Below are 72089 nucleotides of genomic sequence, written 5' to 3'. Positions count from 1 at the left end.
TGAGGACCAAAGCTTTTCCAGGGGAACCAACAGCTCAAACAGCAACTCATAGGAGAACCCACAATGCCTCAATGCAATAACGCATTAATGCCTTAACGCCCTCCTTCTCCTTCTCCACCTATTTATGCTGGCAACTTTCCTCAGGCGGAGCATCTTCACTCAGTGCCATGCTGATGTAACACATCTGGCGTTAAGTTGACCACCAGTTCTTAATGCATAACAGATGGCAAGAGAGGAAGTGTAGACAGAAGGGAGGACCAATGAACAGAAGTGCTGAGGTACGTGGGAGAGGATGGAGGGCAGAAATCAGTGAGCGAAGAGGAAAATCACAGACACCCTGAGTCACACGCCCAGCAGTCCCTGCACCCTAAAACCCCGTGCTCTGGCAGGTCTTCTTTACCTGGAAGAAGCCACTCTGTCCACTGAGGCAGAGTCGCATAGGGTAGTGCCCCCACCGCGGTTTCCCAGGGAGACGCAGGGAGCCGTGGGCTGACAGTATCTGCAGGAAACCTTCAGGCCTGGCCACTCTGCTCTTGGCGGCTTCACCCCTTGGCCTGCCTTCTGCATGGATCACTGGTGGTTTCCCTGGGACAGCGAGGGCGGTTCATAATTGAAGTCCCAAAAATGAACGCTTCAGTCTTATACGTTCTGGAAGCATCCCCTTCCACTTTCAGAAAGAAATTGTGGTTATCTCCTTGGACTGCTTTCTGTCCTAAATCTTCCTCAGCATCCATCCTCCTTGATGGATTCCTTGCTTTTGAAACCAACTTGATTTAGTGAAGGCGGATGATGCTTTGCGTACCCCTCCCCTCCATATCGCTCTGCCCAGGAATGTTTGGATTCTGTTTATGAACAGCGATTTTTAGGATACTGTTACTAAACCTCTTGATTTAGTACTAGACCTGTATTTTTAAGAAATAAGAGAAGTTATCTACAGAATAAATGAAGATTGGCAGTCATGGCATCTTCTAGCATGGGGAAGCACTTTATCTCCTTGGATATTTCAATGGGAATAAAAGAGCTGACGGGCCCAGAATATGCGTCACATGGTCCAGGTCCTGAGGCATGCTAAGAGTCAACTTTCAGAACAGTGCGTGTCCCCTGAGGGCCACCTGAGGAGGTAAAACAGGGTCTATCAGAGCATCCCATCCCTGGACAGTCCTTAGGCTGCCTCGTCTTCATCTTCATCCTTTTGATTCTGCGAAGTCGATTCAAGACCTAACCCCACTTTACAGTAGCACAGAATCATTGGTCTTTTATGTACAAATTTAGTGGCCAGTATTCAAAACACAGAGAACTTAGCCTGAGAATAAGGAAAATCATCTTACTGGCATCATTTTTGTGTGTTTTGGGCAGATTTGTGTCTTCCCATGTGTATAAGGATGTTGTCAGTTCTGTAAGGGCAAGGATTATGTTTCTATTACATAATTTGCACAAAACCTAAGCACAATATTCTGCCTTTACTTGGATTAAAATGTAACTCAGGGATAACATTATGCGTGGCTGCTTTACTGCTATTTAATACCATTGAGTAATGATAAGTATTTAAAGTGCAGAGAACTTTTCCTTTTTGATCATGGTTTCTACACAAGTGAATAATGAGGCTGATTTCTTCAACTTAGGTTTTTTTTTCCCTTCAGAAGTTGCCCCCAAGTATTAGTTAAGTCTTTATTGTATCTTGCATACTGTGACGTGGTGCATGGTGCTAGACTCTGACCATTATGGCATTGGCTAAGCAGTCTCAGAGGTTAATTGAAAATCTCCAAAAGCTGCAATACCACACAGACAAAATCCTCGTGGCTATTTTCTTCATTTATAAAGGCTTGAGTCTTTCTTACCATTAATGTCAGAAGCACAAATGATTTCTTTGAAAGGGACTTGAGAGCACAGAATCTGCAAAGAGGAAAGAATTGATAAATGTGGATTGCTTTCCAGGAGGCTTCAATTCGTTTCACACACTTATTTTGAAATGCTTTCTTTTCCTGTGCTTCAAATACAAGTAAATAACCCCCCTACCCTGTGGGAAGAGCTCCAAGACCCCTGGTAGATGTCAGGATAGTACTGAGTATGGTATATATATATATATATATATATATATATATATATATATATGTGTGTGTGTGTGTGTGTGTGTCTATGATTGTTATTTTATAAATTGAGCACAGTGAGATGTTAACCAAAATAACTAATAATGATGTAGAAAATTATAAAACTAAACTATAATAGAAGTTATGTGAATGTCCTCTCTCTCTCTTTCTCTCTGTCTCTGTCTCTCTCTGTCTTTCTCTCTCTCTCTCTCTCTCTCTCTCTCTCTCTCTCTCTCTCTCTCTCTCAATATCTTACTACACTTTCACCCATACTTTAAATTTTCTCTTTGCACATCAGAATTTCCACTATCTGCTTGGCCTCTGGGATGACTGATAAGTACATTAAAGGTCGCTTGGACACAAGCACATAGCATGGTGACAGTAAACCTGATAACCGGGGCTGCTTCCAGGTGACTAGCAAATGGGTCCCACAGCAGGACCAAGGTCTGATTCATGTTGTGGGCCAGTTAGGGCAGGCACCATGCGATTTTATCACACTAGTCAGGATCGATGGCAAAACATGAATTATTTGTTTTTGGATTTTTGATTTTAATAGTATTAAGTCACAGTTGACTGTGGATAACTGTGAAAACAAGCAAAGTGAAACTGAGTAAGGAAGAGGACTGTATGTACAGACATAGTGGAAACCATCGTGAGCCTGATGAGAGCCAGAGCTGAGCCAGGCATACCTAATTTTTTTCTCCCTGAAAGCAGCCAATTTTAATTAGACCTTTCAGATAAAGTTACCTAACAGACTCTGTCATTTTGAGTATGGGCACAGAGGGGTCTGCGGTGGAGACTGAACTGAGATCCCACCCACCTTCACCCTCCATGGTGTCATGTTTTCTCCTCACAAGATACCTCAAGAGCTGCCCCTCTGCGCTGGTGACTGAGACTTGAAAGGCTCTGATTTTGAGATTGTTTGCTTTCTGACATTTGATCTCGCCTAAGTCACAGAACCAGCTCTGCTCCATTTTCTCATCAGTGAAAGAAAGATGATCCTTTGATACCTTCTCGGCTCTGAAGATTTTATTAGAGGGCCCTGCACTAATGTGATATTGAAGAGCACCTTTGGTATCTTAAAGACAGATACTATCTAAGTAAACGTCTGCAACAGTTGTATCACTGTGACTGACTTATTGGGTCTATAGAAAGAACTCATGCTAAATATTTGCTTATCTCTTTAGTTCTTGAAAACCACACATGTAATAATACTCTCTTTTCTCCATAAAGGAAAACAAGTGTAGAATGTACAAAGGGAAATAGTTGCTCCTTGTTGCAGACCGTCAGTCAGTTTCCAGTCCTGCTGCTGAAACCTGAAAAGCGTTTGCTCCATTTCAAAGGTCTGGCTCATTCCTGTCAGCATCCTGGATCACATCTCCAGCTTCACAGCAGACAGAGAGCCTGCCGTGGGAATATTCTAAGTTGTGCGTCTTCGTGCTGAGCCCCGACGTGATCACCCTTCACAGCAGAGCTCCAAATGGCACCCTAATTAACTGCTGTAACATAAAGGTGTTGGTGGAGGAGAAGGAGTAATCACTTAGGAAAAAAGGCAAAAGCAAATAAAATACCCCTGAGCACTGGTCTCAAGAGTCCCCTGGGCAGTCTCTCCATCACAGCTCCCGGAGATGTGGAGCGCGGTGACGCCTGTGCTCTCTCTGCCCATTTTGTGTTTCCTAAGATTTCCAGCTCCTCATTACTGCTTTACTGCTGAGAATTGCTTTCTTCTGTGATGCTAAGATTATTTTTCATTGTGCTTTTCCTTACAACTCCATCACTGTAGAATTTGTTCCCCTCAGCCAAAGCGAGTTCCTTGTTATTTTCCCATCTTCACTTATTTCCAATATACCAGTCAGCCAGGCAGCCAGCAGAGTGAAAGGCCTGTTGGCATCATTATGTGTGAGATTTTCTGTGGGAAAAGCTTTCCTTTCATTCACTTTTTTCTAAAATGGTGTCTGAGATGAGGCCATGAGGCAAAAAGCTCAAATTGGATTTAAAGAAAAATAAAAATATAGGAAGAAGCAGCAGCTCACAAACAGGAGCCTAAAATGTCATGTTCCTTCTAAGAACCAAGCGCGACTCTCAGATTGAATGCAAAGGGTTCTTCTTTTGGGATCAGCTCAGCTTAGAGAACAGGAGGCACCACGTGGAAGAGGCTCTGCAGCAGTCACGCCGGTGAGAGTCTGCAATGAGATGGGTTAGAAATAATAAAATCTAGATGAACCAGGCCTGAGTTAATCAGAACTTTCAATTATCCGAATTTCAGTCAGTCTTTTTCTTCTGGAGGAGTAGCTAGGTGATGGTAAGATAAACTTAGAGAGTTAACAATCCCTTCTTCTGTTATTTTGGAGGAAAATGAGGCATACAGTTTAATGATTAGTGTCTGTTTTTCTGTCTAAGTTTAGAACTCTAGCAGCTATCTCTATTTTTTCCCAATTTTTAGTGCATTTTGCTTACGCAGATTGGGTCTCACGTTTGCAGACCCATAGATGCACATACCCTGCTTCCATCACCACTCTTCCACTGCCGCCTTACCTCACCCCTAGTTTTATATACTTTGGGTGGCTTTAATGTGCATGATGTATTTTGGTCGGATTCATGCCTCCATAACACACCCCTGTGCTCCTTTTTTCTATCCCTTCCTCTTGGTAGTAATAGTCTCCCTTCTACTTTCTCGTTATCTTTTTTAGATTCCACATCTTAGGGAAAGCCTGCAATATCTGTCTTTCTGATTCAGGCAGTGATCTCTCATGAGGGATGTTGAGGACAGGACAAGAGCTGATATCCACAGTTACCTAAGACCGCGGCAGACTTGTGCTTATGCCCCCAGGAGGCAGGCATTTCACTTCCTGCTTGCAGCAGTCATGCAGCCTCATGCTAGGAAAGTGCGGCTCATTGCATGCTTAGGCGTGCAGGGAGGCGAGGCAATGGGCCAAGGCCACATCCCCACTTCTAGCACCAGAGTGGGGATCAAGATTTCAGAGCAGAAGGCCATTGTCATCGGTTTTTCTCCATCACATTTAATGGAGAAATCTCAAGGACTCCATTGAGTTTGGAATTTTAAAATCGGAAATATGATTTTACATAAATATAAACTGAAAGAAAAGCAGATATATTCACTAAAATTTCACGAATTTGAACTGTAGATTAGAAATAGGAAAATTAATTCAATATGAAGCAAAAACACAATAGAACCTGTTAGACTTTTAATAAACTCTAATTTCAAATATGCATTTAAGAGTTTGGGCATCCAAATAGGTGTTATTGCTTCCATTTGTTCCATTGTTGATTGACACTCTATTATGGAATTGTATCTGAAGGAAGCAACATATTAGTCTTATAAAGAGCCCTTCCTAGACCTCATCATAGCCCCAGAAGATTGTATTTGTAATCCCAGGGCAAATTTACTGGAATTCCAGTAAATTAATCCTAACCTACCACTTTCAGTGCAACCCATAGCAAGAATAAAGACACCAAGGCACATTTATAAGTATGGGCAGCCAAGGGGTCCTAAGTCTAGCCAGGATGACAGTTAACTGGGACAAAGGCCTTAACCCAGGGCTCAGCCCAGATTTTGTTAGTTTGCAAAGCAGGGAGTGGTTTGGGGATGAGCTTGAGAAGTGCTGTGTGCCGAGCTAGGTGGGAGGCCTGAAAGCACCTCGGCAGTGTGCAGAGGGAGGGATGTGCAAAAAGGCCAGTCCGCATAACATGATCCAGGTAGCATCTAATATTTAGTACTGACGTGCAAACTCTTGTGCTCTGGAAAGTCACAGCTTCTCATCTTGAGGTTTGATCCCAGCTGACACCCCTGGAGCCCTGGGTCTGCCTGGCTCAACCATGTTTAGGGAATCACAGGGAAGAGAAATAGTGACTGTCATCTAACTTCAAAGATTACGCATCAGCACCTCAGCCAGTACTATTTACATTGCTTAGAACCAATTGAAGGGAAAAGGAAATGGCTTAACCCATCTGTACACATCTGTGCATGGGGATAGGGCATGGAGATAATTGCTCTTTGTTCAAGGAGAGTTGTCTGAGTGGTCCTCCACACAGGCTCTCATCTCTTGAAAGTAGGCTCTATTTTGGAATTGGTAGACTGTGAATAAATCCCTTAAGCTTGTGTCTGTCTTATCTTCTATTCTACTGCGCCTGAGTATCTTACTTCCCAAACTGTCAATAAACAATTTTTAAAAATGTGATTTGTCATTTTTCACCATACTGAGAGATGAAGGAAAACTTTGTGAAATTATGACTTTTAATGTCTTTGTATGGCAAAGTGGGAGGTTTCATTGAGAAGACTTTGTGCTTGCTTTGCCTGTCTCCAAGAATAGTCTTAAATCACTGTCAGCAAGTGCTGAGAAGCACATTACATATGTGGGGTCAGAATTCATTCCAGCAGGCCTGAGAGGCAGGAATGAGTGTTTCCCCCATAGGAAATTATTTTTCTTTTTTTATGAAAGCAATCACTTCACTGTTCACAGTTTTTAGGTCATAGGTACAGAGTGGCCCTTTGCATTTTTTATGTGATTGCTTAGATGAAAACTGTGCAATATATAATTAAAATTAATAATGTCTGTTTATGCCAGGAAGTTGTTTTGCTTCTCAAAAGTCCTGTGGGTGATTTGGGGGAGGGTTTGCTTAGGAGCCTCACAAATGGGTTGTACTCCTGACATCAACAGGCAGTGACTGTGTCTGCCTGTGTCCGGATGTGATTTCCGGAAACAGTATCAGATGGCCACACAGCACCCAGGCAGTTGAAGCCAGAGCTGCAGGATATGTACTTTTCTTGATCTTCTGGATGACAGCCCATGCCTTTTCTATTCTCCTGGGAAAGACAAACCCATTTCATATTTTTCATAATGGTACTTTAAGCATTTCAAATTATTTATTGCAGGCCTGAAAGATTCTGAGAAAATGCAATCTATAGAAATCTCCATGACTCTAGGGCAGGAAGAGCTCTCAGGGACAGAGGACACACTGCTCCTTGCCCCTGGATGAGACCCGCAAAGCTAAGTTGTCTCTTAAGCTGAAGGTGTATGTCCTTTCCTCCTCTGGGACAGTCCAGCTTGGATGTAAAGGCTCCATCAAGGCTGATACTTCAGGGAAGGAGTTGGAAGGGCCAGTGCTGTGTGATGGGTGGGCAGATGCTGGGTTTGATTCTTCTTGCCCGTGAATCATCACATCCTATTATGTCTTAAGGTATCACACATTTTGCTGTTCCTGCAGTTTCGTAGCATTGCTAATTAAAAGTGTCTGCTTGGCTGAGCAAGTTTTCTGTGCTTTCAAAAGACACTTCTGTGTTTTCCCTTATTTGTGTTTCTGATGCCATTTTTTATCTCGCTTTTAGCAAAGTAGGAATATAGGATGCAGAGGTCAAGGGCTGTGCAAGTGCTGTAGAACAGTTCTGGCCACCACAGGCAAACAGGAGACACCTACTGAGGGAGGTGTCTCTGAGCACAGCCTTTGGAGTGAAGGTAGCTAGGCTGGTGGAAAAGTGTAAGACAGATCATAAAAAAATTGGAAATACTGAATTCGAGAAAAAAGAGCTGATGTTGGAGGGAATGAAACAAAAGGACAGTAGAGTGGACAAAGGGGAGCCTGCGCCAGCCAGCGTGGAACAGAAAATGCGAAATTCTGAGGGGGGCCCACATCTGCTAGCGACTTGAGACCATGGATGCTGAGGCTGAAACTGAGCGACGTCTGCAGATCGTAAGATGAGAGGCTGAAGGAGCCAGGGCTCGAAGGCAGGAGGTCTGAGGTGGTGTTGCTTTCGTGATGCAGAGTGTCCTTCTGTTTTTGCGTCACGTACGATGCCCTCTGCATTTCAGACATCAAGTTCCCCCGTGACCACACCCTTATTCATGTCCCTTATTGCCACAAAAATAAACAAGTAATAAATAAATAAAGTCGCTAGCTGTTTATCTCAGAAACTGCTCTTCAGTCTTGATCAGGATATGGAGAATCTGTGGCCCTGGTTTTGCTTTCTGCCCTGATGGTGCTGTGGGAAGGTGGCTTGCTGGTAGTGGTCAAACCACATGGCTCACATTCCTATAAGCCTTTCCCAGCCCCTGAGCTTGGCTTCCTTATCTCTCTGCTCCATGGATGGCTCCTCCGGCTTCTGTGGTAACAGTGGGAACAGGGATTTGAATACCTTAAAGAGAAGAAATAACTGCATTCTTTGGTCGAATGGACTATGCTGATGTTCAGGACCAGCCCTGCTTTCCTGACAGGTGATTTCCTTTTGTTTGGAGTCTTCATATGTAGGAACAGGGATTTAGCTTGGCTTACAATGCCCCTGAGTGCTCTTTCACCTTCTTAATCTATTTGTTTGATTGTGTTGACATGGCAGGCAAAGGTATTTGAACACATTAATGTTCAAATACTCTTGTTTGAAAAACAACCCAGCAGAACAAACTTCAGCCTACTGTGTCACTGCATTTGCAAATCTTCTTATTCTGAAAGTCACAGTGCATCTCCACCAGTGCCTCCTGATTTTACCTACTCCAAGCTTTTATGAAAACAGAAAGCTTACTACATGTGGGATAGAAGAGGATGCAATACTATCGATTTGTTTTACCAATTAGTTGTCATAAAATGAATAACAGTAAAAGAAAATTGCTGGCCAGCAATGGAGAATAACTTCTCCCAGAATGCATTTGCAGATAACAATTAAAAAGTCTGAGCAAAATTAAACACGCACACACACAATCTAAAAATATGGAGGAAACACTAAGCAGTCAGAAAATGGAGGACTTTGGGCACTGTAAGTGCAGTCTACACTTATGAGAATTTTTCTGTTAGCATTTATGGCATCCTGCCCCAGGTGACCCACAGGGAGGCTAGAAATCAAGTAGAAAGCTGTACTTTTCTTAGCTTGAGGTGTCACTGGGCAGAGTCTAAAAATGTGTGAGAGCCTGAAAATTGAAATGAAAAAGTTTGCAGTGAATGGAGCCCTCAACTCTGAATTGAATGCCCTGAAATTTTTGTCTGAACCGGCAGAATGCTTTTAGTGGAGCCCTGCAGAAACCACAGCTGGGGAGCAGGAGAGACTGAAGCCGATAAGGACTGCAGAAGAGAAAAGGTTTGGCACTTGCCTCCCACCAAATTAGAAGGTCTTGTGAAGTAAACTAAGCATCTATATGTTCAGAGTGATGAGCCAGTAACCCCCTATCTGCTTAAGTAACAGTCAATATTCTTTACAAGAAAGAAAGAGAACTCAGTCTCTAAAATGTTTATCTAGAATGGTCTGTGTATAATCCAAATGACAAGAACCCTTACCCCTGTATGTCCAACACTGTAATAGAGGATGTAGCTCATGCAGTGAGTAAAGGAAAAGGAAATAAAGAACACACAGATTTTAAACAAAGCTGTAACAGCGAAGCCGGTCAACATGGTCCATGTAGGCAGTCCTACAAAGACATCTGAAAAACTCCAAACAAATAACAAAAACTAGCTATAATTTATGAATAAATTCAGCAAGTTCTTAAGCTACATGGTCAGTATAATAATAAGCTATGTTTTCATATGTTAATAGTAATCAATTTTAAAGTTAAATTAAAAATTCTTATAGACTCAATGAATTTTTAAAAAATGAGGTCATTGTTAACAAAGGCAGGTGAGATATTTTTATACTACAAAAATTTGCTGAGTGAAACTAAAGACACTCAAAGTAAGCAGACTTACCATGTTAATAAACTGGAAATCTAATGGAATCAACGCAGTTCCTATCATAATCTCAGATAACATTTTTAACAGAATTGCTCAAACTTTATAGGAAAATGAAATAATTGAGAATAGCTAAAACTACCATGAAAAAGAACAATTTGGAGGATTGAAAACACTTGGTTTTCACTCTTGCTGTAAGCTTTTAAAATTAAAACAGTACAGTCCTGGAGTGAAACCAACAAACAGGGATTTGTCACTTAAACTGAATGCTAATCCAAATCCTGGGAGGAGGTGCAGACCAGCAATCTCAGCTGCTCTGTCGCTCACAGCTCAAGTTAGGCATGGATGCTGCTATGCTGTATTATTTTTCTTCCTGACATCGTTCTTCATCTGGGATAGGAATTTTTCCAGCATTACCCCAGATGGCTTCCAAGGTTGCCATTCATAACTCCACTTTGCTTGTCTCTGTATTATGTTACTCTCAGGTGGGCACCACAGATATGGGTGTCACAGGCAGGGAAACCAACAGTGGTGTGTGCACAGAACAGTTTGCCTGGGTCTTTATTGCATCCTGATTTACTAAAAGAAAAAGCCTGGGGTGGGATAACAGATAGATCCACTGAAAGACTTGTGTCCAAAATACATAGAGCTTTAACAAATCAACAAAAACGGAGAAAAAAAATGTGGAAAGTAGGTAAGACACTCAGGCAGTCAACAAGAAAGATAGATGGATAGACCGTGACCTCTGCAAAGATGTGGAATGTCATTAGGTGACACGGAGAGACACGGATCCATTGCACCATTCATTGTCACTTTCTGTTCATTAGAACAGCTAAAATAAAAGAGGCTAATAACTGAAAATGTTGATAGAGACATAAAACAACATGAACATTCCTAAATCACTAGAGCGAGTGCAAAATAGCACAAACACTTTGGAAAGCTCCTGGGGTAGTTCCTTTTAAAGTGAAACATATGAGCAGGTCTTTCTAATCCTAAGTATTTACCCAGTGTAAATGAAATCATATAGTCACAAAAAGCCTTATTACAAGAAGGCATCCTAATAACTCAAAATTGGAAGCAATACATACATTCAAATGCTAACGGCATGACCCATGAGGCCATCCCGTAAGAGCACAAAAGTATACACATGAATGTCATGTGAAAGGGCACGGACGGCAAACTCCACTGAAAGGGAACCGCAGAAGCAGCGTTAAGACAGGGCCATGGACACATGAGCAGTCACTGCATGGGCTTGGGGCGGACTGGGGGAGGCTTGTGAGTTTTGGGGTGTGGAAGTACTTTGGGTCCTGTGCCACAGCAGTACACATTTATCAGTTAACTGAGGTGTTTTGTAACCTGCAGGTCTGAGTATTTCAGTGTATTTAAACCTGATAGGAGGTCCATGGCCCCCGTGTGTCTGGAGCCTGATATGTCCTGCGGTGTCAGGGTTGACAGCTCACCCTGGTCACTCTGCTGAGGGCTTTGCAGGCACCTGGCAATCCAGTCATTGCCCACCCTGGTGCGGCTCTGGAGCTGGTCTGTCTGACCCTGGCCACACCCCAGCCCACCTTCACCGAAGTCTCCAGAGCCCCCTCCTTGTCCTACCTGTTCTCCTTTCATTACCACTCCACAGTCTGCCTAGAGCCTATGTGGCCCGATGTGGTTCAGTCTCAGTGCACACCAAGCTCTACCAAGGCTACCTCTCAGTCCTGTGCCAACTTGAGCTGCTGTTGTCCGAGTCACTCAGCCTTGCTGTGTCTCACCTCTCCTGCTTGTCACAGGGGAGAAAAGCATCCATGCCCTGCTGAGTGCATGTATAGAATGGTGGCTTTCAGCAGTAAGGTTGAGAATGATAAGAACAGTGATGGGGACAGAACACTGAATTTGCACCTGGACTGCATCTTAGTGATGGTGATTTAGTTCATGTTTAACACCAGCAGTGACAGGTCCATGCAGTGTTAAGGTATCTGTGGAAAGGCTGTGTACTGCAGTATATTGTTAGGAAGTTCTGAAATGACTTCATCCTTACAGAAAGGAATGCAGCTTGCTGGGATGATCTCTCTCAAAGTCAAATCCTAGGAAATCTTACAGAAAAGGGAGAAACTTCATAAAGATTATAGCTGAGCAGCAGGATAGAGGCAGGCTCGCCAGCTCCAAGCTAGTGGCTCCTGACATATAGAGGAAACCGGCAATTTCCACCCCATTGAGGGGGAAATGGGGAGGAATTGCATTCTCCAGAGTCTAATCAGGAAACCAAAATAGTAAAACACATACACGCTCATCAGGGAAGTGGCTGGGTGGTGTGGTTGGGGAAGGACAGATTGTGACTTTCAAAAGAAAAAGATTTACAAATGTAGTAACACAAAGGTAGTGACAGCTGCAGAGTCGGAGAACCATGGGGTGGAGGGAGGCTTTTTAGCTGCTGCTTATTAAAATACCGCGTGGGAAGTGAGGAGCTTTTCATTCTGCACCAACACATTCATCTAAGGGGACTTGTTCTGTGATGTGAAAGAAGCAATATTCTATGATTCTTAAAATTTTCTGCCAAAGCACCCTCGGGGTGGATGGAACCATGCATTTACCCAGAGGGATGGTAGAGGAGGAGAGGGGGCTCTGTGGAGGCGGAGGTTGGTCTCTGACACCCTAAGAGAGCAGGCCATTCCTTGGAATCTGCTCGTCTTGATGATGTGCATGGCTCCCACGGTTACTTGCAGAGCTAGACAATGCTTTACATTATTCTCAAGGTCACTTTGCACACTTGCCATGGGAGTTACATTTTGGTGTCTGGCTTGCTCTGGCTTGTTGGGCCTTACCATGCTTTAAGGGACATGTGCATCATCCGTACGGCTGCACCCACTGCTGCCTGGTGGAAACCCGGCACGAGTGGTGGTGGAGGCGACAGTAAGGGCTCGGCAAACAGCCACACAGCAGTGGACATCTGCTGTCCTGCCAAGCTTTGGTGTTGGCCAGTGGGCTGGTTGGGACTGCGTGAATATTTAACTTCAGGGTTTGGTGGAGGAGCCGACTGGAGGTCTCTGGCTGCTCCCTGGCTGCAGGCTGTCAGGCGCGGCTGCTATTGTCTTCCTCAGGACATCATTCTTTGTCTGACATAGGGTTTCCCAGACTTCTCCGAGAGAGCTTCTGAAGATGCCATTCATAACTGTGCTTTGCTTTCCCACATCTACAGTTAATTGTTCTCACTGGGGCACCACAGGTGTGGGTTGCGGGCAGGGCATCGGCAGCAGGGCCACACAGAGTCCTTTGGCTGGGCCTGGCTCTCTCCCTGACCACATTTCCTCCCCAGATCTGAGTTTAAAGAGAAAATCTTCCCTTCCTTTTCCTCTCCTTGTTTGTCTCCCTCCTCCCCAAGGGCTGCCTAATCATCTGTCTCTGCTTCTTTCCTCCCCATTCCATTTCAAGGTCAGAATAATTTGAAATAATTTCCCCCAGATTTACTGCTTTAACTTTTGTTTCCATAACCTAACCTTGTTCTTTATTCTTCTTGCTCTAATATATATTTTTCTCCTCTGATCAGTATTTCTGTGTATGTCTTTCATGGGTTACAGTGGTAGAAATAATGATAATAATAACGATAATAATAACAATGCCTTTGATTGGCTGGATTTTGCATGCACACAGCACTTGCATACGCATTATTCCTACGAGCAAAGCAATGGGCAACAGGAATGGCCAAGCCACACTGAATGTGTGCTATAGGCCAGATGCTTGTTATTTATGTTTATTGAATGCTTATAACTTTTTGAATTTACAATAGTCATTTTCAGACACAAAGAGCTTAGCAATTTGCAGAAGGTCACAGTTCTCACAGTAGAGTGCGTTGAACTGGGATTTGAAAGCAAGCGAGTTTTGTTCCATATTCTGGGCGGTACCATCACTGCACTCTTTCTGAGAGTGTAATTATGGTGGCTGTTCTGATCAGCTCTGGAGTGGGGCTTTGCCAAGTACTCAATCTGGGTCCCCATATCCATGCACATTTTAATTTCTCTGTAGATTTCTCATCAGAGGGAACCAAGATTCTAAACAAGTAATCAGGAAACCTGCTTATACTAATAGGCAGGAAGCCAAGTCTTCAGTTCAGTGCTGATGTAAATCTTCAAGTACTGGCATGTGGTCTGAGATTAACAATGCTATTGTGTGTCCTGTCAGAAAGTCATTGACATTTAAGCCCGAAAAGAGTCCTAGATATTAATAACAATGCTAGCTGTGCAGCATGCTGGATTCATTATAATCTAGGTCTTTTCCTAAGATAATTACACACATTATTTATATAATGAAATCATTGGGCTAAGATAACAGGATTTGTTATCATTTTGCATGACCATCTGACAAATGAGAAAATGGATGACTTTCCTAATAGTGATGGGCAACACTGAGATTCAAACATGGTCCAGCTTGTGCTATGGTTTTAAGGCAGGACCTGTGTCATATAATAAATAATGTGGAAGCCAGGGGGCTGCAGAACTCGGGAAGATTCTTTGGAGGATGTGGAGTCTGAAGTGTGCCTTGAGGAAAGAAGGAGTGGAACGGAGGCAAGATACACACGGTGAAGTGGGAGTCAGTGGTGGAGTGAAGAGGACTGAAGGAGGCAGAGGCAGAGAACAGGAGGCCAGGGAAGGCTTAGGGACCTGGAAAGGGGGACAGTGCTCTTGGGGACAGCAGGAAGCTGCACAGGCCAAGGAAGGGTCCCAGGTACTGCCTGGGGGGAGTGCACAGGGTGCTGGGCCCAGTGAGAGACCTGAGACAGGCACTGGGCAAATGATGCCACCAGGCGGTGAGGTGATGGTGACAGGGACAGGCAGGGCCGGCACAGTGTCCTGTAGACCGAGGTGTAATGACAGGCTGTGAGCAGCTCATGTAGTGTCCTAGGTGACTGCAGCTCAGGTTTCAGTCCTGTGCTTGCATAATCCCATCATCTTTGCATCTGAAGAACATAAGCCATCCATGCAACAGAAGTCGGTTCTCTCAAAGGCTTCCTCCCTGTGGTGCAAACATCGTCTGGCAACAGGCAACGTCTAAAATGTCGAAGTCTGCCTCGGCCTTCAGTGATTTTCCACAACTGCTCTCCAGGGTGGTGCTGATCATACTTTCAATATGATTTAAATCACATTGTGCTAATAAAGACAGTCAAGTCCTGCGGTGCAAAGCTCAAGGTGGGAAAGATGTGGAAAGAGGCCACTGACCAGGTGGGCATCTGACAAGTGGGTGTGCAGAACTGGGGCCCCCATTCACCCTACATGAAACCCATGGACTTCTCAGGCTGGAGCTTGGTTCTGGGCCTCAGGGCCTGCGATTTCAGCCTCTGTGGGCCCCCCTGAGAAGAATCTTTGTACTGGGGTCCTCCCTGAGCCAGTAAAAGCGCTCTCAAAGCTGCACTGTCCCCGGCTCTCCTGGTGCCTCCTCCTCCTCACCCCACTCCGCTCCTGGCAGCAGCCTCCCGCCTCAGTTGGAATGCTCCAATCCTGCTCACAGCACTGCTTTGAGTCTCCTGTCCTCAACTCCTTTTGCTTCTTGGAAGACCTGGACTTACATAACACCTTTCAGTGATCCAACTAAAGAACAGGGCTGTGGGCCAGGAAGGAATTAGGAAACACTTCCTCAAGGACCAGGTCATCTACATTTGAGACCTTGCAGGCCCCCTCAGTCTCTGGCTGGTCTTTCTTGCAGGTTTTAGAACTGTCAAAGCCATCTTTGGCTGGGAGATGCCAGCCAGCCTTCGAGGACCTGGTCTCAGACAACCTTGCTTAGGACCCCTGGAGAGCTGCCTGTGGTTGGGGCCTCTCTGCCCAGTGGGTGCCCAGGGCCTTTCAGCTGCATTGGTGAAAGCAGTGACTTCAGTGTGCTTTGGAGTATGAGGGAAATTCAAGAAGTAAAAGCAGCTGCTGAGGGCAAGGCTAGGTGTGAGGCTGGAAGAGGATGGTGAGGGGGCACAGGACCAGTCCCCATGCTCTGGAACACTGGAGAAGAGGAGGAGATGGGGCGGGGCACATGAGTCAGGATGGGACCGGCAGGAAGGAAGCAGGCTGTTCCTTAACCTTTTGTTTCACTGACAGAGGTAGGACAAAAAGTAGAAACTGAAGGCCTCAGCCTGCAAGGCGGGACCTCCTGAGCCTTGACAGAAAGAAGGGCTTATCCCTGAAGCCCACTTTCACTGCCGAAGAGCAACTGTCTGGAAGGAGCCTCGAGCTTGGGGCTGATAGACAGTGACAGCACCCAGAGCTCTTCTGGCTGATTCAGCTTTGGGGTGAGTGTGAGGTTTCAGAAAACTGATTCTGTGTTAATGGCACAGTGGAAGGAAGCAGATTTTCCAACTCCTCCACCAGACAACTGTGCAGAAGAGTTTTGTGCATCCCTGGGGGGAACGGGGGATTCAGGATGTAGGGATCTTCTGTATGAAACACCCCAGGGAAAGGAGCATTCGGGAGTGACTTTTATGTTTTGTTTGTTTTATTTTTAATAAGTTCATTTTAGATATCCATAATGATAACATTCATTGTAGGGACTGTGTACCTGCACATAATTAGCTAACATCATTTAAAATGGGATCTTGCTAGAGTGTGCATCCTGGTCTCAAGCTCATGGACTCCATGGGCTCCTCCTGCCTCAGCCACCACACCTGCTTTAATGTGTGATTTTTACGTTGGAGAATATAAGAATACAGTTTGAATTAAAGTCAGGCTCTAGACAGGATTATCTACCTGGGACAGAATCTTTGTCACATAATTTTCTTTTCCTGGGTGTGTCTTGCAGATTAGTTGGAACGTGACTCTGGATGAGGTGGGGAATATCCCTCGAACAATTCCTATGACCTCAAGGTCATCTTCTACAGCAACCCTGAAGGCCTAGCGTTGCCGGTTTCCACTATAACTACAAGTTGAAGGAAGGCAGCCCTGTCTGTGCCATGCTGAGGCTGAGGAACAAAGTGTAATTGGGCTGAACCACTGATATTTGTTGTTTTAATGAGGATACTAATAGTGACCTAGAGAGTCCACAGGTGCTGAGTGCAGTCGATGACTTGCTAGGTATGGGGCACAGGAAAAAGCTGAATGTCGTGTTTGCTTAGCTGATGAGGCTAGGGGCCACAGTGACACACATACCTTCTGTTGCAAAGCAGATTAAGAGGGAAGCAGATGTTACTGGAATCATTTCAAGGACACAGATTTTTTAAAAAGAAAAAAAAAGCCCAGTAGATGCTGCTTGCGTAGATGAACTCAAGCACGGCTGTCAATGCCTGTGGAAGGGGGAAAGCCCACTGCACACAGTGTGGATCTCAACATCCTGCAAAGTGTGTTGGCCAGTGCTGGGAGTGCTGTGGGCTCTGGCTGAATGCAGCACGGGCTTCTGCTGCTTAATGCACACAGATTACGATAGGGGAAGGTTCTTCTGAAGGGATGCGATTGTTGAGAACAGTGAGTGGGTAACATGTTAAAGGTGGGTACCTGTTCTCTAGAAGCCTGGAGAGTGACCCACCAGACATACAGCTCTGGTCTTTCCTAGTCCCTGCATAACAGTGCATGGGTTCCTCTGTCTCCTCCCTTAAGTGCCATGAATGCTCATCACACTGAAATACTGTTTCGTGGGTGCATCTTCTCCCTGTGCTCTTTGTGCCCACGTTCAAGGCCGAGGTGAATGCCATCTTCTACCTGAGGACTTCCTTGTGATTCTAGATCACTCCCTCCTCTCTCAGGTCGCCCCTAGAACCCAGTGCCTCTCTGATGCATTGCGCTGTAGTACTTGCATTTATGTCTGTTATAGTTTAGCTTGGAATGCCACCCCAACTCTCATGTGTCAGAGGCAAGGCTTTGGGAGGACTACTGGATCATGGGGTGCTGTCCTCACTCAGGGTTCATTGTCTACTAGTTTGGTAGCTCAGCATGCTTTGGTGAGGTAAAAAGGTGGTTGGGAGGTGCCTGGGGGAGTGGCCTGAAAGGGTGGGTCTCCTTCTCTTGCTTTTCTCTCTTTGCTTCATGGCCCTCATGATGTGCCTGGAGTAGCTAACCATGGATCAAGGCGTGATCCCAAAGAACTTTTCCTTTGTTGTGTTACAGTGCTGCGCAGTTGGTCCCGGTGATGAGAAAATGACTAGGACAATGCCTTTCCTACAACTACTTCAGAAACTTTCCAAAAGCACATGGAATTTATTTTTTGTATACTGAACAATACAGACCAAATGTCTTAATCTTATTGTATGATAAATTCATGTCCAGTTCATTGAAAATAATTGAAAAATAAAAATACTACTTTCTTTGGTCTTACAGGTAATAAGACACTATAAAATGATAATTAAATTTTTAAGATTTAGTTATATGAGATGAGGAAGTAAGATGAGTGGAAAAATTGGTGGCCAAACAGTTGTTATTAAAAATAAGGTAATAAAAATAATGAGATAAATAAATGAAAATGGAATAGTTATGTGCTATTTAAAAATAAAGGGAACAAGTGATTTTACAACCTTATTTTATGTTTCAAAATGAATTCCAGACAGAATCAAACATATACAACTTTAAGCCATAAGACAATGGGAAAGGTTAATATTTATCTTGCATATCAATTTGAAATGATTTATAATCTTAAAAACATTTGGAAAAAATCACAAAGAAAAACTGAAATTGACTTTAAAAAGTTTAAATCACTTTAGTTCTGCAAAACTAACAAGGTAAAACATTCAGGATAGGCATCAATTTAGGGGAATTATTTTCCAGAAATGATATAAACAGAATTTATAACCCAAAAATACAAAGTGATATACAACTTAGATGTATATTAGGATTGCAACAACATATGAAATGAAAATTGATAAGGGAAATTTTTCAAACCCTTAAGAAATCAAAGAAATGCAAATTAAAGAGGAACAATTTTTGACTCATAGGTAATAAAGATTTAACAAGTGATAATGCTATTGTGGGTCAATGAATATTGCATTTGTGTAACACAGACAGCAGTTCAAAACTTTTGGAAGGTAATCTAATGGTAGTTATTAAAAAGCTAAGAGGTTTCCGATGCCTACTCACCAGTTCCACTACTAAAAATCAGTGTCAAAGAATTAATGTGTAGTATAGACAGTTGTATGCACAATGAAGTTAAGATTAGTGGCTGTTATAAACAAGCTGAGTATCTTGTGGGAAGCATAGTTCAGGACATCATAATATATTTCATGAAAAAATTTTGCACAGTCATGAAAGTAGTTTTTATAGAGTTGAAAACATGATGCTTTTTGTGATATAATATTGAACAAAAATATAGGGCATATACTTGTGTAAAAATCTATGCACAGCAAAATTGGTCAGTGTGTTTGCTGTGCTTACCCTTGTTATTGGCACTGTAACTGTTTTTTATTTTTAACTTTCAGTTTTTCTACAATAGCCATGTACAGATTTCCAAATGGAAATTGTTGGAAAAGCATAGAAATTTCTAAAAGAGCAATGACTTAGGTTTAAAAACTGGGAAGATAAAATGATAAAAGACCTACATGTGCAGGATAAAAGTTCACACATTTGAATTTCAGAGTATCTGCAAAGGTCTTTGGAAGTTACAGCATTTAGAATCGCATTTGATCTGTATTGATGGGGAGAGTATACTAAGGGATCCCCTCCTAAGATGTGTAGGGTGCTTGATGGAGCCGGCTGGAGGCAGTTCAGAATCCAAGGTAACCAAATATCTCCAGCACCAGCTCTGGGGTGATGAGGAACCCATGTAGGGACCGGTAGAGGAAAGGGTAGATGTGTGGGAACAAGGACTTCTGCCCCTGCGGACCAGTGCCTGCGGATGCTCATGTGGGGGTAGGGTGGGCCATGGGCACCTGGAGAGCACAGCCCTGAGGTGGTGGAGTCTCCTGACACTGTTCCAGAGGAGCTCTTGGGTGAAGCTGGTGTGGAAGGAGATAGGATCAAGTTTCCTAGTGGAGAGGGAGACCTGGTCTAACCAAGGTCTGTGAACACTGCATGAAGAAAGAGATGTTAGGGTACAGCTAGTATTGGGGGTAAGGAAAATAAGCAATGCATGAAGTCTTTTTAAAACAAAGCAGAACAACAAAGAATCACCAATTTAAAGACAAAAATTCTCTGAAATCATGCAGTAGCTTACAATAATTGCATACAGAGGTCAGGGAAGGAGCTGAAAAGGCCAGCAGAAATTAAAAAGGATACAGGAACCGAGGAGGAGAAGATGCTATCTTGAGGAACTGGAAGGCAGGAGAGATCTGTAACACTGCATATACTTTGGTGTATTTCTTTAGGGAGAAAGCATATGAGTGAGAGTTGAAGAGTGAGATTTTTGTTAAAAATCTGTGATGGTCTCATCATTTATGGTTAGTCAAAACTAAATTTAATAATAATTTTTGTCACCTCTCTGCTTTATTGGTGCTAATTTTCAATGACAATGCTGAATTCATTTTAAACATGTTTTTCCTGAATTTCTCAGGTTATGTTATAAAAGGCAGAATATGGTAGCTTGTCAAAGTTCCCAGATAATTGTTTTAAGTGGTGATAATATGACCCTTGGCAAATAAAACGCAGCTGTTTGGGAAAGATAGCATTTCATTCAAAGGTGAAAAATATATTGACAGCCTCCAAGATTTAGTGGAATTGGTCTGTAAGATAAGACCCACGTAAATATTTTAGATATTGCCTGATGGCAGAGAGATAGATGGTTGTCAGGAAATGGAAAAGGCTCGTTTCTGAGTGGCAATTTTCCTATAATTCTGTCACATGGATAGAGTCCTCTCTGAAGCCGCCTGGCTGAGGCAAAGGAAGAAACGCCAAGATTGAGATAACTAAAAATAATATTTATTTTCTGAGGCACTCTATTACCATCCTGAGTAGGTCTGCCAGACCCCTTCTCTGAGTATCGTGATGTGGATGACATAGCGAGGGCAGGAAAAGGGAGGAACACTGCAGAGATGACTTTGGCAAACGCAAAGCCCTCATGTGACCGCAGGTACCCACTGCCCGCGTCTCATCTCTGGGTGGGACGCTCGTTCACTGGCCCTCTCTTGTGAGGGAGCTTGATGAAGGGAACTCAGGAGGACAGCTCAGCCTTTGCAGTATTTAAGAGTAAGAGTGACCTGCGCCTTGGCTAAAACCTAATTTTGCACTGAGTCTCTGGCCTCTACCAAGAAGAAAGAGAAGGATATATGGAGTAGGGCATGTTGTCAGTGTAAATTGTGACTTTGGAACTTAGGAAACACTTTTAGTCCTGGTATAACTGTGGAAGAGAGCTTTCTTGGCATGGACAAGGGCCCTGTTTGATCCTTCTCAATGGAAAAAAAAAAAAAAAGAAAAAGAAAAAAGTGCCTTGATACATGTTATATTTGCTAGTTTATAGTATAATACCAATTTATATCGTACTATAATTCCCCATCCCTTGCCTCAGACGCTAACTTTCTGCTGTTAGTGTGGGACAGGTGAGAAACAGACTGTGTCGCGACTCGGTCATTCTAGTATGTAAGTGCCCTGCGGCAGCATTGTTAGGGTTTGGATCTAAAACTTTCCCCAACATCTCTCGTGTGTAGAGGTGAGAGTTTCAGCAAATGACTGGATCTTAGGGGTTTCACTTCCCCTGAGATTAACTTGCAGACTCGTAATCTGATGGAATTATTGAGGGGAAGCAGTGGGTGCAGGAGATGGACTGAAACCTCTGAAGCCCTGAACCAAGATAATCCCTTCTTGGTTTATTTCAGAGATTTGTCAGTGATAAAAATTGTTATTCCTCTAAAGGTGCATCATGCAAAACACACAGTAGGATGGCCCGCTGTGTGCCGGTGAGCACAGGGGGGTGTTTTGCCTCACCCGGTGTGTCCTGCTGGCTGGTTTTGGTTTAACCTTCACATCTGCGTAAGTGTGGGAGACTCCAGGGATCCAGAAATCCCATTCCACAGAGGAAAGCTTCTTTGGCATTAGACTTCTTCCTTCAATGTTTATTTGCATGTATGTATGTTCTCTATAACATGTACTGAACTGATCTATTTTTATAGAAGCAGAATATGTAATTCTCTGATCCTTTCCTATAGCTGCGTGCTAACTTGCTGCATGGGTAGAGTGTATTTTCAAAACTTTTTATTAGTGAAAGTTGAGCTCATTCCAAATTTTCCTTATGATACAATGGCTTAAGACCTTCACAATGACATGAACCATTGGATTCTCGTATTATTGCTATACAGCAAATCTAAAATGTGAACTGGTTAGCATTACCTACACTTAGGTTGCCCTATGTGTTGCAGTATTGCCATCCAGAAAACCTGTGATGTTTATGTTTTGAGAATTCCATTTCCTTATAATATTTCTGGCACTAGGGTCTATTGCTCTTTTAAAGTTTAGATATAATAGATAAAAAGCCATATTTTCTCCCTTTAACTTGCCTATCAACAAGTAGAAACGTTGAGTCAAATTTTACTATGAGAAGGTTGACATCCATTTACTTATCATGAAAAAACGGGGGTAGGAGGTAGTTTGTCCAGAATGTGTCCACTTTTCTCATTGCTTAGCAGATGTTAAATATTATCATTTTGCTCTCTGCCTCTTTGTGAGTTCTGTCTGCAGGCCAGTGTTTTCCCAGAAGTGCTGTGACCTGGGATGTGGCTCTGATTATCATTGTGTGGTCTCCTCGCTTTCAGAGAGAGCGCTCTCCCCGCTGCAGACTGTCTTATGAGACTGATGGTAATCCCGACATGACTCACCGAGTGGAACCTATTCCTTTGTAACTTAATGGTGATGATTTTTGCAGCTTCAGAAATAAATTCTGTTTAAATTTTCCTACTATTTACAGCTGTTTTCTTCCCCTGGACAATTTCCTTTGTATGGTAGTGTATATGATTTTATGATTTCTGGATGTGTGAATTTCAAGTGGTTCAAAGCATAAATATCCAAACTTAATACTAATTCAACACTGAGAGTTATTAAAATTTCCACCAGACACATTGTTCCTCTGTGCATTCAAGCTTGGATTTCAGAGTAATTTTTTGTATTCTCTATTGAAGGGATCACGTTTATAAATAGAGTGAAAGGAATGTGTCTGAAATTTAAAGGCTTGTGTATTAATATTTCAATGTTATCATAATACATATTGAGGTAGTAAAATGGCACTTTGTCTTGCTTTATGTGAGACTGATATTATGATTTATATATTCATGGGAAGAATTGATAAGAAATGGAATTCTAAGTAAACTTTTTATATCAGTTATGTTGATGACTAAGAGAATATGATGATCTGGAATGAGAATTTTTGAGTTCTTACCACACACTGGCTTCTAAGTCCAAGGTTTTGAAGTGTAAATAGTTATGTCTCTTGGACCAGAGTTATTTAATAAAAAATGAGGATATTAATATTCCTGTCCCACACACAAAACAAGCTATATTTGATATGAAATCAGTATGCATCCTTTTTCAGTTGTTTTTATTATCTAAATTCTGTGCTTTTGGGGCTGGGGATTTAGCTCAGTGGCGTAAGCGCTTGCCTTGCAAGCAGGCAGTTGTGAGTTTGATCCCCAGAAAAAGACAAAAGAAAATAAGATAAACCCTGTGCTTTTGCTGCCTATATAGGAATTTTCAATGGCTGCACATGAAGATTCATATTAATTATGAAATTGGATACATGTGCCTGGTTTTTATCTTTTTTTAAAAAAATTCACCTTCTGTAGTGAGAAACAGCCATAATTGAAAGACAAACCCAGGGAAATGTGCCTGTTTAGTATTTGTGTCTTGCTTTCCATTTTTCTTTTCCATATTCTTGATCTCATTTTTAATGCAGTTTCAGTAGATATTAAGCCAGTATCTGGGAATCTGCATCAAATACTAAATAAAAATAACTACGGATGATGGAATTGGATCACAGGGAGATTCGGTGACCTTCCAAAGCTTACATGGTCACTGAATGCACCCCATACTCTTCAGGACCCAAACACTGTTCCCCCTCCCCACCCCCAGCACTGCCTGTATCACACAGCCTCTGTATCTTCATGAAGCGGATAAGATGTGTCAATCTGTGTTAGGATCTGGGGTTAGGGTCAGCTATTCATCCTCTTGGCTCTGTGATCTCAAGTTCCAATTTAAATTTTCTGAGCTGTCATCTCAGGCTCTGAGGACTGAGGCTGCTTTTCCTACTCATGGTTGGAGGATTGCACACAACAAAACTTTTATACAGTGTGAATACATTATATTATCATTCAAAAATTTCACTATTTTTCTTGTGAAAGGACTTGTATTTCTTTTTTTGCAGTAATGTATGATTGGGCATGTGTTTTGGTTTGACCAATGAAATATGAGCAGAAATGATATCCTTTGTTATAAGACTTTTTATTTCTTTTTGCCTGGCTTTATTCTGTTTCATTTTTGCTTGCAAGCCAGCTAATTCTTTCCTGAGCTCACCTCTTCTTTTTGTATTTATTGCTAAACATGATTGAGAGTAGCCCACCAAACAGTTTTAAAGAGGCTCCGACTATTAAAAGATGAAACTGTAAAGGTGCTGTACCTATAGGGGCCAAAAAAAGAGATAAAATGTCTTGGACGTGAGCAAAAGTCCTATTGGTAGAATTTCCAAATTGATACAAGTAGTATCCACTGATTTCTTTCAACTGGCTGAAATTTCCCAGGGAGAGGATCCGAAAGTCATGGCTCTTAGAAGTCCGATAATCTAAACCGGACTGGAGGAATATCCTGGCAACAGCAGCTGTTGTTCATGGCACACCTGGCTGCTTTGAGTCACATGTGAAGGACCCTCCCTTCTTCTCTGTGCTTTCACTTCACAGAGTTCCAGTTACCTGCAGCCAATGGTGGCCCAGAAACACTAAGTGCAAAATTGCGGAAATGAACCCCTTGTACTTTCAGGATAATGTGCCATTCTAGAATCCTGCCTGGCCTTCCTCTGTTCCCTGGGGATGTGAATCCTACCTTTGCCTGATGCACATAGGTGGCTGTTTATGCTTCCTGCCCTTAGGCAGGAGTGGCCACATGAGGTATCAGGCTGACAGTTCTCAACCCTGACTTTATTCAATATTGACCTCAAATGCAACAGTCATGCTGAGAATTCTGTTTCACTATACAATTTTTCTGTCTTGTCAGTAGTTATTATCAACATCTTGTGCTTAAATCATAAGTTTAGCTTTATCTGGGGAATGTATGTGAGGATAACCAGTGTCTGTAGCATTGGGTATTTGGGGGGTCGGGCATATACCTGATGTCTTGGGCTGTATCCCTTGCAGATAAAGTGGGTGCTGCTGCAGTTCAGAGGTGATCCCCACTTTCCTTATCTAGACAAGCAGAGCAGAGATAAGGCTTCCAGGCTTCAGATGACTGCTGGACCCTTTACACAGGCAGACGACAGCATGCAAAAGTACTCATCTTTCAAGAAGGTTGTGTGCTCAGTTGCTGTCCTGGAATGCACAACAGAGAAAGGATGATGGAAAATAGTGCCTTGGCCCCTGAAAGTGGGGGACGGGGCTGCTCCCCAAAGAAGGGCTCTCTGTCAAGAGCCACTTCCTACTATTTGGGCATGGAGGGCAGCATTGAGAGAACAGTACATATGCACCCTACAGCTTTACTTCCACAGTCCCCGAGCGTGGGAGTGTGAGGCCAAGGTGCCCTCTAGGAGGGTGGATTCCTCCAGTTGTGTGTGTGGTGTGTTGTGTGTGTATGGTGTCTGCATGTTGTGGTGTGTGGTGTTTATGGTATGTGTGTATATGGTGTGTGTATGCTGTGTGTATGCTGTGTGTGTATGGTGCATGTGTGTAGTGTGTGTGCGTGTGTGTGTACAGTGTATGTGTTGTGTGAGTTGTGTGTGTGGTGCTATGGGCATGAGGGGTCCAGAGCCAGTTTTCTGTGTCTCCTAAGAGGCCATCTGCCCTAAGGGACTGGACCCCTTCTGGTGCCTTCCTTTAACCTTGGTTACACCCTCAGAGGCCTGGCTTGGTACAGCGGATGGGGAGCTAGACCCTCCACTTTGGCATTTTAAGGGCCCAGCATTGGGGGTTTAATGCCTCCCGGGGTGGTGTTCACAGCGCACCCGCATGGGTCCTGTGGGGAGCACTGTGGGCAGTGGCTGCTGTGCCCCTTCCTCCCGGGAGGGGCAGGGCTGACCAGAGGTTCTGCTCCTGCATGGGGGGCAAGGAGGAGGCAGGTGGGTCCCACTACATCTCTTCTCAGGTGTCCAGCCTTGTGCCTCAGAGGACCATGGGCTTTGCGTGGCTTCCTTGTACCAGGATGAGGATGACTGTGTTTTCTTTGTGAAAGCAGGGTGGTAAATACTTGTGAATCAGAGTGCACACTGTGCTGTGTTATGAGGCTCGGTTTCCCTTGCGCTGCCCCTCACTGTGCTTCTTATGCAGAAGGGTTTAGGACATGGCATCCTGTTGACATTGGGCTTGGCGATATGGCTGGTTTTGTCTGGCTAAGAAAATGTGCTTGAGAGTGATGCATGGTGCTTTTGTCTGGAAAGGTTAAGCCGGGTGTGCTTTGTTGTAAGGTGGACAATGTCCTGGATGAAGGCTGGCAGCACTCCCGGTGCTGTTCGGAAGAGAACAGCAGAACCACAGTGATGAGCCTTGGACTGGAAAGGGTGCAATGAAACAAAGCCTCTGCTGTCCAGGGCGGCGCTGCCCTGAGGAGTGTTTACTCCTGTCTAACCCAGCCCAAGCAAACTGCAGGCTCTGTGAGGAAGTATGGAAAATCACGTCACACTTACCGTGTAAACTGCATTCAATTTACCCACATGGATTAAACAGATAGCATTTCATTTTACTGGCTAGGGGGTTGAGCCAAGAGTGATCTATTAAAAGGTCCCTTTTCATACTGAAAACTGACCAGAGAAGGATTGCACGCCTTGTTTTACTTGGGTGCTAGAGCTGTGGGACCTCTAAGACTGGATTTTGGGAGTGATGAGCCCCCCCTGATGTGCCCGACCGCCGCCCTCAGAACCTTACTGAGAGGGGAAGGGTGCACTGTTTCTGCTCCTACAGGGGACGAACATGCTGCTCTTGCAGTCCTGTTTCCTTACAATAAGTTTGGGAAGACTTCAGCAACCTTTTCTATGAACTGGCCAAGGCTATTAAGAGGCCAACTCTGCTTTTTCCTAATTTAAATGCAATAGATGCATCAGCCTGAGTTCTCTGGCTTCTCCAGGCTTCTATGGTCTTGTTAAACTGTGAAAAAAGTAATGCATTTTTCGACATTTACACCATTACATATACTATTAATTAGCAGAACATACAATTAGCTGATTAGAATAACTGTTCTTTGTATGTATGTATCATTTTTCTTACTCTAGAGTCTGCATTCTGAGTCACATTAGGAATGGAGAAAGCAGAATTTCTATGTTTTAATAGAAAGGGGTGCCCAGGCATTCCATGAGCATCGGTGTTCTTTTCAAAGCTATGCCAACTGAAACTCCTTGAGTAGCATAGTCTAAAGCCCTCAAAAGGCTGAGCGCTCAATAGTGGGCTTCTCCAGCCAGATTTTGGTGCTGCATGTGGTGCTGAAGGAGACAAGGACAATGGTTCACTCAGCCTTGCAGATAGGACCGGTTGATCCTTCAAATACCGGGAGAGCTTCTCCCACCTGCCAGGGCCTCTGGGTGGCATCATCTGGCAGCTGGGAGCAGAGCAGCTAAGCTGGGAGATGCCAGCAGGCTGTGGTAGGATGTGGGGATGGCCCATCCCTCTGCGTTAAGAGCCAGGATAGTTTGTCTGCGTGAAGATCCAGGAGCACTGACAGGAGTCCTTTTTTTGTTCAGTAACTCAAAAGCCATAAACCCTCTGCTAAGCTGGTATCAAGTGAGTTCAAAATACTGTTCTAATGGGAATACTCACTTTCGTAGATGTGAAATGTAGATATTTGTGTAAGTTCATTATGACGTGAGAAAAAATGCAATTTAATATGGTGTTATTATCAAAATAGAATATCCTTGTTTGGTCTTATTCCTGTGGTTTCCAGGATGAGTGAGTCTAACTTGATCGCCGTCAGCCAGGTTAGGGGACGGTGGTGGTGAGCATCAGGCGCCTGAGGTTCCACACTGAGAACATCTGAAAACAGGTGAATTCTGCTTAAAAACATAGGGTACAAAGCTATTTCTGGTATGAATGATTTATTCCTGGAGAAGTTCGTTTTCTGATTGTTGCTGGTGGAGATGCTGGTAAAATCCGTGGAAAATTCTGTCATCCCAAGCTTCTAACTGCTTACTCAGTTCCTGCTTTGCTCTTTATTTAGCTTTGTGCCTTATTTTCATTTTAATGAGTTTATGCTCTCCAATATTTGGAGGTGATAAATCCTTATCACGAAGTCTTCTTGCAAGGCACCAGGAGTGATTTAGTGTTCTTGTTCATGTTTATTCAATGCTGAGTGCTCTCTAAATGCTTATTGGGTTTTAGCAATCAGCTGATGCCCACAAACGTTTACTGACCACTTACCTGAGCAACTTCTTATACAGTGGCACAGTTTATATTTATGTTGGTGCTAATTTTTGGTGTTGACATACTCTGATGTATAAATACAACCATTGTTAAGGAAGATTACAGCTTTTCCTAAGTACGCATTGAAGTAAGTATAAGAAGTACTTAGCAGTGGAAAAAACTGTTAAGAGATGATTAACCAAAAACTGATAGTCTGTCTTGCTGTTTTAATCAAGGATATAGCATATACATATTGTAAGGATATATAGTATGTATTTACTATGGTGTCTAGTATGAATCTGGGGAAATAATTGAGAAAAAATAATCAGATACAAAGATATTTTGAGGTGGTTTTAACTTGTTTCATGAATGATTGAGAATATTTAATAACATTAGAAGTGATTGCAAGTAATTATCAGACTACAGATCTGAAAGGGCTCTCAGAAATCACACTGTACAGATCCTAGATTTTAGAGATGAAAAAAATCCCAGACATATCCAATACATACCAACAGCACAAGGCAGCAATAGAGGAATACTTTAATTAGAGGACTTATAACTCATCAGTGCACTGCTATTTGAAGCTGACTCCTCTATTCTTAAAATTTACAATTTAGCAGGTTTATTAGGGAAATCAATGTTACTACAATCTATACTTTTCTTACCAGATCACATAGGCATTGGTTAGCAGTAAAATTATCTTTGAACAAAAATCTAAAATTAGTAGTTTTACAGAGAATTGGTAGAAATTAAGAAACTGATACTTAATGACCTAAAGAAGGTATTGTTCCTTAAAGTTCTCTCCACTCCTCCATAGTTCATAATTTTTTCCCCTGTGCAATGCTTTCATTTATATACTAGACTAAATAGCTGAATAAAGTCTTATAAAGTTCTGTTCTATTATTTGTGATACATGGGAATATCTGTTAGCAGGAAGGGAGTGGTGGCTATTGTTTGAATGGTTCTCGAAGCAGGAACCTGACTGGTCTTTGCTGGTTTATCCACCCTGGATAGACGCCTTGGGTGGGGGAACCTGATCAGTGTCACACAGCTGTGTCTCCCGTCTCTTCCCCTGACTCCTGGCAGGGAAGGGGGCTTGCTTCATTGGAGGGCTTGGGGAACGCAAGCTTGTTTTTGCTTCAGTTCCAGCCCCTCTTTCTTTGGGGCTACTGGCCCTGGAAGAAATTCTTCATGTTCTGCCCAGAGAGAGGAAAACTGCCGCACTTCCCCTGTTTCCTGAAACAGCCTGGCAAGCTCGGCTGACTTCTTGGGTGTAGTTTACAGGTTTATCACAGTTCTCACAACAGTCTTCATCTTCCATCTCCATCTTAAGGTAAAAAATGTGATCTTTTGATCTATTTCCCTTTCTTATTTAACTTTTGAAAGACTTCAACAAATGCTCTTGACAGACTAATAGATACTAACTCACAAAAGTATTATATTAAAAAATCATATTAAAAGCACTATCTGGAGGTGAGCCCCACTTTAACGCCTCTTTGTGCACAATATTAGGGATCTCTTGAGTGAAGGATGGCTCTGAGTTGTGAGAGAAGAGCTCGCCCTGGTTGCCTTTTTGGTGCAAAACTCCTGTCCGGTTCTCTGTGTTGAGATCTTTGCTTCTAACCTTCTGGGAATTAATGCTGAGCCCCTTCTTCTTCCTGCTCTTTTCTATACCTCCTCTTCTTCCTCTTCTCCTTTCACTCTGTGTCTGTCTCTGTCTCTCTCTCTTCCACCAACCTTGCACATCCTGGATCCTCTAGGACCCTATATCATACCTATAGGGTTTTTCCTGAAAAGAACTTCACATTTTTATATTTAGTTATTTTTGTCCACATTTTTCCTCCTTCCCCTAATACTCTGTTTTCTTGGGACTCTGAATCTCTCTCCCATGCATTCTGTACTATTCTTTCCCGCTGGTCCCCTACACACATGTTATATGCACACATAATGTATAGATTTCTGTGTAGTATATATAATTATGTTTTGTGCCGTAGAGAGTGAGGAAAATGATTTGCAGGGAATAAGTCTATGCTACAGAATATGCATTGTGCTTTGGTGAAGGGATATTTTTCTTCATCTATTGTACTTTCTTTGTTACAACTATAATTTTCAGTATTTCACCAGCTACCAATCTTCACTTGGAGTACAGTTAGAAGCACCATTTGAAATTTCTTCCTCTGGAGCCATCCTTCTAGACAGGAAAGAGTTCACAAAAAAAAAAAAAAAAAGAAAGAAAGAAAAGAAACTATTCAACCTTTCATTTGGCAATGCAGTATGAAATAATGTGGCCTTAGGAGAAGTTTCCAAGGTTCTTAAATATCGATCAGATTTAATAGCATGGAAGAATCATATACATAAAGACATGAAATTCAGCCCCCTGGCTACTGCAGGCAAACTGAGCTATGGGTTACAGGTCACTTCCTGACAAGGACACATTCTGAGACTCATGTTGCTGGGCTGTGTTGTCACTGTGTGAACATCACTGAGTGTCCTCACACAAGCCCAGGGGGTACAGATCGACCCCTTGGCATGGCCTCTTGATCAAGAGATTCAGTAACCATAAGATGCAGGTGGCAGCTGGTGTGTGTCCTGCTTTACAGTCAGCTATTTTTTTAAAAGTGGAAGGAGCACATTCTAAACTAAGAGTAAAGAGTCAGCGCAGTAAGACGTAGGAAGTACCTACTAGCATCACTCAGTGCTGTGTGGTACACGTAACTCAGGCATGACTCTGCCTAGGGAGGGACTGGCAGTGCAGCAGGGCTGTCTGTGCTGGCATTGTGACGGGTGTGTGACGGAAGCCTTGTGCTCAGATGTCACTGGTGACAGAAACTTTTTAGTCCATCATAATCTCATGGGGCCAACGCTGCCTGTGGAGTTCGTCCTTAGTGGAAGCACTGTTAGGCTGTGTGTGACGTACAGAGCCAGTTTTAAATGGTGACACCAGAGCTATTGGGCTTCAAAGATGACAGGCTCAAGTTACTTAGAGACTGAGGCAAAGTTCGCTGCATGTTGACCCTGCTGAGTGACGTGCTATGCCTGTTGAAGAAAAGCCACTCAGCGCAGGGACACAGGAGATCTAAGGAGAGCACGGCCACTGCCCATCAGCTTTGTAGATGAGAGACCTGCTGGGTTGTGCTCCGTGAGGACAGAGGGTGCTGGGGTGAGAGACATCTGCCTGACAGATGCCAGATGCACAGCCGGAGCAGTGCCTGCTGGACGGGGAGAAAGAGTTTTACAAATGAACTGTTGGTTTCATTTTAAAAATCAGTTCTAAAAGACCAACAATAAAGGTGTGATTGACTATGTGCTGACATTTCTGACCATGAAGGGACTTGAAGGAACACAGATACACCTTTCTATGTTCTGTTAAGGTTGAGTGGCATTTACCTGGGACACAGATGCCAGCCATACTTTCCCTTTCTGACAGCTATGCGTTAGGATGAGGGATGTAAAAGATGGCCTTTTATAAAGAGTTTTTCATTTATACATCTGGGTTTTGCATCTTATTGGCCATTGAGATCAATATCCAACATGACCCCTGGTGACCAGCAGTTCCCTCTCAGGATGCTTTTGTGCATCTTCCTTCCTTCCTTCCTTCCTTCCTTCCTTCCTTCCTTCCTTCCTTCCTTCCTTCCTTTCTTTTTGTCAATGTTAACCAAAAAAGTAAGCTGAAATTAAATCATGTTTGAAAGTTAATGATGAGATACAGGAGTGCTTCCAAAACTTGGTCGTATCTTGGTTAGTAGTGTACTAGCTGGATTGCACAGCAAGGCTTTCCTCATGTCATGTACTTGTCACAGAGGTCACATATAGCAACACTGAGGTCAGGGTGGCTCATGTACTGATTTTGTCTGTTCATTATGACAAACTGAGGATACTTAGAAAGAACCACAGATGTTCGGATTCTCATGAAGAGTTAGAAGATCTGGCTGCACATTCTCCAGCTCCTTCCTGGCTGTGACCTGATGGAGTGGAGTTGTGTTGCACACCCATGTGCCACCTCTCGCTGGAGCTCCACTTTAGGCCTCATTCACTACTGAACTGGGTTCCCTGAAGGCACTTGATTTTGTGATCCTGACCTATTACTGATTGATCCTTGTCTCTTGCAAACCTTTTTATCAGTCTTTTCAGTAACATTATTTTCCTATATATTCAAAAAAGAACTTATTAAAACAGCCTTTGAAAATCAATTCTTATTTCTTTTACTAGCAGTTATTTCAGATTTTGCCATTTGGACCATCATTTGTTTTACAAATGTATGATGTCAGTCATGTAGGTGTGGTGCGAGGTGCAGAGTGTAAGGAGATTAAGTAAGAAGAAGCTGGTATAGTGACATTCTTCTCTGTGGAACACAAGACTGGCTAAGTAAGCAGAAGCTGGGCAATGCATGCTCTTACTTTATGTGAAGCGATGTTCATGTTGTCTTCTGGGCTCCTGTTTCTGTTTTTTTCTTTTTCTTTTTTTTATTTAAAGAGAAAAAAAGAAAGGATATAAAAAAAACAAAGCAGTAAAAGGGTACAAATAATACAGAATTTCAAGAAAAAATACAGTAAGAAATCACCAGTTAATAGGTTCCATATTATCTTCCCAGAAACAGTTGTCCAAATTACAAAATTAAAGCATATAAAGTGGACATTCATACAGTGATATTGGAGACAGCTCCGTTCAATGATCCAACAAAAGCTCAGTAATATGGTTCTCCATCCTACACCTCAAACATACCTGCGGTTATATCCCTTAGTCCACCTGCCTTTCCTCTCTTTTTTACAATAACAATTAGACTTTTTGGGTTTTATTACTCCCACAGTTCTTATTACTTGTTTTGAAGAGAATAAAACCAAATGTGACTAAGCAAAACAGAGTCAGTTAGAACAGAAGGGTGAGCATAGTACATGATGCAAAAATAGAATACCAGGTGATCTAAAGTGGTTACCATTGTGCCTCTTGCTATTTTTAAATTGAGTTGCCTACATCATCAGGTATAATAGAATTGATCAAAATAGTACAGAATAAGACCAATAAAACCTGCACTGGAGACCTTACAGGACTTCAAAAAAAGGATAATGGTCAAACCATAATGGGCAACATAGTATATCTTATTGCCTTCAAAGTGGTTGCCTATACCCTCAAACTTGATACTACCAAACAAAATAGAATATAGAATAATCAGACAGAGCAAGATGGGGAGAGCAATATTGGAGTTCAAATCAGGTTAATAGGAAAACAAAAAAGTTACTATAATATGTCTCGCTATTTTTTAATTTAGTTTTCCCTTAATTAAAAAAATGAGAGAAAATAGATTAATTTAAAAAGGGGGGGAGATTGAGATAAGAGAGGACATGGTAACAGAACAACGCAGGTCAGAATTGAACAATTTAAGTATCATTGTGTTTCACCACCAGATAATCTAACATAATAGGAATCGCCATACTGCCTCTTTCCTTGAATTATTTGAGTGTAACTTTGTATGCTATAGCATCAAGCATATCAAGACAGTATGAAACCATTCAAGAGAATGCAAGAATTACATGGTATTTAGAACCAGCTAAAAGAAAACAAACAACGGTTTCTATATTATCTCTTTGCCTATAAAGAATTTTGTTTATACTATCGCATATAGTGAAATATAGTAAGATACAACATTTTAAAGCCAGTGGAAACAGATGTACAACAGCTTGATGGGACTTCAAAACAAGATGATATTAAATCAGCACTAGCATTTATGTTGTGTTGTTTTCTTCAAAATAGCTATTCGTACTATCACAGATACTAAAATCGAACAACCCAGGTTAAAACCATTGCAATTAATGAGTGAAAACATTATATGGCTTCAAACCAATATGACTGGGAATCATGATTACCACATACATTTATGTATTCTTATCATTTCTTACACTAGGGAAACTATTCTGTATTTATACATGTGAGTTTGATTTATTTTACTTATGAGTATGGTCTCAAGCTGTGCCCATTTATTTATAAATGTCTCAATGTGATCATTCTTTATAGCTGAGTAGTACTCCATTGTATAAAAATACCACAACTTTTTTATCCATTCTTCAGTTGATGGACACTTAGGTTGTTTCCAAGATCTGGCTATTACAAATTGTGCTGCTATAAACATGGATGCACATATATCACTGTGATATGATGCTTTCAGTTCTTCTGGGAATATGCCTAGAAGTGGTATAGCTGGGTCAAATGGGGCTTCCGGTCCCAGTTTTCTGAGAAATCTCCAGACTGACCTCCACAATGGTTGCACTAGTCTACACTCCCACCAGCAGTGCAGAAGACTTCCTTTTTCCCACAACTTCTCTAGCATTTGTTGTTGGTGGTTTTCTTGATGTTGGCCATTCTTTCAGGAGTGAGATGAAATCTCAGTGTGGTTTTAATTTGCATTTCTCTAATGACTAATGATGGTGAACATTTTTTCATATATTTATTTGTCGTTTGTATTTCTTCATCTGAGAATTGTTTATTCATCTCAGATGCCCACTTTTGGATTGGGTCTTTGAATTTTGGGGGTCTGATTTTCTTAATTCTTTATATGTTTTAGACAGAAGTCCTTTGTCTGAGGGGCAGTTCACTAAGATTTTTTCCCAGTTTGTGGGTTTTCTTTTCACTGTGCTGGAGATTTCTTTTGACGTGCAGAAACTTTTTAATAAGAGGTGATCCCAGTTAATACTCTGGGAAGTATTTCCCATGTGTTTTGAGTCCTATTCATGAATTCTCTACCTACTCCTATGTCTTCAAGATTTTTACCAATTTGTCTTCCAATAGATTTAGTGTTTCTGTTTTAATATTTAGATTTTATTTTAGTACATGGTGATAGGCATGGGTCTAGTTTTAGTTTTCAGCATATGGAGAGCCAGTTTTTCCAACACCATTTATTAAAAGAGACTGTCGTTCTCCCAGTGAACATGTTTGGCCCCTTTATCGAAGATGAGGTGGTTGAGTGTGTTTGTAGTTGTAGTTGTATCTTCTAATCTATTCCACTGATTTTTAACTCTGTTTTGGTTCCAGTACCATGCTGATTTTACTACGGTTGCTTTGTAGTATAACTTCAAGTCAGGGATTGTGATACCTCCTGCCTTGCCTTTGCTGCTTAGAACTGTCCTTGCTATTCTAGGTCTCTTTTCGCTCCAGATGAATTTTAGGAGTGATTTCTCGAGTTCTATAAGGTATGTTGATGGTATTTTTATTGGGATTGCATTGAATCTGTATAAAAGTTTTGGGAGAATGGCCATTTTCACAATATTTATTCTTCCTATCCATGTGGGCTCCTGTTTCTTATGCTGACAGAACTTTGATATGTTGGTTTTTTTCTCGAGACCGAGACAACCTCTGTTGCTGTGCTGCCTTTCATATCTCTGGCAATGTGTTACACTTAATGATTAAATTTCAGGGGGGATGTGTGTGAACACCACAGTTGAGTGGCTCTATGTGGAAGCAAATTATCTTAGCAATATTTATTTTCTTTGACTTAGCAAGTAGCAAAATATCAACTTACTGTCCTGTTTCAGGACATAAATTAGGACTAGACTTATCCATATAAAATTTAGATATGGTGGTGACCCTGCTGTTCCATAGGCTTCAATTTAGTGTCTGTAGTTGTCATGGCTTGCATCTGGATTCCCCCCAAAGCCTCATGCAGTCATAGGGACAGGCTTCTAAACTTTGTGATTGATTCATGGTCCAGAGCTGGGATTATGGGTGTGAGGGCTGCACCTAGCCTGGAGTGGGTAGCCTACATACTTATAAGGGACAGAAAGAGTCTTTTCTCCATGTGCCTCCCTGTTCCCTCTTGTTGCTTTTGCTGTCTTCCACAGCCATGAACTGTTACTCATCTGCTGTGTGCCACTCTGCCTTGCAGCCAGCAGATTATGGATTGAAACCTCCACAAATTGTGGGCTAAATAAACCTTTCCTTCATTAGTTTTGGGCCTCAGGTATTTTGTTTGAGCAATTAGAGAAAAGTAGCTAACATAGTAATACATGATTCTCATGTTTTAATTTTGGATCAAACCAGTGTTAACATACTATTTAACCAGATACTGACCAGCATCACCTTTTGCATGGAAGAAATGTTACCTTTATAAAATTTGAAACACACAAACAAATGAGAACATGCTGTGAATATGAAATAACTGTTACCTCATTAAAATCTTTCTTTCAAATGACATGATTACAGACTATACTCTGTTCTGCAAGACTCCAGGCAATGCAAGTCAGGAGTACTCAGTAAATGAAAATATTTTGTCCACTTGCTTAAAACTCTGCTTATCCTATAGGGAAATAAAATAGAGACCCACACATTCAATGAGACACAAGGAAATTTGACAGGAAATCTAACAGTTTAACAATAAAGAATGGCGATTAAAAACAAAATGCTGGCAGCCCATCTCAAGGTTGGAGATGTGTAAATACCTTGCTTTATGCCTTGTGATTAAGTAATTCTCTACAGTGGGTGACATTTCCTGCCTTGTGGGCACTGCATGCAAAATATAACTTTTCTTTAATGATCAAGAATGGCAACTGTGGTGTTCACACACATCCCCCCTGAAATTTAATCATTAAATGTAACACATTGCCAGAGAGATGAAAGGCAGCAAGGCAAAGTTTTATTCACAGCTCAGCTGCAGTGTCCAGTCCTATGTGGTGTATGGTGAGGTGTTCAGTGACTGTGGTCCCCTTGGGTGTGGCTGCAAGGGGCACTGGGCTCCTCCCAGAACTCCCTGGGAGTTCTGGGATCAATTGCCACTCAAGGACCTGCGCTATCATGAGTGTGCTTTAGACAGTGCATAAATGGTGTAGAAACGTTACTGATTGAAGAAATAGAGGGTGCTTGTGAAGTTAAATACCAGCTGAGATCAGCAGACTGAGAGAAGCAAGTATGGGCAGGATGTGAAGGCTGTCCTAGCTGATGCATAAGAAAATGAAAACCAAAAATGCAGAAGTTATGTAATAAAGAGTTATTTATTTTATTTCTTGGAGAAATTCATGTTGCAAAACCACAGAATTTTAGAACACTTGGATATATTCTCTAGCATGGTGGAAAGGGATGTCGACTTGCCACTAAGGGTGATCGTTAGTGACCAGCGATTACCCAGTAATGATGTAGTTCTTATAATCTAGAGCAGTGGCTTTCAAAGTTTCCTGACCATGAGGTGCATCTCCTTGGATATGTGCATATACAAAATACTCAAAATTCATTATGGAGGTTTTCTTCCACCTAATAGGTTGCAACCTTTCAGTTTGTAAATCACTGCAGTAGAGCTATCAAAAGTACGAGAAAGTAAGTTATTGCCAACAGTTTGTTTTCTAAAAGTAGCAGTTATTAAGAGTTCTAGGGAGTACTTGGTCACACAGTCTTTTGTGACTTCTTTAGGAATGTGCCCCACTCACTAATGAAAACATCCTTAGTACACAGTAGCCTGAGCAGCCCCTGTTCCCCTGCATCCCCGTGTTCATGGCTAGCTTAATCCCTGGAATGGGGCAAGATGGGGTTTCTTCTTGGGTTTGGACTATGTCACACGGCTTGGTTGATCTGAAGAGCATTTGTAGAGTAGTCTGACCTCACCATGCGGGGATGTTCGAAAACCTTCTTTGACTGGGACAGAAGAAGACATCATGGACTCAAGCATGAGGAGCCTCAGATACTGTCCCACTGCCTTGAAGGCAGAGGGGTCCATGTGGCAAGGGTCTCGTGGCAAGAATCACCAAGTGGGTGCTCCCTAGGCCTGCAAAGCGCCACTCTAGACAGCAAGGAGAATAACCTTAGAATAAATTTCCCTCAATGCCTTCAGCCAAGGACACAGTCTGCCCAGCACCCTCCTTTCACCCTGGGAGCCCCGAGAGAGATGATCACACCGCCTCACACATCCAGCCCGCAGAGGAGCAAGATGCACCGTATGCCCAAGGTGTGCAGAGTTCTTTTTTTAAGTCTTAGAAAGTTAACTGAACAGCCAAAGTACAGTGCCATTCTTGATCATTAAAGAAAAGTTATATTTTGCATGCAGTCCCCACAAGGCAGGAAATGTCACCCACTGTAGAGAATTACTTAATCACAAGGCATAAAGCAACCAAGGAGGATTTTCTTCTACATTATCCACTCATTTTTGTTGCTTGGGGTGCTGATTTATGAACCCTGGCAATAATATGCATTATTTTTATTCCAGGAAGCTATCACGTAGTAGTGAAATGTCTCAGGTCAGCCCCTTGACAGCCTGCTCACAACTGCCAGGGTGATACTGGTCTCAGTTGACAAATGACAATGACACACAGAGTTGGTTTGCCACTTGGACAATGTGGCAAAACTAGCTAGAACACTCTCACTCTTTGCTTCTCCACTTGTTCAACAGCACTCGTTATAGGGAATATTGTTTAGTATGCAGCAGATAGCGTGGTAGTGAAAACAGAGAACGTCTGTCAGTACAGAGCTTGCGTTCACGACACGGGAGGCAGAATGTGTTTGCCAGCAGGCGCTTTCCAGGGCTCTTAAACACGGGGGTGCTGTGCTCCCCTGTGCACGGCCTCATGCCACAAGCTCAGCACCCGGAACACTGAAGCGCTTCTGTGAACGCCGAGGGGGAAGGAAGCACACAGAGCCTCCTGCCCGGCCTCCTCCGACCCTCTGCCCTCTCCTCCCCAGCAGCTCCTCGTGCTTGACTGAGAGTAGCTCTTTTCTTTCCCGGTTTCTATTTTTGTTAGAAATATTTGCAGTATATGATGGATGGTCACACTCATTGTGGGGAGCTGGTTTCCGAGACAAAATCCTCTTAGTTCCTGTTCTTACCTGCTCCTCCCTCTAAGTCTCAGTCCCTTTTCTTTCTGCAAAAGATCCATCTCCCTGCTTTCTATTATCTAGCTTTTATTTTGCACTTTATTTGTTCTCCACTGTGGGTCTGTCATGAAGAGAAACCACTCAATATTTAAGCGGTGTGTCTGACTTATGTCGCCTAACATCGGGGTTTCCCACTCATGACTCAGGTTTACCTTTCTTACAGCAGAGCCTGCTCTGTGGTGTGCGCACGCTGCCCTTGCGTTATCAGCTCACGTGTTGGTGAATGTCTAGGCTGCCTGCAAGACCATCTCTCACGAACTGTTGATTTTAGTGTTTTCTCTTTCAGGCCTAATTCCTTATGTGAAGCACTTTTTCAACTTCATAAAAATGGAAACATTATAGTATGGGTTCTTTTGTGCCTGGTTTCTAACGTGAACATTTTAAGATTTACGTGTGCTGTTTTGCTCCATGTCATTTCTGTGCCATACCTATGTCAACACCCTAATCCACATGTCTGTTCTATTTTAGAGACACTTGGGCTGTTTGCTGGGGTGAAGCATGAACTCTCTGGCGTATCCCTTTGTGTGTTTCCAAGCAGCGTTTCCATTTATGATCTGTTCATGTCCAGAATTGCGGGACCACACAGAGACTTTAATGAAATCACCAATGGGCAGTTTTAAAATGCCAATTTTCTGGCAATTTATTATGCAGAAAACACAATAAAGCAAACCCAAACCCCAAAACTAAACAGATGAAACCCAGCCAAAACACTGTAAAACGAAGACCCTGGATGCAGGAGTAACCCAATATATGCTCCCACTGTGTACCACGTCCTTGGCCGGGGGCTGGGACATGTGTGGACCAGCCAGGCTGCACTTTCAGCCGCTGCAGTGAGCTGTGTCCTCTCACGGAGCTTTCATTCACACTCCTCTGTTTTCATTTGAAACTGAGGAGCGTTTCTCAAGCCTGTTAGACCCTTATTTCCTATGGTGGCATGAAAATCTCTCACCCAATGTCTCTTTAATGTCTTATTCTTATTGCTTGATGAATTCTGTTTCTCTAGGTAAGAGAACTGTTTCATAACTTGCTGTAACAAATGAATAACTTGCCTTTTCATGCTCTTAATATGTCTTGGCAAATAGAGGTCAGATTCATTAAGCATTTTTCTCTATGGTGGCACTTTTGGTGTCTTCCCCACTATGACATCATGAGAATTTTCCTCCATATTATACATAGACATTTTATAGTTTCAGTCTCTGTTCATGACGTGGCCATTCTTGATTCTTGGCATTTTAGGGGGATTAGGTGTGTGTAAGGGATTCCTCGTTGCTCTGCTCCCCTACGGTATGCAGGGTTATTTTGTGATGTTTCAGTGGAAACACAAGCCCCTTTCTCCGTACCAACGTGAGTGTGAATGTTTACTACTACCAATGTCACTATGTAAATTAAGTGAAACTTACACTATAGCTCAATATTCAGTATGTGAAGCCATTCTTACATAGTTCTTTTTCAAGAGTGTTTCTAGTTCTCCAACACTTATGCCTATGTTTCTTTTAAAAAATACTGGTTATTAATTTAAAAAATACTGAGTTTCAGTGTACATAAGATATTTTGATCATGCCCATTCAGCTATTACCTAAGACATTTGCAATTTAAATTTAAAATGCCCAGGTCAGTACATAAGAAGAAACGGGATGATGCTTTGACTCCCCTGACTTGGGGTTTGGCTTGGGGAGCAGTCACAGTCCGATCCCTGCATGTGGTGTATCCCCCAGGTGCCCTTTAATTTCTCCCAAAAATAGTTTCAGATTTTCAATATAGAAATCTTATACATCCATTATTATACTTATTATCTAAGCATTTAATATACTTGATGCTTTGGAAAATATTTTTAATAGTTTATTTCTATTAACATGAAGTATCAAAGTGCAAATAATTTGCTAGATTTACCAGTTTTGATAATTTATCTGTAGATACTTAGGTTGTGTATAACTAGTGACACTTTTATAGCTTCAATACTTCTTCTTCTTACCATAAAGTACTAGTTGGAATTCTAATATGATGTAAAATTAAATGATGATAGCATATAACCTTATTTTAACATTGACTCATCTCAGCATAGAAAGAATTCAATATTTCATGTTAAGTATGATTTTCTTAAAAAATGCTTTTTAGAGTATAAAAGTATTTCTAACTTTAACGTGTGTGGTTTTTATAAGTGTATATTGAATTCTATCAAAAGCCATTTGGCCTTCTTTCCATGGCCATATTAACTTTACCCCTTCCTCTGTTAATGATGTGGAGTTCTTGGCTTTGGAATGCTAAGTTCTGCAGCTTGGGATATATTCAACATTTAAATATGGTGGCGCCAGTTTTGTCTATAGAGCCCACCCTCCACACCCACGAGGTCTGCCTTTGGGGTGTCCAAAACCTGCAGATCAAAAATACTAGAAAACAGCGATTTGCATTTCAAGTGAACACGGACTGTTTTTCTTGTCATCCTCCCATTCGCGTTCTCAGATGCTAGCTGCAAGAGGGGCGCCGTGAGGACAGGAGGGTGCTCGGGTCCCACGCAGGGCTCTCATTTGATGTGATCTTGCCTCCAAGACTTGGCATCCGGGGCCTGGCGCTAGGCTGGGCGCTGCACCCTCCCGGCGGTGTCTGCATCAGGACTGGAGTCTGTAGAGGTCCTGCTGGTGTCCACCCCAGGGGTCTCTTGTAGCACCGGTGTCTTTTTCTCCTTAAGTGGGTTTCACCTCACAGCATCACTGCCAGCGTCGTGGCCCAGTTGGAAAAGGCTCTGGTTGAGGTTCAATTTCTCTTATGGCCCTAGGACCGCTCAGATTTTCCTTATTTATTGCTGTGGTGAGCTAACTTTTCATCTGTACCTGTTAATATATCACCTATTTAGCATGTGTCTCATGTTTTTTCACATTAGTGCTTTCAGAACTGTAGTGACACTGCCTGTTATGCTTCATTTTTAAAAATTAAAAAAGGACAAACTTTTGTTTGCAGTGCATGATTACATTCACTATAGGAAAGTTTTACACGTGCGTAACACATCTTAATTCATTTTCTTCTTCCCTCTGCCTTCCTTTATCTTGCCAGCATCAGATTCATTTATTTCTAAGACCTTGTAAAGTTGATTTTTCACATACAGAGATTATGCTTCTAGGCATCCCCCCAAAAGAGTTGAAAACATCATCCCACAGTGATGTGTGCATCCCAGTTTTATAGCAACACATAAACATATTACTTTTAAATATTTCCTAACTTTATTGTGATTTTATATTGGGCATGGGTTATTTATGTGTACAAGTGTATTTCTTAATTTCCAGATATTTGGAGATATTTTCATCATCTTAATTTTAAATTTACTCCTAGTTTAATTCTGTGTTGTAAACTCTTTCCTTAGTGGTAGAAAATTCTCTGATGTTATCTTTTCAAATATTTCTCTGCTCTGTTTTATGTATTTTCTCCTTAAACTTCAGTTGCATAGACAGTGGGTCCTTTCCTTGTTTCTATCCTCTTTGCCCCTCTTGTTTCTTAGTGCTTAATTTTGTATGTATTATCTTTGTTAATATTTCAGTTCACTGATTCTTTCTTCAACTGTGTCTAACCTGCTGACACAAGGATCTATAGAGGGACTCATTTTGGCTATTTTATTATAATTTCTTGCCTAGATTTCCTAGGTGGTGTTTTATCCTTTTTGTTTGTTCATGAACTCTCTCTATATAATCTCTCTCTCTATATATAGGGGGGCACTTCTTGGGTCACTCCTTTTACAGTTTGTGGAGGATAAGGTTTTAATCTACAGCCCTAAAGATATGCTTTTCTTGTGTTTAATTTCTGCTGATTTCCACTCATGTCTTCTTCACACTCTTACACGATAGCACTGCTTTTGAGCCAGATGTTGTTTGCAGCATTGCATGAAGAAACAGCTTCATGCTCAGAGAGATACCATCTTGTGCAGAGAACTTGGGTTTGTTGCTGCTGAGAGATCTCGCGATGTGGAAGCTGCAGCCTCTTGCTCTCAAAGGTTGTATTTATATGATTGAGAGCCTGGTAGGACTCAGACTGGGACTGTAGTCCAGGGGGAACTGCAGGCACTTCCGGCTCACCTTTATTCCTGGGGTACCCTCGAGCGTCACAGTGCTCAGACGATGGGCTTTCTGAGGGTCCCGCTCTCCCACCCAGAGCTCTGTTGCATCTCTCAGGCTCTCAGGCATTTCCTCTCCGCAGTCATCAGTGACCTTGGAAAAGTCAGCGTTGAAGATGGACTCATCTCTCTGGGTCTTCATAGTTCCTGTTATGTGTTTTACACAGTTGTTCAAAAAATGGTATTTTAGGATGTTTTTAAAATAGCTTGCCCAGGACTTTTAATCCTCCTCAAGTAGAGAATTGGTTCCGTTTCCCACCACTACCAGAATTAAGTTTTTGAAATCTTTAGTTTATGGTGGTTATAGTTTCTTAAAACGAACGCTAACACCAAAAACTTTACACGAACGTCAGCACTTATATTGATATATACATATCAATGTATGCAGATTCAAGCATCAGATCAATCTCCTCTTAAGTAAGACTATTGAATTGCTTTTTTCTTAAAAAATCCTCTTTTGGGTGATAATTTCTTTTCCTCTCCTGAACTGAAATAAACTCACATATTTATCATTCTAATAGATCTTATAAACTACAGTTTGCAGGTTTGGCTTCTTTTTTAAGCTTTGCCTCAGAAGCTCTAGTCTAGATGGATTTGCTGATGTGCTTTTAGTGGCTTTGAGGATGGTACTGGCCACTGAAATTATACCTACCCTATTCCCTTTGGGGAACATCCTGTTTGTCTGACAACTTTGCTTTTACGCTTAAAAATGTTGTTTTCACTTCTTCATTGCTTAGATGAAAATCCATAATGGAAAATGGTTTATGATTCTGCTGGGCTGTGAGCTCATGCCACACCCTTGCTGGCACTGGTTTGGCCCTGGTCAGGGGAGGCAGCTCAGCATTGGGCACCAACGGCACTGGCCCTGCTCTCAGGCCGCTCTCACAAACACTGCCTTCTGTGCAGATTCTGAGCCCTGCAGTCCTATTTAAAAATTCGAGGCTTTAGGAAAGTTCCAGGAAGTTTGTAACGCCGATGTCAAGGGCCCACTGTGTTTCGTTTTAATTAGTAAAAAGAATGTGTTTTCCTTGCCTCATATTTAAAATCTGACCAGGAATTTCAAGAAAATGGTTAACCCGGGGTAGAAGGAATGTGTTGAATAAATGAGCTACGAGTTGAAAATTTTATGAGAATCCTTCTTCCAGTCAGCTTTGTAAGCCAACTGCATGAGATCGTTTGTTAACCTACATGACTCTACCTAGAAATATTTCAGCTTTTGCTCTTTAATGTATCAAAGTAAGAGGAGAGTGACTGTATTTCAAAACATGAAGATTGGCATTGGACAGACAAGATGTTCTGGTGTTGGGAATTAAAAGGAAATTCTTAAATAGCTTTAAATAATTCAGTTAAAGTCCTTTACTACAGGAGTATAGTAAAATTGTTGCAAAATTATTGAGCCATAGTATTTAATTTTCTTCTTTGTGTGTGTGTGTGTTTGTAAAAGCTTTTTTAGTAAAGTTCTTAGGCAATAGGGTTCAAGGTTCACTGAATTTTTGATTAATTATTGCTCAAGCTTAGAGTCTTTAATGTTGATGGAAATAAACTGACATCTACTCAATCAATTTACTAATACATACTGAGCATAATTGAATTTTCTTCTTTATTATGACACAATAAGTGACTCAGGATGGTCATTTAGAACTGGAATTCTGTGCACTGAGAAAGTGCCATCAGTTGAAATGATCTTCTCTCATGCATAGTGTCAGCCTGTTTCCTTGTATTTGGAAGTGTAGAACAAAGGATGAACAGCGTGCAAATAGTGATCAGTAGCGATAGTCCATGTAGGTGTTGCGAATGGATTTATTTGTTCTAATTTTGGGAGGTGAAATTTTCACTTCTTGACAAGAATGAGGATGTCAAACTAAAATGTCTAAACATATCTAAAACAGAATCTGCACCATTTGATACATTACTGTGAAACTGGCCACGTTTCTGGCTTGTGGAGTGATTGAAACTTCCTATGTAATTGGGGGAGCTGCAGCAGCAAGTTCCTGTAATAGCTTACAAGCTGTATCTAATTTCTCCTTGGGGGAGAATTTTGACTCTATTGCTCCCCAAATATGGTTAAATTTGGCTCCCAGCTTTTCTTGAATTTGGTATTCATCTTTCTGATGAGCTTGCAGTTTTCCTCTGCTTATTACAATTATTTTTGATGTGAAGACATAACAAAGTCCTTTGATACTTTCACAACCAGGAATTAACATCTTGGTTTAAGAAAAATTCATTGCAAACTTGAAAACTTCAGCAGAAGTGTCTGAGTTCCTCTTTCTGTGCTAACCCGGTAATCACAGCCATCGTTACTCAGTGATGACTGGCTGAGAACCAGCTATTTTGCTTCATGCCAGGCACAGGGAGGGGTAGATGTGCAGACAGGCTGAGAGTCATGGTCAATGGGCACGGAATTTAACGAATTTGTACAGTATTATAAAGTGATCACCTTTTGCACACACATACACATGATTTCAAAGACCTTTTAGCATTTCATTTAAACCTTTGGGGATATGAGGTGCTCAAGTTGGAAGTTTGAAGCTTTGAAGGGCTCCCCATGGCATCACAGGATGGTGTGGTCCGCTTTCTGGTCACCTGAAAAAGGGCTTCTTTACCTGCCTGTGTCTAGACAGACCTTCATGAGAGACCGAAGGGGACCAGGCATCTGTTTTACTTTCTTCTTTTACTGTCATGCAGTGCACTGACTAAAAACACACTCTTTGGATGTCATCCAAGCTCAAGCAACTTTGAAAACCTATTTAGCCTTTTAGAGCCTTAGTTTCCTCCCCTGTAAAATGGGGCCATGGGGATCCTGAAGTCTGATTCCCTGAGCAGGAGGATTTGACATGGATGCCCCTGGGGTCCCAGCATTTTGGTGTCTCCTGCACGGCTCACTGGATCAGGTTGCAGACTCGGATTCTGTAGAATTGCGGGAAAGCACAAGATTCTGCATCAGGGGCTGCACAAGCCACTGATTCTGGAACCCAAATCTGAGGAGTGAGGCTCATCTCTGCAGTCTCTTACTCAATCTGAGCCCCAAGTTCCAGCCTGGGTTTACTGGGGTCTGTGCCTAGATACCCAATCTCTCAAGTGAGTGCACAGTGAAGGCCCAAATGAATGAGGCAAGTGGTCTGATCTTTAGAGCTCCAGCAGGACCAAAACTCTCGGCAGAGTCTGTAACTCTGATAGCTAAGACAGACTGTTTCTGGGTGGCCAATATTTATTCAAACAAGGAAGGGGTTGAAATGGAAAATGCAGGAAACCTGAGCAGGATCTCGGGAGGGGTTCAAGGACCCCTCAGAGCAACAGATGATGCTAATCAAGGAAAACTAGCCTGGGAGAAAGTTTCCAGATGTCCTCAGCTGTGCCTATCCGGCCCCTGCGGCATCTCCTTAGTTTCAGTTCAGCCATGCCTGGGCCATGCCACAGCCCTGCATGTGCATTCAGCTTCAATGGTTGCAACGTGGGTTCCACTCACAAATGCTGCCTGTGGCCACAGGAGCGCCTGCTGAATGTGCTTCTGACTCTATAAAGACCAAATTGAATCTGACTTACACGACTTTTAAGGGCAGAAGGACAGTCTTTGAGGTCCTAGTCTATTGTGGAATCAGTCTACTGTGGCATCAAAAGTTTCAACTTTTATGACTGATGCAAATATACCAAGTTCTTAGGCAAATGGCCATGTCTTAGAAGCCAAATAAATTGCTAACATGGTAAAATAGGAGGACCAGAATCCTGTGTCCAGACATTGTATTTGACATGAAAAACACAGCGAAGATGGATTTGCAATTGTTGAGAAACCCACGCTACTGAAAAGATGGAGAATCTGAAATGGAAGAAATCTGCGAACATTCAGAATTCCTGTGCACACCTGTGCTCCTGCTGGCAGTCATATGGGGAAGGACAAACATCTGGAAGTGTTGCTCTCCCTTCTCTTTAAATTATGTCAGTGAAGGAAGGAAAAATAATACATTTTGGGGATTCTAGAAATTACTACTCGTGGAGTCCAGGGCAAAATTCCAGCGTTCAAGTCACGACTTCAACTTTAGCCTGGCCGAGGTTCTCACATGCACTATTGGCCCCTGACGTGTGCCTACTGCTCGCTGGGGGATGACTGCTTTTACTTCCTACCACCACTCTGCAGATTTGCAGTTTCTGTGTAGCTCCAGATGCTAAGTGACATCTTGTGAATTCACAAATATTCTATGTGTCACTGTTGTAGCTCATCCTATCTTGTGGATCCAGTTTATATATTTAATGCAACTAAAAAGGACAAGCAATTTAGGTAAAATTCTTTCTTTTTGACATTCATGGAAATTTTAATATACAAATCGTGATCAAGGTTTTCATTCTGCCTCACCTGTGGTGGTTACTTCCCCATGGGCAGCTCATTCACGCTGAATGTTTCTGACTGACCGACTGATGGGACTGCCTATAGGACTATCATTTAGTCGTTGGGTATTGAGTTTGCAAGAAAGCAATATAAAGCCACTTTCAGCCATTAGCTGGGGAGAAAGAGCTCTGAGTTTTACATCAGTGAATTTGGAAAGGGTGATGTATTTAGTTACCTGTGTGTGAGGTGATTATACAATTGCTTTGTGTCTTTTTATGTAGTGATCAATGGAGAAGGCTTTAAAAGCTTATTTAAATTTATGCTTTTGCCTGAGCCTCCACTGGCTCTCTGTCAGCAAGGCCAACAGAGTGAAGTCACCTATGGGGCTGACAGTGACAACTCGGTGTTGCGGTCACTGTCGCCCGCCCCAGGCTCTCCGTATGCAAAGGCTGACTAGCAGTGCAGTCCAGCAGGACTAGGCACCTGGTCAGGGCCTTGTCTCCTCAGAGCTCTGCTGCTAGCCTTGGGCTCAGGCACAGGAATTTGCAGCCGCATGCTGCCCGTGGTGAAGGCTGGCCTCTGGAGCTGCTTCCCCTAGACAGCTACAAGTTATTCAGCAAGTTTTCCCCAAGCATTGATTTTTCTCTTGCTTCTTGTTTTATTCTAAAAAGCTATCAGCCTCAGGAAACAAATGTCTTTTATTTTAGCTGTGAGGAGACAATCACGTAGTCAGCCTTGAGGCTGCTGTTGCTGGAAGCAAGTCTAGCTCACTCACTGCAGTGGACTGGGCGACTTCCTGAGGCTCCAGCCCAATCCAGCTGCACAGTGGGATTTTATAGGCCGGAACCAACGCTCAGCTGTCTCTGGAAGGGTCACCGCACAGCTGTAGTTCAACTACAGGAGGTGTGACCTGGGTTCTGGGGCGTCCTCTGTGTAGCAAGACCTGTCTCAAAAAAAAAAAAAAAAAAAAAAAATATATATATATATATATATATATATATATGTGTTGTTCACCTAGGTCTCTGAGTTAGACAGTTAGAAGGAGGAGTTAAACACTGCTTGAAAGTAGGTTAAGAAAATATGCCATAACAGGAAGAAAAAAAAATCAGGCCTGTCAAATGCATGTGCATTGCAAAATCTAATCTCAGACCATCCTATCTTGAATCACTCAAATTTTAAGTCAGCTGTAAATAGTAAAAAATCCTTACCCACTTCACACTTCAAAAAAAAATATAAGCTCAAGACCTCGTGGCCTGTAAGGAAGCCTGTTACCTTGTCTGGGCTGCAGAGTCAGATGCCGGCTCGCTTGGATTTTCTTTTCCTCGGGTAGGGTACATGGCCTCAAGGTGAGACTCTGAATCGGGAGAGGAAATGTGCTGCTTTCTCTTTGTTAGGTTTTTATTGTGTGTGCAATTCTAATGTTTTCCCTAATGGGAAACCTAGGCGTGTCTGAGGTAGAAAGAGAGAATATTTAGGATTTACTTCAAGGGCACTGTCAGATGCCTTTTTCCCCCTCTAATTTTTTGCTTTCAGTGTCGGTCTCATCTTGAAAAGATGTGTCAGAAGCAAAGAATTAAGCGTTTTCAACTGGCAGTCTCAAGGAGGAGGAAGAGTCTCATTTCTGTGCTCTGTGGCATTATAAATCAGCAAGGAGAATGCCTGTGTAACTCTAACCTGGCATTAATTTTGGCACTAAAATCCTGATGTTTTCTTGGCCAACCTCTGAAGTGTTGGGAGATGAAGGAGACTTTTACTGGGGGCAATCTGAGATCACAGGGGTGAGGTCGTGGGAGTGTGGGCCTTGCCCCCAAGTGGGCTCGGGGTCTCTTCCAGTCATCCTGAAAGGCATGCGTGGTGAGTGAGGGTGGCACATGGAAGAGCGTCTTCTATAGGCTTGAAACCCAGCTTGTGACACTGTGGGCAGGTGCTGGCACCTTCAGATATGCTCATCTCAAAGGCCAGGTGCAGTTGCAGACAGCTAGTCATGCAGCCCCATGGGATCACAGACCCTCAGCCCAACGGCGCGATCCTCAGTGGTGCTGTTCACAGATTTCCCCCACAGTCCTGTAGTGTGTGCCACACAGGAACCGCATAGCCGTGTAGCCAAGGCGTGGCCCGGAGCCAGCCCCTGCCCACGGCTGCCACAGGTGGAGGAAACTCATTCATTTGTGTGATCTTACCTGTGACACCTGTGTGTGACTTCACCCATGCCTGTGCCACCTGGCGAGTGTCCCAACCTCCCTGCATGCTCACTTGTGAGGACAGCAGTCATTGTCATTACACAGATGTGTAAGTGCCCTTATTTAATTATTAAGCATGGGCTTTTGTGTTATTTCATAAAGCAATGCATTAAGTTAAAGTATTAAAGGGAAGTTTTGTTACTTACGTACATTAATGATGTTACATATTTTATATGCAGCCCAGGACAATTCCTTTTCTCAGGCAGCAGAAGCTTGCAGTGCCATGCTTTAGACAGCATGGAAAGTCTTTGGAACATCGCAGCTTGGCCTTGAAGTGAATGTGGGTCCTTGGGCCCTTCAGCCTTTTCTCTTTGCTTCTGGATTCATGAGGAAACCAGCTTTGCTTGCAGTTGGCACTGCGCAGTATTATTTCTCCAAGACCCATGGCAAGGAGTTCAGTGACCATAGACTGAAACATCTGAAATCATGAGACTGAATAGATGTTCCCTCCTTAGAAGGTGAGTATCTTGGATATTTTAACAGGGACAGAAAGCTGACTGATATACCCTGGTGTATGTATGAAGACGGTAGTTCAGTGTTTATAACAGTTCATTTTTTAGATGCTGATGTCCCTAGCTTAGTGAGGTATATAATAAATGTTGAAAACATGAGCATTGAAATGTTTATAACAATTATGCTCTTACATTCTTTTTCATGGACTGATGGATTAATGTTCATTGTCAAATGAACCAAATCAACATTCTTTTCTGCAATCTCATTAACTTAGCACTTGCCACGTGGATAATTATTTTTAAGTCTGGGCCACATATTTTGGATTGCATACATGAGGCTCTTACAAACTTATTCTGAACATTCCCTATTTTCTTCAGTGACTAAATTGATGCTGTGAAGAGTAATGTGCTCTCTGTGTGAAGATATTTTCTAAGACTAAAACTAATGAATCTGCATATTTTGATAAGAATGCAAAAATATGTACAATTAGTTTCAGCTGGGTCCATCATAAGGCGTTTCAAATTCTCTTTCTCAAAGTAAGGTGCTAAGTTTTGCAAAGAAGGGATTAAGAATGATGGCTAGCAGAAAGAGAGACAGAGAGAGAGAGAGAGAGAGAGAGAGAGAGAGACAGAGAGACAGAGAGATAGAGTCAGAGACACAGAGAGACACACAGAGACAGACAGAGAGACATTGAGACACACAGAGACAAAGACAGAGAGAGAATTAAATTGAATTACTGGCCAACTGGAGCCTGATGTACCTGAAAAGGGTGCTCAGAGACCTCTGGGGCATTAGAACATCCCTATAGAAGGAATCTGAGAGGAGGTCTGTTGTCCGTGACCAGGGACCAAAATAGGGCTCCTTACCATCTGGAGGGATCATGAAACACCAGAAATACATAGGGGAAACATTTCCAGAGATGCTGGTGGTTTTGGCAAATTCATAGATAAACTTAGAAAAGAATAAGTCCATTTAAAATATCCCTGAGGGTTTGAAGAAACTAAAGTCTCATAATGCTCATTCGAGTCTTGGAAGGTGTTCCTGTTTTATTTCTCTTCAAGAATTGTAAAAACTGAAAGACCCAGCAAGGAGTGAATGGGAAGGATAACTGGGGATGGAGAGCCATCAAATAGAGAAGGCGCCTTGTCTTGATGCTGGGTTCCCACTGGTGGCAGGGTTGTGTTGAGCAGAGATGTTTGGGGCTCATTTGCAAAGAAGCCAAAGAGGCTGAATACATGGTGGTGAAGTCAAGAACAGTGTGAGTCAGGCTAGCGAGATCAGCAGGGACTCTGCAAGCCGGTGTAAGATGGGGAGCAGGGCAGAGTGCTAAGCAAGGCAAGAGGGGACCTGAGGTATGTTTATGATGCTCTTTAGCTGATCTGTGCAGAATGTATTGTAGTAGAGCAAGGAAGGAGGGAGACGAATTGGAAGGTTTTTACGAAGTGAGACTGCAGATGATCATGACTTGAACAAGGACAGTGGGGTAGAAATGGAGGGGAGTGGATGGATTCAGGACGGGATTAGAATTTTAACCAGCAGCCTTAGTGGTGCTCTCTCTAGTTGTGGAGGTGTTCAAGGGCGTATGTTAGAATGTTTGCTAAAGCAGTTGGGTTAGTTCAGCTTCGGTGTATCCGTCCTCCATAAGGAGACTTGCCTTGGTGCTATCAGAAAGTTGGACAGATTGGTAAAGTTTAAAATGAAACTTGTCATTGGTTGTGTCACCACAGTAGTGACAAAAGCAATGTGGCCTTCAAAGGGAGGATTTCATTACTCCTACCACTGGCAGCAGTCTTGGCTGCAATGGATGTTGAGTTGGTGGTGGCCAGGCAATCTGTGGCACTGGGGACAGTCCAGTGGGTGGCACAGCCAGTAGAGAGGCATTATTGCTGGACACCCGACATAGTGTGGGTATTAGCATCATTTCCAGTGCCAGCCAGAACAGCTTTAGAGCCATGCCAAGGGCTGGCACCAGCTGTGATGGTGGTCATGGAACAGCAAAGTGACCTCTCCTGATGTTGGTCATAAAATGCACCAGCAGCAGAGAAAGGAAGCAGAAACTGTCCAGGAGCATTGGGTACATCTTGCTTTATAGGCAGGCAGTTCCAAATTGTTTCTTAGAAGATCTTCCAAGAAACTTGGAGGAAGCTTGAGTTCTCAAAGAATAATTAGGAGAGTAATAGAAACGTTTTGTTTTGTGATTATTGCTTACATAGAGTGCAGAAGCTCTTAAAAGGAATGAGGTATGTAAACATGCTGCAGTTCAGAATAACACAAATGGCTTAGAAATGCAAGCTCTTAGGTCCACAAAAGCTGTGGAGTGGCTCTCAAGATGCCACATGAAGCTTTGTAGGTGGGCGTGGACAGGTTATTTTGCTTGTAGTGGAAGTGTTAGATTTGCCTTGTGATTTCGGTATTTCCGTCCTTTGGAACATGAACTATTAAAACGTTTCAAGAGCTTCCTGGGTTCCTACTTCCACAGAGGATTTTTGGGCAATAAGTCACCCTAAAATAGATGGTGGGAGCCAGGTACAGATTTTGAGCACTAAAGAAATACAGCTTTGAAAAGTGAAGGTTTCCTTTGCATGTGATTTACTGCACTGGCTGCAGTGTTTGTATAGCATTGTTTTCTGGGGCTGAGTCTATTCTCAGCAGGGCTGTGACTCAATCTTTCAACCAACGAATTGGAGCGCTGGATGGATGAGAGCAGAAAAAACAGGGCTTCACCTGGGATTTGTGGGAACTCAAGAGTCTGTGGTTCTTTCTGTAACGTGATTTTGGCCAACAGAAACGGGCCCAAAGTATCCCTTTTCCACTTTCCTCATTAGGCTCTTGGCTGTTTTTCCCCCTGGTTTCCTGCTATTCCTGAAAGGTTTGCATTCTTTGGTAAAACCGAATGTGTGAGATTTTGACAAATGCTTAGGATGAAGTGCTATCAATCCAAAACATTGCCAAGAGATTTATTTGTTGTTTGCCTGTTCCTCACACCCTTCCCACCTCTGTGCTTCCTAACACATTTTTCTTGCATTCCATTTTTCCTCCCTCCAAAGCAGGGAAAGGCTGCCTGCAGCTCTCCCCAGGGTCTCCAGGCAGAGCAGTCTTGGGGAGCAGCTAATGTCTGCAGTGCCTCCCCTCACAGGCACTAGAACATTTTTTTTTCTTTTAACTCCAGATTTGCTGATCTTTGTTACTGATATCTACCACCTTTCTCTGCCTCAAATAAAATATTCTTACTGATGGTGCGTGGGTCTACCAATGTATGTTCCTAAATCTGTTTTTTTTTTCCTTTCTTTTTTTTTTTTTTTTTTTTTGCAGAAAAGGTATTTACCTCTCTAGAGGTACATATTTTTCAGGTGTAATTAATAATACTATTCACACAATTCAAGATGCAAATTTTGGCTGAGTCAGAGATGCTATCTGAAGCCAGGTAGCCTAAGTAGGGAGAAAGTTCATTTGTCTCAGTGAAAGGTCACTGTAATTAATAAAAAATAAAACCCCATGCAGACTCACCTTGTGCCCTAGAGTAGGGCTCTGCTCATCATGGGTTAGTGGGGGAGCATCTGTTTCATGCCGACTCCTTGTCACATTATTGAGCTATGGTAGGAAGAGCGTCTTAAGGCTTTTGCTGAACCTCACTGCAGTTCTGTTTTTAGGTGCAGATTCTCCATGCAGTCAATAGCATGAGGAGAGCATCATTGATTGAAGCTCTGACCCCATTATGAGAATCAAAAAGCTTGGGTGATTATCTAAAGCCTCTAGGAACTTAATCACATTGCTCTAGTTGTGGAAATGAGCCAAGATCTAAGATATCTGTGGATCTACGGGTGAAAGAGGATAATGTGATTCTGCTTTTGAAAACCAAGCCTTACTTTTAGAAGCAGAAGCTATGACGGGTGTAGGCAGCAAGGAAGGGTGTGGTCTTTCTTCCATCATTAGTGCTATTTCAGAATTTCCCAGAGTTGCTACTAGCTGGACTTGTGATTGAGAATTTGAAATGTATAAATCATATCTGTACAACTAACTAAATATTTCTGTCTTCAGACTCTGGTAAAGAACCACATTAGAATCAGCTGGGCTCCTTTTTAGAATAAATATGGCTTCAATATTTTACAGAATGAATCGGTATTTTAATGAAGTGCTCAAGTTTTCAGCTAATGTGACTCCTTTTATTGGAGGATTTATTCTACTTTTCTCTTCTTTAAGGTCATCCTTTTGGCCTGGAACTCACCCTTCTCTGTCTGCCTGGCATCTTGTAGGGACCAGAAAACTGTGCTCCTGTGATCGAGGTCCTGCAGCATGTCTTTTTATAAGCAAATCTTTGTAAGAACACAGCTATGACCTTCATGTGCACTTTGTTTCTGGCTGCTATTGGAAGCTACAGCAGCAGAGCTGAGCAACTGTGACAGATTTTGTGCTTAAAATATTTACTATCTGACCCTTTAGGAAAATGTTCCTGACCTCCTCTTTAGTCTAAAATGTACAAACACCTTTCTTGCCCTTATCACTCTTTGGGCCTGTGGAACTCCTAGACCCCTCTCAATTCTTGTTATCCACACTTCTTGAAAATAAACTTGCTATTCATGGACTCTCCTTCTCCCATTCACATCTCAACTCTAAACTCTTGTTTCTGTTGCTACTCTATTATGGCTGCTGTTGGGTTGAAAACTATTCCTTAACTGTCAGATCTCATAGCTAAATTTTTGATCCTTTCTTATGGCATTTGGTGCCAGGATGTCAAATCCTCGCACAAGATTCCCTGTTGTGCACTCTTGCTTTCTGTGACAGGTAGTTGGAGGAAGATTTTTTTCATGCTTCTTTTTAAAGATGGCGGGGAAGACTCTACTCAGCATGAGCGCTGTTTTGAGTGCTAAATCCCCTCCTCCCCAGAGATTCATGCACTGGAGGTTGGTGGCACCTTTAGGAGGTGATAGGGACTCTAGGAAAAGGGCCTGGAAGTGGGAAGTAGGCCAGGGAGTGTGGCTTCGAAGAGGTTGTAGGCCCTTTCCCTCTCTCTCAGTCCTGCTCCTGGCTACTGTGAGGGGAGCAGCTCTGCTCCACTGATCCAACATGATGTGACCCCTTGCCATGGGCTCAAAGCAGTGGAGCCACGGGCTATGGGCTGGAGCTCCAGAACCTCCTTTAGGTCTTGTGTTTCCAGGTACTATGTCACAAAGAGGAACAGCTGTGATTACAGGGACTCCCTACAGTGAGATTTGTAGTGTGGGAGGGAGATTGGGCTCAACTTTATATACAATAAGCTAAAGTGGGAAATTATAACCATGAGACTTTGTGGGGTCACAGCATAAAAGGTCACTTAGAAGGAACACGAAAACTGGAGGGGTTTGGTCCATGTGGGGTAGTGAATGTTCAGTGAGGTGGCTCAAGACCTCACAGGAGGCTAAAGTGGGGATTGGAGATGCCAGGCAAAACTGAGTGGGGCAGATCTTGAGGAGCCTGGTCTGCCATGCTGGAGAATTTATATTTTGTTCAGTAACAGTCCATTGTCTCTTTTTAAGCTGATCAGTATCATCAGGTTTATATTTAAGAAAATCCTGTCTTAACATTTCATATTTCTGGAAGTCAACTTTGATAATACATGTTGAGATCACAAAGGGATTGTGGAGCTGTCTCATTGAGGAGAAATTTTATGATATTTGCAGAGAACCACTGAGCTCAATCGCACTGGCTTGTGGAGAAGGCTGGTGCTCTCTGGATGCAGAAGCTCAGCAGAGGCTCCAGGAAAAGGGCTCAGGCTCTAGGGAAGCACTGCTGCGAGGGTGAAGGCCTTTGGGAAGGAGAGCCATAGGGCTTCCCTTGAAAGGAGGGCGAGACATCTGATCTCTCCTCATTCTCTCTTGTGTCTGGGTCATGAGCTCAGTGATTTTGCTGCATCACTGACTCCCACTCCATGAGCTGTCTCAGCACTGGCCAAAGCAATTGTTGCAATGGACTGGACCTGCGACCTAATGCAAACCTTTTCTCTTTGTAAGTGGATCATTTCAGGCCTTTAGTAACAGGGATGGGGTCATTGATGAATGACTTACCAAAGGGTGAGATGGGAGTTAAAGGCTTAGCATGGATAAAACAGGGGATACCTCAATTGCAAGTAGGGTGGAGGAGAAAAATCTAATGGGAACATTTATGATATAAGGATGAGTGGAAGAAACAGAGAATTCTCTTACTTGACTAGTGAAATAGGAAGCCATGTGACCATCAAGGAACAATGAAGGAAGAACTAAAACATGGGCATGATGGGGCTTGGATGACCAGTCAAAGAAAGTGGGAGTGAGAAGTAAGTACAAGTGAGCAGAAGGGTCGTTTGACAGTGCTAAGATTACATAGAGTAAGAGGTCAGCCATTTGGAGTTGTGGAGAACTATTCAGACTGCTTCCAAGCTCAGGGGCATCTAAGGACACCTGAGGGTGTGACTCGTTGTCTAGAGCAGGTGCACATTGGGATACAGATATGCAACCATGACTCAGCACAGGTAGAAAGGCGTGGCTGATATGGTTCTATGTAAGAACGTAAATATGCAATAACAAGCTGTATAAGAATTATACAATAAAGGTGCAGGCAACTGCGTCTTGTGCTGTGCTCCATGCTGCCTGCTGTTGTTGCTAAAGTCTTGCACACATGCCTTTGTTAACCTGTGGACATCATCCCCCAAGTGGGCCAACAAGAGTGACTTCCACAAAAACTATCTCACCATACAAATTGATCTGTAACAGCAGAAAAGTAATGGTGTTTTTTTGAGAGTTAGATACAGGCCTAGGGTTCTGTCATCTGAAGAGACCATGGGGCACAGAGTGCTGACATTATGATTTCTGAGCCCTGCATCACAGGTTTTAAGGCTGGATGCTGACGGGTTAGACTTTCATAGATTCCAGGTCATGGTAGGTACACAAAGCTTCAGCCTATTGTGATAACGCTCTTTGGTGGTCCCTAATTGCTTTGCATGTTAATGCAATCTACTGGCAATCAGTTTTAATATCCTCCAACTGTCAGCTCTCTTCTCAGTGACAGTTGTGAATGCTTTGAAAGTGAGAGTCTCAGGCAGAGTTGGAAGGGAGTATGCAAATTTCCAGCTTAACTAGCAGTTAGCACGCCTGACTCTGTATCTGCCTTTTGTTTCTTGAGACATACTTTATTACCCTTGATCTTCCTTCATTCTCTCCTGTTCTGGATCCTTCTGTTGCTCATTTGTTCCATCAATAAATACTTGAGTACTATGTGCCAGGCACTATAATTAAATCTCAGTGACACAGTCTAAGCCTTTAAGGAAAGGACTGATTTTGACAGTTGTTCTTGGTTTTAACATATTAGGAGGAATCAGATATATCTGGGGACTTTTTTTTTTTTTTTTTTAGAGCTATTGGGTTGTGCTTTATAACAAGGTGACAAAAACTCACAGAAAAAAATGAGATTGATTTCATGAAACCTCCAAGGGCAAACTCTCCTACTTAGAGGAAAAAGAACCCTTTGTGGTTTCAGCCTTGGGAATAACGCCTGCAGTGTTTACCATGAGGTGTTAGTGGCTATGGTAATTGGAGTTTTACTCCATACAGAATTTCTTAATGCTGAGTTTGATTTGAGACAATGCCTTCCCGCCTCTTCTCCCGCCGGACTGCACATGAGCAGGGTGAGGCTGACATGGAGTGCATTACTGAACAGTGTCCTTTAGAGGAGTGAAGGAGGTCACCCTAACAAACACCATGGGCCCCCGATGATGCTAGGCTCTTCAAGCCAAGGTCAAGCCCTGCTGTCATCTCACAAGCCCCGGAAGCCAGGCTGCTGGGGAGAGAGGTGCCTGACAGGATCCAGCGAAGGCCCCACGAGCTGCCCGAGGCGCTAACTTCAGCCGGGCTGGCCGTTTGTACCCTCACAGGCCACTTGCGGCTGCGCGGCTGCGGTGTGTGCTTTCCATCCCAAAGTCCTCCAGGCAAATCGCGTTTGAAAACTCATGTAAAGCACCCGAACTGTCACGGTTGAAGCCTTTTCTTGTCTTTTTTCCCCTTTACACTGCTGCCTCAGTCTTCAGGTCTATCAGCTTGTGGGAGAAACACTGTTGAATGATGATATGTTAATGTGCATATTGCATTTTTTATGCCTTACAAATATCTGGGGTCTAAGAGATTGCTTGGTTTCCTGCATATGTTAAAAATAAACAGGCAAAACAAGCAGCAATACACAAAAATAACATCCTGTATAAGACCCTCAGAATACACAAAAGGCTCCAGCCTAGTGCCCTTAACCCTAGCTGTATGACACATGCAGTGATGTCTTTTAGGTCCCAATAAATGTAAGTCAAGAATTTATTTACTTTCTAACTGTCTATGATTTTCACCCTCTGGGCCACGACCAGCAGTATAACTTGAGGCTGTATCATTTCTTGGGACCTTGTTTAATGCCTGTAATAAACCTCTGTGTATCATCTGCAGTTTGCAGGTCAGGGGTCAGGTTCAGGGACTGGATCATTACCAACGAGTGGCATTCAGATAAATGAAAAGGCAGATATCAGGCTCGACATGTACTGTCCCCATTTTGCAGAAGAATGAATTTCAGGTCAGAAGAAGTGTCCTGCCTGGGCTCTCAGCTGGTGTCAGTGTGTGACAGCAGTGAGGGTTTCAGCTGTGGTCTGTCTAACTGCGGGGCATGTGCACTTCCTGGCTGACGCCTTGTTTAACCGAAGGGAGCTTCTGTCTGTGAGAGACCATTCTAGAATGTGCACAGCTTCCCCTAACAGGGAAATTGCAGGATTAAATTGTACTCTGTTTCGTCCAGTTAGCACTGGGAACCCCGAGGGCCTAAACGTGAGTGCTGGTGCTTCTGCTCTTTCATTGGCAGCTTTGGTCTTGCTCTTAGGGAGGGAAAGCTTGACATGCAGCAGCCAGTAATACCTAGTGCTGTCTCCTGTCTTTGCCTTTGCTTCCTTTTCTCCTTAGCCGGTACTTGGTGCTCACCTGACGCACACTTCCCAGAGCACTGTGCTGCAGAGCCTGAAGGCCCCCTCCGTGTTTTCACTGGAGCAGTGTGCTTCTGTCTTCAGTCACACAGAGCTAGGAAGGGCGAGATGCTGCCTGGCATTTTCAAAGAAAGTAAGCATCACAGCGACTGCCTCTGGCTTCCTGTTGGTAGAAAGGAAAAGCAGGGACATAGATATATATAAAAAACAAAACAAAACAAAAACAGTGGTTTCTTTCACATCGCCACACCAAGGTCATTCTCTGACTGTGTTCTCCTCACACTGAATCACATCAAACTAGCTGATGACACAAGAGCTCTCTTCCCTTGGCCCTTTGCTAATTACTCTTGTTAATTATTTTTTAATTATCCTTCTATCACTGCTTGTGGAACAACTGCCATAATTTCCACCGTGGAGGCTGCAGACTTCACAGACTCCTGAGTGCCATCTATAGGGTGGTGGCACTGTGAGAGCCCTGCAAGGATGCGCAGAGGGGAAGCCAGTGCAGGCGCAGCTCCCACCGCATGGGTGAGCCTCAAATTGCTCGTCTTAATTATTAATTATGGGAATGCGCATGTAAACCCTTTAACTGGTCAAGGGCTCTGATGATCTAGTTCATATCCCTGTATTTCAGGGTGTCTGACAGCCGCCTGGACGGAGCGGTCTCTCTCCACCCGTGCGGTTTAGATGCCCATTAGACTGGCCCACCTCGAAGGTGATGACTAACTCTGCTGTGACTGGATACTCGGGTGAGGCTCACTGGCATTTGATTTCCGTTCCCCACACTCAAGTAGTTTATTGTCTCAGCAGCAGAGCAGAATATGCACAGGCAACACAAGCCAGGTAGAACCAAGGAAGTGGCATGAATAGCAGTGCAAAGCAGATTGCCGTGGAGATCTCCACAAAGGGTTCTGGGTGGGAAGCCGCAGCCAGGTGTGAGCAGGAATGTAGAGGGTGGCATGAGTGCAAAAACGGGGCAGTCTGCAGACAGACAGCTGGATCGGAGACCGCTGGTGAGCAGTGTTCAGCCGGCACGTCACAGTGAGATGAGAGTGAGTGGACGGACAGCTAGACCTGCGGTCTGTGCTACATGTGCAGTGTGTGTCTCATCCCGGGTGTCCTCTGCTGGCTCGGGCCACCCTTGTCAGACTCCTTGCTGAGACCAGCGGTTGCACAGCAATGGTGATACAGTTAGTTCCTCTCCTATGAGACGAATAATTATGAGTAAAGTCAGCCCCACCACGCTGTGCGTGTTTGTTTCTCAGAAAGATAAATTCTACATCATCATTATTAATTAAACTGCTAGCTGGGTCAGAGAGCAGTTTAATTAAGATTGCTGTGGAAACTCAGAGGGTAACCTGCCTTCAGAAATGTTCCATGTGAAATAATCAAGTTGATTGATCGGATGCCAATCATTGCTGAGAGCAGCGATGTGGAGACTAGGACATGGGGACTGTCCTGTCTTGTTTCATTAAAGCAGGGGCTGAGTGGAAATCAGGACAATCAGTGACTACCCAAGATACTGAGACTTCTGGTTGGGCCCGAATCTGAGAAAACAAATCATTCTTAAATCACAGAGTCAAGAATGAGGCAATCTCTCTGATGTGCTGAAGTGAAGAATGGAGAAATGACACTTGGAATGACTTCTGGGTCTGCTCATGCTCTAACAGTGTGATTGCATTGCCTGTGCACTCTCTCCTTCCCTCTAAACAGATTAGTGAGGCCTGGCTCCCAGCGGTCACAGCTGATGGACAGGAGCATGCTGCACTGCACTGTGCTTGGCTGAACCCTCATGTGTATACCGTGTGTGTGTGTGGGGGGAGCATGCCACGACCTCAATCATGTCTGTTAGACACGAGGAAGACAGGGCACTAGAGCCTTAGAGGCACCACAAATCAGAGACACTGAAGCCGAGGGTTTTCCTCTCAAGCTAACACTGCCCCGCCCACCCTGTCCTCCCTTCTCTTCCTCATTCTTCCTTTGCTCTCTTTCCTTGCCTCCTTTGTGTAGATCATTTGGTTATATTGGAATTATGGGAAAGATACGCATTAGCTAAAATGGTTTTCCCAGGAAAAAGGTGTGGGTCTGTAGTGTGTGTATGCGTGTGTCTGTGACACATTTGTCCTGGAGCCTAGAGAAGGAGTCATTGCTTACATCTGGTTGCCACAAATCACCGAAGTGGGTGTCTAGCCAGACTAAGATCCTCAAGTTACTGCATTTTCTTCCTCCCTCCTGCATCCTCTGAGTGGACGGTTTAGTTGTGGAGTTCCCTGGAAATTCTTGGTCAGAAGATAACATCTGGCACTGTGGTTACATCCAGGGCTCCTGGACGGCTCTGTCTTGTGCCCACCCTAGGTTGGCAGGAATGGAGTGCAGACTCGGGGAGAGGAGGGTGACCCTCTGGTTTAGGGAAGTTGAGTCTGAGTGAGAAACAAGCCAGGCAGGAAGTGAGCTTTTCGGTAACTTTCAGGTGTTCAGGCTCATGAAATGTGAGCCCTATTTACACTCTTGCCCTAGGCTGTGCTATTAGGAAAAACATGATGGCAATTCTATTGATGAATGCGTTTTGGTTAAAAGACAGTAAATTAACTGCCGAATGTCTGGTAAAATAGAGTTGGAATTTGAACATTGATCTGCTGAGCTCAGAATCTGATGTTTTGGGTAGGCAGGAAACAGTTTACAGAGGGAGAGCTGTGACCAATGTGGACTGATGTTATACACAGGGCCTCTTCCAGAAGTCTCAGAAGAAAAGCAACATGAAATGGTCTTGCCCTGGAAAGGCTTGGTAATCTGAAGTCTGCTGCTTCTCTCTGGCACATAACTGTTAGCCCTAGTTCTTAATCCAAAGGGATCCAGAGAGCTGTTTCTTAACATCTGATTCAATCATGGCTTTACATGCAGGCTGATAGCTTTCGTATGTGTGCAGAACTCATGCAAGAAATGTTCTCAAAAGAAGAACAGGAAGTTGGGAGTTAAATGAAATGAAATAATGTTCTTTATGCAGGACTCCTTTGGGTGTCTGTGATGTAAATAGGATGCAGAATTCCTCAAATTCAAATTTGATCTATTCTGTGGAACTCGTGGAAGTTGTGATTTGTGGTTTCTCCCTTGCTGACATTTTGCTATGGTTTCAGTGTTGTTTATCTTCTTGAACTCATGTAGGAGTTTAATCCCCATGGTCTGGGGATTAAAGAGTTCATGATTAGTGATATTTAGAGGGTGGCAAAGTAGGGTGGTTTTCTAGGAAAGGGAAAGGGGATCATAAAAATGTATACACCTGCTCCCACCAACACGTGAAGCAGCTAAAGGGAATCTTCACTTGAGCTGGTGCATTGTTCTTGGAGTTTCAGCCTCCACAAGCATGGAACAAATAAACTTCTTTACTTTGAAGAGCAGCCTGCCTCAGGGATGTCATTATAGTAATGAAAAACTGACTAACACATGCTTCTCCCAGAGGAAGCAGAAGGGAGCCGCATGACAGCTGCCTGCTCTGACTCACAGTAACTTCAAGTAATGGTTCTCTAGTCTTCCCAGCACTGGCTCTCTGACAAGCAAGGGAATACCAATCAGCATGGCTTTGTCATCGCAAAACTAATTTTCACATCACACCGGTGTCCTGACAGCTAGGGCAACCGATTTGAAGAGAAACTTAAGAGCCTGACTTTTGGCAGTCAGGTTAGTCTTTGTGACTTTCCACAATAGTGGAAAATAAGCCCCAAACCAATACAGTTAGTTTTGTGTTTCTGCAATGGGGAAAAGTAGAAGAAGTAATGAAAATCCAAATAAATGTGGACAAAGTCAGACAAGGGAAGGAAATGAAAAGTATCGAGTGTCTGTGCCCATGGGCTAGCAGTGTAGCACACAGAATATCCACAACAGGCGTGACAGAAGAAATGTGAGGTCTGGGGATTTTATATTAAGAAAATCTTCCAGCTGCTGGATAACACAAGCATTGAGAAGATGTTACTATTCGAATTGTTTTCAAAAGGAAACGGTCATGAAATGTAAGAGTAGAATTCACTGATTTCAAAATATGTTTGAAAGGATAAATTAGTGCTTTTCTAAAAACAGAATATATATTCCATGCCTGTAGGACAAGTGAGAAGTCAAAGAAACACGTGAAACGGTAAGAGTGAGAAAGAAGGTAACACAGAGAGTCAGATCATCAGATCATGTTTTTTTTTTTTCTTAATTTGCAAAGTTCTAATTGACAAGAGCTGGTAAGCAAGTCTGACTAAGGTGAAGTTTTAAAATCCAGCTAAAAAAGAGTTTAAGCACTGTCATGCACATCAACAGAAGTGTAAGTCAGTGCAGACTTTTGCCAGGTAGGATCTATCAAAAAAAAAATACTCATCCTATTATGGCTATGCACCACACAGCAAAGTCAGTGAACACTGCCCCCCATTCCCACACAGAATTGTCCCAAAGAAGTGTCAGCTTTCCCACCCAGAGCCCCTTGTGAAGATGCAGAGGTGTTTTGGGGTTGAGTGCATCCAGACAGAGGTAGTTGTGGCTGCAGGTCAGAGCCATGGTGGGGTGTTTTTCTCTGTGACTTGGGAAGCAAAAGTAATCCAGTGGGAAGAACACTATATAAGGTCAGTATTCAAACTTGGATGCATGAAGACAGGTCATTAATTTTTCAACCTGCCTTATGCAGGTAAGCTGGTGCTAGCATTCTTACTCCTGTGAGATCAGCCAGGTCTCCTTCACGGCTGGGGAGTTGGGAGCTGAACTGTGCACAGAGCTTCCTTAGGTGCCCTTCTTATCCACTTTGAACTTCACTTTTGTCCATATCTTGCTCTGAAAATATCTTGACTCCTTCATCTTATCTAAGTTTCCAATATCATGTTGTTCAAGTACATCTTCCTTTCCACAGTGGCCCCGCTGCTGGCCTCTTGCTCCTGCTCGGCTTCCTTCTCCACGCCTGTTCTCTCACTGTGTCTGTGGTTAGAGACTTCACTCAGTTTATGCAGAAAAAGTGACTGTCTTGGAGTAAGGTTTCCCCAGCATAGAATTAAGTGTCTTTTGGGGTACCAAATGCATTCTTTAATTGGGTTGCTTCTGTGGCTTGACTGTGTCTCCCATGGGCTGGAAGCTTGGCCCCTTGTGATGGACTGGGAGATGTTGGGTCATTGGAAGGTTGCTTGGTTTTTGGGGACACCCCTTGACGGAGGTTAAGGTGTTTCTGCAGTACCCTGTTAGCTCCCATGAGAGGGGCGGCTACACAGTGAGGCAGCGCACCTGTGTGGCCTTTTCCTGTGTGAGCCCTGCACTTCTTGCTTCCCTTTACGTTGTTGTGTGGTGCAGTACCTCACTGTTGGACTCTTCTGGACCCCACAATGTTGAGCCAAATGAACCCCTTCCCTGTGTAAGTCTTTCTGCATCCATATTTTGTTACAGCAAAACAAAGTAGATTAAGGCACTTACCAGTGTAGTCATTTCCCCCCATAAAAACATTTTAAAAATTTAGTTGCAAACCACAGATATATGCTTCTTGCTTAATCTGGGCCAAGTACTGGGTATTATGTGGGAGGAAAATATTCCACCCGCAAAGAACTCAGTCTTGCAGGAGTCGGGCGAGTAGTGACGGAAGCTATGGTCCAAGGTTTCCTTTTGGTGATACAGAGCCTGGATGGAAACCAGCAAGGCCGTCAGGCAGTTTGGTACCAATGATGGTTTACTCTTCTAGTTGAGCTTTGATGTTATAAATTGTTAGAGAAGTCGAGATTAGACTCCCATTTCCTGCTAAAGATCTCCGTGCTGTGTGGTCCACACCATTTCCTTTGTAATGTGCTAACTCCAAAGATAGCCCACCTGCTCAGAAAGGTAAGATAACATATAAAACAGTATATTGCTTTGGAAAGAGAAAAGAAAATACAACCTAAAAGTTCACCAAGGGAGCTTTTCTAAACTTTGTATTAATTTTTTTTAAAAAATTAGAATATAAGAAAAGATGCAAGAAATGGAAAAATAAAAATATTTTGTTCCTTCTCTAGGTAATATTGCACGCTCAGTTAAGACTCTCTTCATTGCTGTAAACCTCCTTATCTGATTTTAAAACCTAGTCAGTTGACCTTGAGGGGACCTTAAACCCCAGTTGTGGAAAGGGCAGCCATCTGCCCTCCCTGAGGAGTCTTCCTCAGTGTGTAATACTCCTGCTTTTCTGGTTGTGACTTGCTTGTGCTCCCTACATAAAAAATTATCTCTGGTTATTTCTGTGTCTTCAGTGGATTTCAGCTGTTTTCTCCCGTGACCCCTTCTCTCGCAGGTTGCTTCACGTTAGAGACACGAGAGAGCTGTCTCCCGGGACCTGCTCATGGCACACGCATACCTCCGATCTCACCTCTACGCGCATCCAGTGTCTGCAGTCCTTCCTTTAGACATCTTTCTAAACCTTGCACTGGTTTGGGAATCTGTCATTTTCACCTTTTCGGGAAACTTATACCCTGGATTATTCTTTTTTATTGAATGATTTTAGCCTCTATCACCCAACAGAGTGTCCTATTTTATAGTATACTCAATAACACCATAGTAAAATATAATAACCATTAATCTCCTCTGCATACATCGTAACTGTTCCTCTGCCTGCCGCCCATTCTCCGTAAGCTGTTAAAACAGCAGCAGCAGCAGCAGCAAACATTCACCCAGATGGAGCTTCTGCTGCTGCCCCATCGTCCTTTCCCTGGTCAGCCCGTCCTCACCTGGCCTGTTCCACTCACCACAGACAAAGCAGCTTTTGGTAAGGTTACCCATTTAACATGTGAGATAGTTTTTGGTCCTTTTCTCATTGGGATCTGAGTCATTCTGTCCATGGGCATATTCATCTTTGGAACCCTTTCCTTGCCTCTTTGACAACACACCCCAGGTTTCTGTCCTAACTTTCTGGATTGTCTCTGCTTTTCCACTGCAGACCTGGGTTCTCATGTGGCCAGGAGAGTTTGGAGTTTCTCATGGTTTGGACCTGGCTCACTGTTTTCCTGCCTGGGTCTGAGTGTTCACAACCTTCCCAATTCGTCTGCTGAAATTCTAATACCCATGGTGCCAGCAGAAGGATGTCAGGCATTTTGGGAGGTGATCAGTTCACGAGAGTATTATTTTATTTGTGTCCTACTCTCATAGACCCAAGGAAGATCTTTGTTTGCTGCCGTGAGGATGCAATGAGAAGACACCGTCTATGAACTACTCAGTTTGTGATGTTTGGAATAAGGTACCTTCCCATCTTATAATTTCTTCCATGTTGTTTCATTTGCATCCATGACTTTCATCGTAATTTATATGGGGAAGACTCGTATGTTTATTCTTTACTAATGATCTTACTTTGATTTCCAGGTCCACATAACCAATTCTTATTTGACATTTTTTCAGGGAATCCCAAATTCAACTTGAAGATAGCTAAATTCATCATTCTCACTTTCTTTTCAAAATTTGATCATCTTCTAAACATGTGATTTCAGTGACTGGTACACTAGGTCCCTTGGTCATGTCCCAGTCCTAGTGGACAGCTTTGACCCCATTTTAATTTATCTTCAGCATTCAATCTGTCATCCCTTTCTCCTGATTTTCCTTTCTAAACTTCTCTCACCTACCCACTCTCAATTTTGCTTTTCACACCAAAGTCAGGGTAATCCTTTTAGAACTAAGAAGGGAGCTCTTAAAATCTGTCAAACTTTCTCATTGTTATTTTTAATAATAAATTAATCAAGATATAATTTACAGTCTACAACATGTACTCCTTTCAAATGTACAATTTCCACAGCTGAGCAAGTTTAGAAGTGGCCCATTGCCCGAGGAAGCCTGTGCCCTTGGTGATTTCTCTCCACTCTCCCTGGCCGCAGACACAGCTCCTGGCGACCGCCGACCTGCTTCTGTCTCCGTGGATTTGCTATTCCTTATATTTCACATAAACAAACCTGTGAAGCCCTCTGCTCTCTGAGTAGGAGGGGCCCCTGCCCATGGTTGGAGCACTCCTCAGAGCCTGCACTCCCAGCTCTCCTGGCCTCTTATTTCCCAGGGCTCTTCCTGGTCTGCATCATGAGTCCTACGAGTCTCTCTCCTCTCTTCTGCTTGCCACACATTGTCCCACTAAAGCCTTTGCCCAGTATCTCCTCTCTTCTGTTCTGTTTCCAGTAAACTCTGGATCATGACTCAACCAGACCCTGCAATGCCTTGTGAGAATCGCTTCTGATGCTTCAGCTTACTCCAGTCTTCCCAACCCAGGTGGTGAGGGTGCTGGGTACTAGGTTCTGGGTGCTTCCCCTTCCAGTGCTGCCAGAGTCATGCCTGCCCCTGTTACATGATGAATGGCTTTCCTCTCCTGACCCATGTTCTGTGAGAATACAGATCCTGCCTGCTTTTGTGAACCCTGGTAACTTTTCTGTGCAGCACAGAATAGGAAAGAAATTTAGAACAAGATTAGAAAATGGGAATTTGGGCTGAGATGATGTTCGAAAGACGACGAAAAGCCCCATGGAATGTGCAGCCACGGAGGGTGCCCTAGCTCGGGGACTGGCCCTGATTTTCCAGGACCCACTGGAGTGCTTGCCCTGCACCTGCCTCCTGAAACCAGCACAACATTTTCCTTTTATATTCCAGGCAAATTAAAGACTCACAACAGGAGATGTGTTTGCATAAGGTTTGCAAATCATACATCATTACAAAGTGTTCTCTGAATCAAGAAATTTGCATTCAATAATTTTTGGTATTCATAGAGTCTAAAACCAGACTGCAGGGAAAAACTGGAAGAATGACATATCTTTCATGTTTAAAATTGATCATTTACAAAAACAATAAAACCCCAGATGATCAACAAACAAAACTCTTGAGACATTGGAGCTGGGAGTATAGCTCAGTTGCAGAGTGTTTGCTGAACACATGTAAGGTCCTAGATTTATCTCCAGGAATGCACACAAGGCAAAAATTACAGAAAGATCAACATGCAGAAATGAATAGCACTTTTTACTTTATAAAAGATTTAATTAATACAATCACTATGAAAATCAGAATGGAGGTTCCTCAAGAAACTAAAACTATAGATAACATTCGATCTGGTTCTACCATGTGAAGAATTAAAGACAATCTGCTATAGAGATGCCTGCATATCTGTGATTACTGGGGCTCAACTCGTGATAGCTTAGTTTGGATAGCGAAAAGAAGATGAATGGATAAAGAGCGTGTGGTATATATACACACCATGACACTTTACTGAGCTATAAAGAAAAACAAGACCATTTTATTTGCAGGAAAATGCATGCAACCAGGCATCATGTTAATTGAGATAAACCAGAGCCTAAAAGTTAAATGTCACATATCACATGTTCCTCTTATTGAATGTGTGTGTATGTATCAGTATATACCACATATTTTAATTTTCTCTCTATAAATAATTTAATTTTCTCTCTATAAATAAAGGAACAGAGACAGCAGAGCAGTAGGTGGACCATTAGAGAGGAAGAGGGTACCAAGAGGAAGGAGATGGAAGGGCAAAGGAATGTGGGCGTGAAATAATAAAAACATGTTGTATGCTTATAGCAATGTTCCAAAACCAATCTCAGTAATTCACAGCCACTAAAAATTACTACATTTGATGGTGACACTCATATTTACCAGTAATGAAGTTAGATTTCTTTTATTATTAGTGAGAATGGGAACTTTGCAATTTCATGAAAAGGAAAGCAGACTGGCCCTAAGATAAGACAGTGAACACGTGTGACGACAGGGTGAGATCACAGCCAATGCCATCAATGCTAGCAAAACACTGAGATCATAGCACCGTCTGAACTCGCTGGTGTTCAAGGTGAGTTTGTGAGCAGGAGTGACGGGAGATTTCATAGGAAGAAGAGGGAAGGTGTCATGGAAATACGTGCTGTGCATGAAGACAGCTGTGTTCTAGTTCCATAGGGTTGATTAAGTGTGTTGGGAAGTTGTAATTTAAGTGTTCCTGAGTCCTTTCTGCTTACATACTCAGCAGCAGGTTGTGTGGGATAAAGGCTCTGTGTGGAGACCAGTCATGGACCTGAAGAAAGCAAGATGGCATTAGTAATAATACTGTTTGATAAGTATTGTGCACAAATGTCTCTTACACTGATGTATGATTCCTGTGGGCTTAGTGTTTGGTTTGGTTAAACAATCCCAGAAGCAGAAATATCATTAATGAAGGCTTAAATTCCTGACACTGCAGAATTTTAGGGTGGACAGGACCTCAGGCTTCAAGGTCTTATGAATTGGGAAGTGCAGGGATCTCCTCAGGGCAGAAGCCGGCCTGCAGTATAGCTGTTGAGATTTGCAATCTGAAGGTGTTTTTCACCATTCACTGTGAGTGACATTTGCCACAAAGAGAACAGAAATGGTGGAATTACACTAAGATACAGTCTTGATGAGCCAGGAAAGTAACTTAAATTGTGTTATTGGTTTTATCTCATCTATAATTATCTCTGTATTAATGTGCCTCTGGAGGTTGGCTTGTTTATATTTCCTTCATAGACTATTGTCAAGGAATGCTTACTCTAGCTACCATATTCCTGTTTCTAGTTGTTTTATTTCTTTCTTTAATTTTAGTGCTACTGTAATTAATGTCCAGTTGAGAATATTAACTGGGAAGGGTCTGGGATAAGGGATGGACTGCCTATCTAAAGTCCATGGCAAACTTGTTCTCCTTTGTTCTAACTCCTGTAGGTGTCGACATGTGTCAGGTGAGAAATTCAAACAGAATGTCAGGAGTACATTGCACTCATCGTAACTGAGACGTGGATTATATTGCTCAAGGACAGTCATTCTATTAAGTTGTAAACATTTTCTCAGTGGTTGAACCATAGTAGGAAGAGTTTTTAAAAAATGTCATCCAGACTCTATTTTACTATCTTAATGTTTTTTTATTATCTTAATGTGTACATCTGGAGTTTATTGGCAAGGACTTTTCTCTACAGTTAAAGTCTGCAGCTGAGCACTTTATACACATTGTACTATTTTTTTCTAGAACAAGGATTTTAAGAATCTGTCATTTGTGAAGGGCTGGGAAGGACATGAAGTTTTCTGACTCAGCATGTTATGTAAACTCTCATTTACTAAGGTGCCAGAGACCTGCATTCAGAAAAGTACATATGCATTATGCATTGTTATTTGTATCTAGAGACAATTTGCCCTATGGGCTTCTGGCTCACCGTGGGCAAGCAGGCCCACCTGCTGCCCACTACACCTTCATCCTGGGCTGTTCACCCTTGGAACTTCGGACCCCGCCCACAGTCAGCTTCATCCTCAGAACCATTACAGTTACACTTTGTGAAATTCTTCTAAACTTTTCCCACAACATTACTCTCTGTATCTCTATTCTTTTGACACTTTATTGCATCCAATCAAAACAAATATGAGTCACACATCAGTATGAGTTTTGTGTTTCTATCTCTACCCAGTAGAATTTAACATAATCACTCAGGACTTTCCTACTAAGAATCTATAAGGAGCTGATTTTTAAGTTCAGGGAAAAGTCTCTTGAAAGAGTAAAACCATACAAATTGTGTGGGAGTCCATGTTTGAATCCTGTGTTATATTATTTGTTGATTCATAGATAGAAGTGATAAATTAGTAACACACAAATATCTGAGTAAAACCAAAATCATTAAAGACAGGAAGATAAAGAGATAAATAGCATTGAATATTTTTCAATGGAGAAAAAGAACTTTCAAAAAGTTGTAATTTATCTATTTGGAGTATTTTATAAAATAGCTTATTCACAGAGTTAGAACAGGCTGCTATGTAAAACGATGTTTTAGTCAGTAAGAAATTACTGTATCTATTTATATATTAAAGGTATTATCAAGGGCTGAGGCATAGTTCACTGATAATACACTTACCTAACATGTGTAAGGCCTGGATTTTATACCTAACACAGAAAGCAAAAATAAAAAACAATACATGACAAGTACAACAAAAAATATAATAGGAAGGCTTGAAGATGAACTTTGGAAATTGCTGAGAAATTAGAAAAATAAAGAAGACCTTAAAGAGCAAAATCTGAGAGATTTGATATTTCTGTAATAGGATTTATAGGAAGTGAAGAGGGTAAGTGGATTGAAGACCATAATCCAAAATATATTAGAGGAAGACATCACAGAGATGAAGAAAACCTGAGTTAATTAAAGGTCAACTATAATAAATGACACTACATCCAGTCTAGATCTATCTGAATGAAGATTTAGGATTAAAACAAAGAAAAAATGTTAAACTTTCCAGGGAAGGTTTGTTGCTAGACTTCTCCCTGAAAATATTTATTAGAAACAATGAAGCAAAAATTCGAAATTCTGAATACATTGATTTGGAACCCAGAAATTTTATCCCAGTATGTAAGAGCAAAGGAGAACCTATTCAAGCAGGCAGGCACATGACCTGTAACGAAAGTTATGAAATGCACTGAAAAACATAGCAGAGCACAAGTGGAACCCAAGAAAGAGGACACAGGGCAATCAGGGGACATAGGATTAAACTTGCAAGACAAAAAAGAAATGTCAGGATGGGAAACGTGCTCTAAGTGTGGAAAGCATGGCAGCAGGGCTCCAAGGCTTGTTTGGAAGAAGGGAGAATACCCCATCCAGCACATGCTGCTGATTAAGAACTGGATGGCTTGGGTACTTGGCCAAGCAGGCAGACGTTTCTTTTGTCAACCAGAGCATAAATATGGGGAAGAAAGTGAATATTATACTCTCATGGGAAAACAAACAAACACTCTAATAACAAAACCATCCTAGAAAATATGAAGTCGGTTGAAACTGAGAGTTTAAAATAAATAACTCATTTAACCATGGACCATCAAGATTCTCTGTCAAGAAGTGTGGTGTTCAGATAAAATTTATACCCATAGTTCCGCTGTGAATAATGTTTACATAATGATCACATTAATGGTTTTTAATCTTCAGAGCTGGAATTTAATTTTAGCTACATTAAAGTGAGCTAATCTTAGGTATGCAAAACCATCCAAGGTTGTCAGCTTTGATAATGGAGAAGCAATGGCACAACTTAATAAAAGCTGGAAGACTAAGCATG

This window comes from Cavia porcellus, unplaced genomic scaffold (genome assembly GCF_034190915.1).
Source record: "Cavia porcellus strain 051 isolate PalLab524CR breed Dunkin Hartley unplaced genomic scaffold, mCavPor4.1 scaffold_24, whole genome shotgun sequence".
Lineage (NCBI taxonomy): Eukaryota > Metazoa > Chordata > Mammalia > Rodentia > Caviidae > Cavia > Cavia porcellus.
The sequence above is the reverse complement of the archived record's forward strand: the minus strand, read 5'-3'. Positions refer to the sequence as shown.